This window comes from Clinocottus analis, unplaced genomic scaffold (genome assembly GCF_023055335.1).
Source record: "Clinocottus analis isolate CAN_PGR_092001 unplaced genomic scaffold, fCliAna1.0.p SCAF_34, whole genome shotgun sequence".
NCBI classification, from domain to species: Eukaryota; Metazoa; Chordata; class Actinopteri; order Perciformes; family Cottidae; genus Clinocottus; species Clinocottus analis.
This window is the reverse complement of record NW_027176087.1, coordinates 19,283-91,371: the sequence shown is the minus strand read 5'-3', so window position 1 is coordinate 91,371 and position 72,089 is coordinate 19,283. Positions and strand designations below refer to the sequence as shown.

General features: G+C 44.8%; 2 protein-coding genes across 4 annotated transcripts in view; one reads left to right on the top strand and one right to left on the bottom strand.

The window, feature by feature from the left end:
• septin12 (septin 12) overlaps window positions 1-7,950 on the top strand; it is a 61,270-nt gene extending 53,320 nt beyond the window's left edge. For both annotated transcript variants that reach the window (XM_068596126.1, XM_068596127.1), the window contains 8 exons: window positions 722-850; window positions 2,033-2,114; window positions 2,726-2,863; window positions 4,028-4,145; window positions 4,400-4,495; window positions 5,475-5,571; window positions 6,794-6,845; window positions 6,996-7,950. In XM_068596126.1, the coding sequence (XP_068452227.1) occupies window positions 722-850; window positions 2,033-2,114; window positions 2,726-2,863; window positions 4,028-4,145; window positions 4,400-4,495; window positions 5,475-5,571; window positions 6,794-6,845; window positions 6,996-7,152 (869 nt within the window). In that variant the 3' untranslated portion in view covers window positions 7,153-7,950. The remainder of the gene's footprint in view (window positions 1-721; window positions 851-2,032; window positions 2,115-2,725; window positions 2,864-4,027; window positions 4,146-4,399; window positions 4,496-5,474; window positions 5,572-6,793; window positions 6,846-6,995) is intronic.
• Window positions 7,951-13,504: 5,554 nt separating this feature from the next.
• On the bottom strand, window positions 13,505-61,568 carry fbxl16 (F-box and leucine-rich repeat protein 16). Of its 2 annotated transcripts, none has more exons than XM_068596130.1 (7): window positions 61,144-61,568; window positions 35,996-36,710; window positions 32,251-32,493; window positions 31,203-31,468; window positions 26,750-26,834; window positions 24,369-24,432; window positions 13,505-20,394 (listed from the first exon to the last, which is right to left on the bottom strand). In XM_068596130.1, exons 2-7 carry the CDS (start codon window positions 36,701-36,703, stop codon window positions 20,246-20,248), a joined length of 1,515 nt encoding a protein of 504 aa, XP_068452231.1. In that variant the 5' UTR covers window positions 36,704-36,710; window positions 61,144-61,568; the 3' UTR covers window positions 13,505-20,245. The 2 variants fall into 2 exon arrangements, with proteins under 2 accessions (XP_068452231.1, XP_068452230.1); XM_068596129.1 differs by lacking the exon at window positions 61,144-61,568 and adding an exon at window positions 37,193-37,322.
• Between the last annotated feature and the right edge of the window lie 10,521 nt (window positions 61,569-72,089).

The following is a 72,089-nucleotide window of genomic DNA, read 5'->3' as shown; positions in this document are numbered from 1 at the left end:
GGGGTTGGAAGTCGAAGATTCAACCCTGGATTGGTAGAACAGGCTTTTGGCTGCATCATTTAACGGGTTAATGCTGTTTGGCATCACACGCGTCTCCCCTCAGACCTGCCAGGTCTCTGGTGCTCCTCCTGTTGAGATGCTGCCACAATGCTACATGTCACAATGCTACACGCCACAAGGCTACACGCCACAATGCTACACGCCACAATGCTACACGTCACAATGCTACACGTCACAATGCTGCACGTCACAATGCTACACGTCACAATGCTACACGTCACAATGCTACACGTCACAATGCTGCACGTCACAATGCTACACATCACAATGCTACACGTCACAATGCTACACATCACAATGCTACACATCACAATGCTACACGCCACAAGGCTACACATCACAATGCTACACGCCACAATGCTACACGTCACAGTGCTGCACGTCACAATGCTACATGTCACGAGCACTAGCCACCAGCAGGCATGAGAAACTCTCCACGGGGAAGAGGACGACTCTCTATGGCTGCTTCTCGCCTCTGTTGAGAGCTGCACTCGCTCAGTACTGATTCTGGCAGAATGCACGGCCATCATGTGACTCTCCCACACTGGTCTCGGCATTGAAACAACTCTAAACACAACTCTCACACACTCGGTGTGTGTGTGTGTGTGTGTGTGTGTGTGTGTGTGTGTGTGTGTGTGTGTGTGTGTGTGTGTGTGCGCAGGTCAGAGCGGCTTGGGGAAGTCCACACTGGTCAACACGCTGTTCAAGTCCAAAGTCAGCAGGAAGTCCTGCACGGCCAACTACGAGGAGAAGATCTCCAAAACAGTCAAGCTGCACTCAGTCAGCCACGGTGAGACACACACACACACACACACACACACACACACACACACACACACACACACACACACACACATTTGTGTGTGGGTGTTCTACTTTTACATCACTTTTCCTTTTACTTCTGGTCTAATGACCAGCTGCATGAGCCTCTTCCCCATAGTCAGTATTACTACAGTAACACTACAGTATTAGTTCATTATTATTGTATTACGACAGTATAACAGCATTACTACAGTATTACTAGAGTATTACAGCATTACTGCATTATTACAGTAATAATACAGTATTACAGCATTACTACATAATTACAGTATTACTACAGTATTACAGCATTAGTACAGTATTACAACTCTACTACAGTAGCATCAGACAGCCAGGAGAATGCTGGGTAGTGAAGCAGACTCTGGTCATAGCGGGTTTAGCTTAGCTGCTAGCTGGGCAGTGTGGTGCAGCGAGTCTGGCTGCTGCAGTCATCTGGATCTTTCTGCTTCCGTTCCAGATGTTGATGAATGTGTTTGCATGCCATCAGTGACGAACACAGAGACACAACATAAGTATACATTTATGAGCGCTAGCGGTCAAGCTAATGTTCCTGCTCATACAGTCACACCTTGATGGCACTGGTGGTACTTGTGGTACTGATGGCACTGGTGGTACTCTTGGTACTTTTGGTACTGATGGCACCGGTGGTACTAGTGGTACTTGTGGTACTGGTGGTACTTTTGGTACTGATGGCACCGGTGGTACTAGTGGTACTTGTAGTACTGGTGGTACTGTTGGTACTGCCCTTAGAGGACACACAGGTTCAAGGTCTTGCCCAATAACTCAACGGCGGGCGGACCGGAGGAGCCGGGGATCCAACTGAATCTGGCCATATGGTTATTAAACATAGTGTGGAGTATTTGTTCTCAACTCTTTTCCTTTTTCTGAAGACCCCTGACCTAGTGACTTTATGGACATTTTATACAATATGAAATGCAAAACCATAACAGTACAACGCCATAACGAACTTCGTATAACATGTAAGAAGAACCAGGACCCTGTATGTCCACAGTGTCTGCTTGACCCAACTGATCCTGCTGGTAACATAAAGACGGGTTCCAATCCCCTTTCTGCTCACAACGTCATGTGATCGCTGCGAGAACCCTCTGACATTTACGTTAATTTCATGCTCTCTGTCCTGCTCTGTCAGTGATTGAGGAGAAAGGCGTGAAGATGAAGCTAACAGTGATCGACACTCCAGGATTCGGAGACCAGATCAACAACAACAACTGGTGAGTGTTAAGAGGCACGAGAAGCCCGAGGAGAGCGTTCCACATCAGCTGCTGTGTATGTGTACATGTATGTGTACGTGTACACGCATACACATACACAGACTAGAATGACGACCCGGCCACGCATATTTTCTTGGTTGTCTTGTCAGAATGTTATCGATTATTATAGAGGGATTATTATAGAGAGATTATTATAGAGAGAGAACAAATAAAGGAACAAAGTAACATTATGAGAATTAAGTTAGAATTTTCGGAGAATTAAATTCCGATATTTCAAGCATAAATGAAGCGGCCTTATCGGCCTGCGTGATGGTCAGAGCCTGTCAGAGGTCAGAGTGTGAAGGAGAGTGGAGGAAGGAAGCGGCTGTGAGCTCCTCATCAGAAACCAAGTGAAAGTTCCATTTTCCAGACGTTTTTTGGAAATGATGGAGCCTTTGTTAGGATGGAAATACATATTTGGAAAGATTCATGTTGTTAAAGGTAACTAATAGGCTTGGGGGGAGATGATAAAAAGGTTCACATAAAGATTGTTCATGTTAGTCATTAACAATAATATATGTATAGAGTCATAGCAACCCAGAGTTTTGCAGTCACTCAGCGCCTCCTTTCAGCTGGGAGCCCATCGTGAAGCACGTCAACGAGCAGTATGAGCACTTCCTGAGGGAGGAGCTGCACATCCACCGCAAGAGGAGGATCCCTGACAGCCGAGTCCACTGCTGCATCTACTTCCTGCCGGCCACCGGACACAGGTCAGCACGGCCACGTCACACGCTGACCGACACACTCTGACCGACTCTGTCTAACCGTCACACTCTGACCGACACACTCTGACCAACACACTCTGAACGACACACTCTGACTCTTCACACCCTGACCGACACACTCTGACTCTTCACACTCTGACTCTTCACACTCTGACCGACACACTCTGACTCTTCACACTCTGACCGACACACTCTGACCAACACACTCTGACCAACACACTCTGAACGACACACTCTGACTCTTCACACTCTGACCGACACACTCTGACCAACACACTCTGACCAACACACTCTGAACGACACACTCTGACTCTTCACACTCTGACCGACAGACTCTGAACGACACACTCTGACTCTTCACACTCTGACCGACACACTCTGACTCTTCACACTCTGACCGACACACTCTGACCAACACACTCTGAACGACAGACTCTGACTCTTCACACTCTGACCGACACACTCTGACTCTTCACACTCTGACCGACACACTCTGACCAACACACTCTGACCAACACACTCTGAACGACAGACTCTGACTCTTCACACTCTGACCGACAGACTCTGACTCTTCACACTCTGACCAACACACTCTGACCAACACACTCTGACCGACACACTCTGAACGACAGACTCTGACTCTTCACACTCTGACCGACAGACTCTGACTCTTCACACTCTGACCAACACACTCTGACCAACACACTCTGACCGACACACTCTGAACGACACACTCTGACTCTTCACACTCTGACCGACAGACTCTGACCAACACACTCTGACCGACACACTCTGACTCTTCACACTCTGACTCTTCACACTCTGACTCTTCACACTCTGACCGACACACTCTGACCAACACACTCTGACCAACACACTCTGACTCTTCACACTCTGACCAACACACTCTGACTCTTCACACTCTGACCGACAGACTCTGACCCGACACACTCTGACCCAACACAGTCTAACCGACACATTCTGATCGTCACACTCTGAGCCGACACACTCTGAGCCGACACACTCTGACCCGACACACTCTGACCGACACAGTCTAACCGACACACTCTGACCGACACAGCCTGACCCGACACCTTTGTGTATGGACCTCCCTTACGGTCCAATCTGACCAGAGATCTGTGTTTCCAGGCTCCGTCCCATCGACGTTGAGTTCATGAAGCGATTGGGGAAGATCGTGAGCATCGTACCTGTCATCGCCAAAGCCGACACACTCACCATAGAGGAAAGACAAGATTTCAAAGAGCAGGTGAGAGAACACACACACACACACGCACGCGCGCACACACACACACACACACACACACACACACACACACACACACACACACACACACACACACACTAAAGCTGCTATTCTAAAGACCACTTTCACGTGATGGAATGGAATCGTTTTCTTGCTGCACGTCTTCACCACAGGGCCAGAAATCTCCTGCCCTGACATGTGACCTTCAGTGTCAACCAATCAAGCAGAACCTGTTGACATGTGTTAACCTTTGACAGATAAGGCAAGACCTGGCAGCCAATGGGATTGGTGTTTACCCCCAGAGAGAGTACGACGAGGATCCCGAGGAACGCATCGTCAACGACAGAATCAGGGTAACACTCCTCTCCTTAAGGAAACGTCTTCCATACTCCTCATTACTCAAGTTTACTACAAGCAGTCTCCCTAAAACTGATCCTCCAGAGACTTCAGTGTATTCCTGGTCCTCTATGGTCTCAGTCTAGTCCTGGTCCTCTATAGTCTCAGTGTAGTCCTGGTCCTCTATAGTCTCAGTCTAGTCCTGGTCCTCTATGGTCTCAGTCTAGTCCTGGTCCTCTATAGTCTCAGTCTAGTCCTGGTCCTCGAAAGTCTCAGTGTAGTCCTGGTCCTCTATAGTCTCAGTCTAGTCCTGGTCCTCTATAGTCTCAGTGTAGTCCTGGTCCTCTATGGTCTCAGTCTAGTCCTGGTCCTCTATGGTCTCAGTGTAGTCCTGGTCCTCTATAGTCTCAGTGTAGTCCTGGTCCTCTATAGTCTCAGTCTAGTCCTGGTCCTCTATAGTCTCAGTGTAGTCCTGGTCCTCTATGGTCTCAGTCTAGTCCTGGTCCTCTATGGTCTCAGTGTAGTCCTGGTCCTCTATAGTCTCAGTGTAGTCCTGGTCCTCTATAGTCTCAGTCTAGTCCTGGTCCTCTATGGTCTCAGTCTAGTCCTGGTCCTCTATAGTCTCAGTCTAGTCCTGGTCCTCTATGGTCTCAGTGTAGTCCTGGTCCTCTATAGTCTCAGTGTAGTCCTGGTCTTCTATAGTGTCAGTGTAGTCCTGGTCTGGTTCTAGAGAGTTCTTCTCAAAGCTCCTCATCGGAGCCACCGGGTCGGGTTCTGGTAAAGCCAGATGACATCATGCAGGTTCACCAGAACCTCCTTCAGCTCAATGAGTCTCTGAAATATTAGATATGGTCGACATATGAGAGAATATTAGAGAACATAGTCAGTCATTAGCATTGTAATATGAAATGATATCAAAGATAACTTAGTAAAGCTGTGATGTGTATCAGCTGCTGTGTGTGGTGATGAGGATGATGATGATGATGTCGTGTGCAGGAGAGCATCCCCTTCGCTGTGGTCGGAACAGACAAGGAGCACCAGGTGAACGGGAACAAGGTGCTGGGTCGGAAGACCAAGTGGGGAATCATTGAAGGTAAAACATCAGAGTTACACTGAGCTGCTCAACTGTGACTCAGGGGAGAGCCTGCTACGCTGGTTAGACCAGAGTTTAGTTAGGCCAGAGTTTAGATAGACCAGAGTTTAGATAGACCAGAGTTTAGTTAGACCAGAGTTCAGTTAGACCAGAGTTCAGTTAGACCAGAGTTTAGTTAGACCAGAGTTCAGTTAGACCAGAGTTTAGTTAGGCCAGAGTTTAGTTAGACCAGAGTTTACTTCGAACTGAGTTCAGTTAGACCAGAGTTTAGTTGGAACAGAGTTTACTTAGAACAGAGTTTAGATAGACCAGAGTTTAGATAGACCAGAGTTCAGTTAGACCAGAGTTTAGTTAGACCAGAGTTTACTTAGAACAGAGTTTACTTAGAACAGAATTTAGATAGACCAGAGTTTAGTTAGAACATAATTTAGTTAGAACAGAGTTTAGTTAGACCAGAGTTTAGTTAGAACATAATTTAGTTAGAACAGAGTTTAGTTAGACCAGAGTTTAGTTAGACCAGAGTTTAGTTGGAACAGAGTTTACTTAGAACAGAGTTTAGTTAGACCAGAGTTTAGTTGGAACAGAGTTTAGATAGACCAGAGTTTAGATAGACCAGAGTTTACTTAGAACAGAGTTTACTTAGAACAGAGTTTAGTTAGAACATAATTTAGTTAGAACATAATTTAGTTAGAACATAGTTTAGTTAGAACAGAGTTTTAGTTAGAACAGAGTTTAGTTAAACCAGAGGAACTGAAGAGTTGCAGGTGTTTCCAGCATCGCTGTGATGATGAGTGAGGGAGGAGTGAGCACTCTGTTCTGCTCCAGAGATCTCACAGAAAGACGTGATGGCGTCGGGCGTGAGGGTAAAGGAACCTTTAGATGCTTGTTCAGCAGCCTCTGCCATCAGAGTGTGTTTGTGTGTGTGTGTGTGTGTGTGTGTGTGTGTGTGTGTGTGTGTGTGTGTGTGAGAGAGAGAGTGTGAGTGTGTGAACGTTGGTGTGCAGCGCTTTGAGTGACTGGAAGAAGAGGGAGGAGCTATGCAGATATCATTACTTGTTGGTGGAGACACATCACAGGTGTGTTCATGGTAACACACACACACACACACACACACACACACACACACACGCATTGAGCTGTTTGTGTGAGTCGACTTCCTGCTTCTCACCTCATTAAGTCTACTTCCATGTGAAAACTAAAATAAGTCTTTCTCTTTCCACAGTTGAAAACGTGGCGCACTGTGAGTTCTCCAACCTGAGGGACCTCCTCATCAGGTGTGTGAGCTCATCGTGAGAGACACGAGAACCTGAAGCGTTCCAGATCAAACTAACTGTACCGGGAGATGTCACGAGGAGGACTAATAATATTTAATACTAATACCAATTAATACATAACGTTATAATTGACTGGTGTTGTTTTATCAGGTCTCACCTGCAGGACCTGAAAGACGTCACACACGACATCCACTACGAGAGCTACCGCGTCCGGCGGCTCGATGCCAGCAACACCACCCTCAGTGAGCTGGGCCCCCCGCTGGAGAACGGGTGTGCTGACAGATGTGACTCGGACAGCCACCTCTGATCTGCCCCGCCCCCTGCTGCTGCTCGTCCAATCACAATGAGAGTTGTGAAAAAGAAAGCTTTCATTTTTGTTTCTTTTTTTTCTAAAGTAAAAACTGAGATGGATTTTTGTTAAATAGTTTTTCTGTTTGATTGTTTTCAGCGTGGGACAAAGTAGAGGATGGTTTGGAAATGAGAAATTTACAACACATAAGAAATGCATCAGAAATGTGTGAAACCAACGGGAGCTGCTCATATTTCCTGGAGAGAGAGTGCAGGTCTCACCGTGGCTCCGAGCCCTCCTACCAAGTCCACAGTCAATGGCCAGAAGTATGTGGACACTTCCTCCCACATGCAGACCACCAGCCCCCGAAGAGGAGGCGGGACATGTCCGGTTCCTCAGACTGCCGTGTGTCATTCATGTGGGACATGTCCAGTTCCCCAGACCTTCTGCAGTGTGTCATACATGTACTTCATATGTTCATTACGCCGTGGGTAACACAAGTGCTGAAGACCCTTTCTCCCTAAAGCTTGCATGTCCACGTTTAAGTGCCAAAACATCCCAACAGTCTTAATTTGTCCATCTCTTTTACTAAAGTTTGTTACTGGACATGGATACATGTTAGTGGACATGGATACATGTTAGTGGACATTGATACATGTTAGTGGACATTAATACATGTTAGTGGACATGGTACATGTTAGTGGACATGGATACATGTTAGTGGACATGGATACATGTTAGTGGACATGGATACATGTTAGTGGACATTGATACATGTTAGTGGACATGGTACATGTTAGTGGACATGGATACATGTTAGTGGACATTGATACATGTTAGTGGACATGGTACATGTTAGTGGACATGGATACATGTTAGTGGACATGGATACATGTTAGTGGACATGGATACATGTTAGTGGACATGGATTCATTTTAGTGGACATGGATACATGTTAGTGGACATGGATACATGTTAGTGGACATGGTACATGTTAGTGGACATGGATACATGTTACTGGACATGGATACATGTTAGTGGACATGGATTCATGTTAGTGGACATGGATACATGTTAGTGGACATGGTACATGTTAGTGGACATGGTACATGTTAGTGGACATGGTACATGTAACTGGACATGGTACATGTTAGTGGACATGGATTCATTTTAGTGGACATGGTACATGTTAGTGGACATGGATACATGTTAGTAGACATGGTACATGTTAGTGGACATGGTACATGTAACTGGACATGGTACATGTAACTGGACATGGTACATGTTAGTGGACATGGATTCATTTTAGTGGACATGGTACATGTTAGTGGACATGGATTCATTTTAGTGGACGTGGTACATGTTAGTGGACATGGATACATGTTAGTGGACATGGTACATGTTAGTGGACATGGTACATGTAACTGGACATGGTACATGTTAGTGGACATGGTACATGTTACTGGACATGGTACATGTAACTGGACATGGATACATGTTAGTGGACATGGTACATGTTAGTGGACATGGATTCATTTTAGTGGACATGGATTCATTTTAGTGGACATGGATACATGTTAGTGGACATGGATACATGTTAGTGGACATGGTACATGTTACTGGACATGGTACATGTTAGTGGACATGGTACATGTTAGTGGACATGGATTCATTTTAGTGGACATGGTACATGTTACTGGACATGGATACATGTTAGTGGACATGGTACATGTTAGTGGACATGGATTCATTTTAGTGGACATGGTACATGTTACTGGACATCAGTAGATACAATAATCCATGCAGAATTCTAACCTACCCTTTTTTTATTAGTGGTGTTTTTTATTTATTACTTTTCAGTTTTTAGTGGATTTTATCCTCCGGTTCCCCTCGTGGGCCTCTTTTAGAAATATTGACAACTATTCCATTTCACTTCAACATTCAACATTGACTGACAGAGCGTCTGCGACACGGCACCTGTTGCATTATGGGTAGCCCACGTGAGAGTCGCAGTATTATTTCTGATTAGGTTTTGGAAGTCAGACAATAAAACACAAAACGTTAGTCATCACAACACAACATATTATATCACAACACATCACAACACAACATATTATGTCACAACACAACACATCATATCACATCACAACATATTATATCACAACACAGCACAACATATCCCATTACATCACCTTATATCACATCACAACATATGACAACATCACATCATCAGGTTCCAAACCTTCAGCACGATGCCACAGCCTGCAGGAGGCATCTGGATGGCATTAAAATAAAGAGTTCTGATCATGATGAACCTCACTGGGAGCCGTCTGCTTCACTGTTCAGGACCGACTGAAACGCTGGTCTAGAGGCTCAGATGACTACTGCTGGGGGGCGATGTCGTGATGCGCTGAAGGGGGCGGTCCTCTCGGAGGACACTGAGGCGCTGGACTGAACCTGGAATGTCCACACCAAACATGAAGAGCGTTTTCAATGCGAGGGCCAACTTGAGCCAGAAATGGGCGCGATACTGTGACGCAGAGGTCCATCGGCGTCCAGTTCCTCCTGACGCTGTTGATGAGAAATGAGGAGAAGAGATGGCGTCTGTGTGTGTCCCACAGGGCCGACACCAACAGACTGTCATGGGGACGGGAGGGCTGAGTGTTGACGCTGCAGCTAGAACGTTAGCGTAGCATAGCACTGATCCATTGAGCCTGGGTGTAGGCCTCCTTTGCTGAGGTCTTAGTTACTCCGGCCACAATAGGTCGACGTCGCCTTCTTGTATCGGTATCGCTGATCTCGTGACCTTGTGAATATATAATCACGGCCTTCTGAACCAGCTGTAATAGTGTAATAGTAGTAACAGTGTAATAGTAGCCATGAGGCTGATAGCATCCACGTGTATGACGTGACCTCAGTATGTACGCAATAGCTATTGTGCTTGAGTGACAGTTTGCATGTTATTCATCAAGTACTCTCCCTCATACCTGCATGTATTCTGCAGATACTCCATTTAAAAAAGGAAAGTGCTTCTTGTCTTGGCATCGTAATGGCTGCCAGTACCCGGTGGCCACTGAGCAGCTGGAGCGCTACATGAAGGAGGGAGGAAGTGACCACCTGTGCCTTGGTGATGAAAGTAGAGCGTTAGGACACTTAACAACAGCGCGTTACTGCTCACTCAGACAGCGTTTAGAGTCCAGTGTGAGTGGAGCCCGATTGATTTAAGAAAGTCTGGCAAAACACCGAATGAAATATCTGTTGTGCATATTGGACACAAAGCACATGTGTAGAGTTCCTTCTCTTCGTGGAAAGATGTCTAAATTCATGGTTTGTTGGTGCATGCACCTTCCCATCCACCTTCACCTTGACCATGACCTTCACTTCAACCTCCCCCTCCCTTTCTGCTGCCTCCTCCTGACGTGTGATTGTTTTAAAGGTGAATGTTTCCAGCAGCTCCAGAGCAGATGCAATAAAGCGAATGCGGCGCTGGGTCTATGGTTGGTGTGGACCGGGTCCAGGTCTTACTGTTGTGCTCATGCAGACCTTCATACTGCTACTGTCACCTTGGCATATAGCTAGTCATCATGACTAAAGACAAAACCTTTGAGAAAACTTGAGAGTTACTCTGGGGGAGAAAAGGTGTGTATTAAAGCCATGTGTCCTATCATTTTATAAATAAACCTCTACTCTGCCCTTTTAACACTGTATTATGTACACCTGTATTTGTTTTACTGTGACATGAGGCAACGGGCTATCAGCTACTGGTGTAGCAGCATCACTCACTGGATGCTAACGCAGGCTCAGCTGTCCATCATAGATGAAGACGATGACTCCTCTCTGTAACTTCACTGCACACAATGAAGCAGCCAGCAGTCACTTTGTTTCTCTGCATCAACCTCCCTCCTTGTATTTTATACTCGGCATGTACTACTAGCTCCTGTATGATTAATGTCTTTTTATATAGTATTGAGGATACACATGTTAACACTGTTGATTTACAAATAAATACTTCAACTTCTCGATCCAGTGTGAAGTCTTTGTGATGAACCACGCTGTCTTTCCCACCGCACCACCTCTGAACATGTAGTGCCAACTACCAATGAGGCAATTAATCTTTTCTCACCAACATCTCTGATGCTCAGGAGGTGGTACCCCTGATGTTCTGGGTTGTTTACTCCCCAGCTGTAGCGCCTCCTATCCTGGACCGTACCGTCCCATACCAGGTTCTGTTCAGGAGGCGTTCTCTGCTCATTCAAGGTGAACAAGAACCTGGCCCTTCTTCACGGGCCTGGACATGTGTGCGGACCACGTCTTTGTGATGCTGATCCCAGGAACTGGAACAGTTCACTTGCTCCATTGACGTTGACAGGGAAGTTCTCTGAGAACCTCTCTGCGAGGTTCTTAATTTCTAAGTTTAAAAATGCAAATTGTGTTAGATGCTGAGCTGAAATCAACCGATGCATCAGAACACTTTAGTGCTTGTATCGTAACCGCTACTGAGCCAGTTATGGAACTGAGTGCCGCATGAAGTACTCCTTCCAGGGGTTGAATGGTTTTAATCAGTGTTGGGCCTCAGGGCCTCCAGGCCTTCTCTACTGGCCTAAACACAATCACTAAGTTATAGCTATTTTATTATTTAATTAAAAAATAATAATTGTGTAATTAAAAGTTATAGCTATTTTATAATTTACTTGTTTTTCATAAATACACTGCATGTATTTTAATTACTTTCCAAATCAGCTTATTTTCTTATTGCAGTGCTCCTGTGTTCCTCTGCTGCTCTGCTTCAGGCCTCGCTAGAGAAAAGTCTCATATCCTGTCGGCCCTCTGGTGGCTCACAGTGCACCTGTTTGTTTGGCTGTCACCTGTTTGTTTGGCTGTCACCTGTATCACCTGTTTGTTTAGCTGTCACCTGTTTGTTTGGCTGTCACCTGTTTGCTTGGCTGTCACCTGTGTCACCTGTTTGTTTAGCTGTCACCTGTTTGTTTGGCTGTCACCTGTTTGTTTGGCTGTCACCTGTGTCACCTGTTTGTTTAGCTGTCACCTGTTTGTTTGGCTGTCACCTGTTTGTTTGGCTGTCACCTGTGTCACCTGTTTGTTTAGCTGTCACCTGTTTGTTTGGCTGTCACCTGTTTGTTTGGCTGTCACCTGTATCACCTGTTTGTTTAGCTGTCACCTGTTTGTTTGGCTGTCACCTGTTTGCTTGGCTGTCACCTGTGTCACCTGTTTGTTTAGCTGTCACCTGTTTGTTTGGCTGTCACCTGTTTGTTTGGCTGTCACCTGTGTCACCTGTTTGTTTAGCTGTCACCTGTTTGTTTAGCTGTCACCTGTTTGTTTGGCTGTCACTTGTTTGTTTGGCTGTCACCTGTGTCACCTGTTTGTTTAGCGGTCACCTGTTTGTTTAGCTGTCACCTGTTTGTTTGGCTGTCACCTGTTTGTTTGGCTGTCACCTGTGTCACCTGTTTGTTTAGCTGTCACCTGTTTGTTTGGCTGTCACCTGTTTGTTTGGCTGTCACCTGTGTCACATGTTTGTTTAGCTGTCTCCTGTTTGTTTGGCTGTCACTTGTTTGTTTGGCTATCACCTGTGTCACCTATTTGTTTAGCTGTCATTTGTTTGTTTCGCTGTCACCTGTGTCACCTGTTTGTTTGGCTGTCACCTGTTTGTTTAGTGTTTAGTTTTTACCTGTTTGTTTTTGCATGGTTTTGTTGTGATCTTATTCTGCATGTTTTTGGCTTTTAGTGTTGATTATATTTTAATTCTTGTAATACATTTCTGGTAAATTTTATGAAACACGTCTCTGGCCAATATCAGTACTGAATCTGTGTCCTTAAACAAATTATATAATAGGGTCTTAATTAATAATAGGGACTTATATTTCTTGGGTTTCAAGTCCCCAGGTGGCATTGTTGGTTTCCTTTTATTCCTTTCATTCCCCGTGTCATTGGCAGCTGGTTTATGAAGGAGCTTATCCAATCACATGCCTTCCTCTCTGGAAGAGCAGCCTGTTAGAAGACATGAAGAGCCTTCTGGAGACCCGAGACGTGTGATTGGTCACAGGGCCATGTGATCATTAACGTGCACTGTGATTGGTCAGTGGAGCATCGTGACTTCTGTCTGCTGAAACATAAGAGAAGTTATGACATGTTTAGTGTTTTACGTGTTTTAACACTCAATGGCTGGAGGAGGAGGAGAAACGGATTTGGTGGTGGATTTATTGCCTTTTCTCATGAAGGGGATCCTAACTGTGGTCATCATGTGAAGACACCAGAGTTGGCTGGTGTGGTTGAGAGAACAGAGAGTATTTTGTCAGTAGATGCGTAAGGAATGTGACAGTTCTCTAGTCCAGCCGGGTCTTTACAACGGGACATTTTATTTGCTTAAGAGCTGCAGGAAAACAAATTATACAGATTGTGACCAGATCTCCCCTCTTCTGCAACATTTTATGCTTCTATTGAACATCCTGTAATATGCATGTGTGAACAGAACCATCAGTTCAGTCCGATTGTTGGCATCCAAACCACTTCTTGTCAACAGACATTTTGGCCTGATTTGATGTTGACCTGATTTAAAAAAAATGCTTTTGAAACATCTGCAGGTACCAAAGTATTAAATCCACTTGGCATGGATGCAAAGATTGTCTTCAGTCAAAGTAAGAGCAGGCACAGGTTGGCTAAACACAATTAAACTGAAAAAACACACAAATTCAGCCATTTTCAACATTATCAGTAAACTGTCAGTATTTATTTTACTGCTTAAAGTTGTGCTGTACAAGGGTTGTAACAAAATGGTGACAGATGTAGACCAAAGGCTGTAGCAAGTAGTAGAAGTGATGGAGAGATTTACCTTCGATAAAGAACCTCAGAAAGGTTTGCTGTCAGTTCTGCATGTCAGAGTTTATGATATGTAAACTTACATTTGAATCCTTTGGAAGCTCATTAGAAACAAAAATACTGGAGATCAGTGATAACATTTTGAGTGGTGTTTTCTGAGCAACAGCCGTTTACGTCATCTTGTATGCTAACCGGCAGGGCCGGGACCAGTGAGTGAGCTATCTAGTCCTAAAGGGCAACTTCCACACTCATATTAAGAACTATCAGATGTTTACATGCTGATCGGAAACTGTAACTTCAACAGTCGTTGAATTACCCTTAATTTGTCTTATTACACGTCTCAGTCCCACAAACCTAAACCTCAGTAGAGTTGCACCCAACGCAGCCAATTAACGGTCATGAAGAGTTGGTCGAACTAAACCAGAGGAGCTTCCTCCTTGTGAAAGCCTCACTCGGTCTCCACTTGGGTAGATAGTCCCAGTATGGACTACATCAGTACATCAGCCGGCTTTCCATCCTGTCAGTGCCGCTCTGTGTCTGATACCAGCAGCTTACGTGTCTGGATGAGACGGGAACTCTAATGCAAACCCATCCTCCTCATTATTAGATGCTCAGAGTTTAAATAGTGAGAAACTCTGCTTTGGTGGGATGAGTCAAATAAACAGACTTTCACCCAGACGTCAAACCAAGTCAACGTCGACTTATTTTGCCATTGTTTCCTTACGTAACTTACGTCCTTGGCGGATGCTTGTTACGTAACAAATGTTGATTTTTAAAATTTAAATCCCGTACTTTTCCTAAAAGTACTTGTGTTGCCTAAGCCTGAAACCGCCAGGATTTGGAGCAGGAATAAAACAAAACATGAAATAAACCTACTTTGGAACTGAAAAAAAGAGCCGGTCAGGAGCAACTGACATCAGAGGGGTCTTAGTTTGAAGAAAGGCCGCTGAGCCGGGACGCGTCGGCACCACAACGTTCCAATAGTCTCGGGCTAGTGAGTGCAGAGCTAATGCTAAAGCTAGCGGGTTGGCTTATTTTCTTTTTCTCTTCATTAGTCTTGTTGGAAATGAGCTTCCGTAGTTCCTCATCCTCTGAGATCTTTTCCTTTTGTCATGTTAGTAGACGGCGTAAACATTGCTTAGCAACGACAGAGGGCAATCTCACACTTCACTGCTTTTATGTATGTCATACTCTGTATTTCCACATTCAGGCCAATGACAGTACATATCATAGCGTGTCACCACTGTTTGCCCCCTTCATGATGGATCCAACAGCAAACAAAGTGAGACTTTCTGGCACAGAAGAAAATATACTTTTGTGCATGATGACTCACAACGTTGAGTCAGTGTTAATGTTCATGGACACAAGTGTTTGTTAAACGTGTAATCGGTACATCATTTCATTTTGGGGTTTGAAAATAATAAGAATGATCATACAAAATAAAAAAAACAGCAATCAATGCATAAGCTAATTCAGGCCAAAATTTGAAGCAAGTTCCATAAAAGAAAACCTTTTGAAGAATGTCTCTTTAATAAATAAATCACATGAATAAGACACAAATTAATTTAAATAAATAGATAAATAAATAAATATACTTATGTACAATGAAGAGCTTCAGAGCAACCTCTAAATGAGCCACCTTGAAACACAACACAGACCAACTAAACATGCGCGGTCTGCCGCGTCCGTACAGGTCTAAAGGTCTGTACAGGTCTACAGGTCTGTAAAGGTCTTTACAGGTCTGTAAAGGTCTATACAGGTCTACAGGTCTGTAAAGGTCTATACAGGTCTACAGGTCTGTACGGGTCTGTACAGGTCTGCAGGTCTACAGGTCTGTACGGGTCTACAGGTCTGTACAGGTCTACAGGTCCGTAAAGGTCTATACAGGTCTACAGGTCTACAGGTCTGTACGGGTCTACAGGTCTGTGCGGGTCTGTACGGGTCTACAGGTCTGTACGGGTCTAAAGGTATGTGCGGTCTACAGGTCCCTGCAGGTCAACAGGTTCATACAGGTCTGCATGTCCGTACAGGTCTAAAGGTCTGTACAGGTCTACAGGTCTGTAAAGGTCTTTACAGGTCTGTAAAGGTCTATACAGGTCTACAGGTCTGTAAAGGTCTATACAGGTCTACAGGTCTGTACGGGTCTGTACAGGTCTGCAGGTCTACAGGTCTGTACGGGTCTACAGGTCTGTACGGGTCTACAGGTCTGTACAGGTCTACAGGTCCGTAAAGGTCTATACAGGTCTACAGGTCTGTACGGGTCTACAGGTCTGTGCGGGTCTGTACGGGTCTACAGGTCTGTACGGGTCTAAAGGTATGTGCGGTCTACAGGTCCCTGCAGGTCAACAGGTTCATACAGGTCTGCATGTCCGTACAGGTCCGTACAGGTCTATAGGTCCGTACAGGTCCCTACAGGTCTACAGGTCCGTACAGGTCCGTACAAGTCTACAGCTCTCTACAGGTCTACAGGTTCCTACAGGTCTCTACAGGTCCCTACAGGTCCGTACAGGTCTACAGGTCCTTACAGGTCCCTGCAGGTCTACAGGTCCCTGCAGGTCTTTTGGCACACCCTAACACTGCTGCAGGTGGTCCTGAGGCAGCCAGCGGCTCGCTGTCGCTCGTTCATCAGATGACCAGAGAAAGACACGGGACTACTGGCGGTACAGTTATTTCTTTTCCCTGTGTAACATTAATAACTTCCATATTAAATAAATACTTTGGTTTATGGGAAACTTTACTATTTCACCCTCGTACCCAGAGTCAGAGACCTTGATGGTGCCTTTTCCTGTCAGCGTGTCAGCGTGAAGGCCAGTGTGGCGCTTTGCGGAGCTTAGCTCCGTGAATGGATGTGGAATCAAACGTCCATAAATCTTGAGTATGTAAATCATTTTCCCTTTAAACTTTCTTCCAAATAAGGCTGTCAGTCTGTTTACAGCCTGAAGCCGTGTTTCCTTCAATTGACAAGAAACGGGTTTGGGGCAAATCAAAAAGTTGTGAGGTGGAAACAAAAGGTTCCATGCAGCTTTGTGTCTGCACATCAGAGAGCTCTGGTCTGTGCTCTCTGCTGCTGCGTGGACGCGCTGGTCGTCCGGCTGCTGATGTCTGGCTGCAGTTTGTTGTAACTTTCTGGTTCCAGGGTCATCATTATGAAACCAAAGGCCGGCGCTGTGGCGTCCCCTGACGGTGCCACGGCCAGCCAGATGAGTTGTTCATACGTTTCTGCTGCGCTCGTCTCCCTCAGCACCTGAAGCTGAGCCCACTGTCAGGTGTTCCCGCCTCTTTCCTGTCATTGAGTACACTGACTGGCTTTATGGAGATTGTATTATTATTATATTAAATGCAGAACGGCTGATGAACTATAACAAACCCAAATACTAAGCACAATAATTGTGGGAAGTTTGGGTTTCACAGCATTTGGCTGCATTTTGTTTTCAGGAGCTTTGGGTAGAATTCTGTCCACATAACGTCATGAAACATGTGTTCCTCTCCCTGACATCCGGCCATGTTCTGTGAGCTCTGTGGTGTCTTCAGGACTTTCTGAAGAGGTTGTCTCCACCAAAGCTTTTCTCCACCAAAGCTTTTCTCCACCAGCTGAACACATCGTCTCTCTTTGGAGCTTCGTCTGGTAGCTATGATACGGAATATCCACGAGTCAAAATGTGGGCACGAGGTAGCGTTGTTGCTGTGGCCTAGTTCTGGTTCTGGATCTGGTCCTGGTTCTGGTCCTGGTCTTGGTTCTGGTCCTAGTTCTGGTCTTGGTTCTGGTTCTGGATCTGGTCCTGGTTCTGGTCCTGGTCTAGTTCTGGTTCTGGTTCTGGTCCTGGTTCTGGTTCAGCACACGGGGCGAGGACACAGCTGCTGGCCTCTGTGGGCGAGGAGCTTTCCTGTAGCTCAGTGGTTGTCAGCCGGCTTGTCATTCAGGGTGCTGGTGGACCCGGAGCCAGACCCGTTGAGAAGCTCTAGACCGGAGTCATCCCCATGAGGGACTTGGTGTGGTCCGGTGTTCCAGACGTGAGGACACCACAGGGAGAACTATCAAGCTAAAGCACAACACCTGGGACCTGATCCTGTTTTACTTTCAATATTAAACCCGAGTTGAGTTTTCGTCACATAAATCAATGACATAAAAAAAGAAACATGCACTTTATTAGTTCCCTTGGTGGGATTCTTCTCTGCATTTGACCCGTCCTTGATGAAGGAGCAGTGCCCTGAGAGGCGCCCGGGGAGCAGCGAGGGGTTAAGTGTCGTGCTCAGAGACACTTCAACGTGTGAGCTGTGGGGGGACTGGGGATGGAACCGGCTACTTCCTGGTAACGGGACGACCGCTCATCCCCTGAGCTACAGCCGCAAAATGCTGAGGTTGAGGCCCACTGTATATTTTTTCAAAAGTTGTTTCACGTTCATAAATCCTTGTGCCGAAGCAAAGCTTCTGCGACCCAAAGAAGGGGAGGAGTGAACAGTGACCTCTGTGAGCTGAAGGTCATCTCCACCTTGATGGACCAGTGAGTTCAATCTGTTCCTGACTGGTTTGTATGAAGTGTGTTTCCATGAGATTAAAGGACTGTTGTCTGCAGCGAGAATGTGTTGTGTGTTTTCTATGTTGAGAGATTATAATATTTGAGGTCGACAGCGCGTCCTCGAGCTGTTGTGTTTCCATCCTGGAGCGATCAACACCTGAGAACCAGACGCTGTGTGCTGGTGTGTTTCTGTGCAGAGGGACGTTAGACCAGCCACACCAACTCATGGAGCTAAGCTAGGCCAAACATGATTAGAAAACATAAATGTAAGAAAGGCCATTAGTAGGTTTCAGTGACTCTGGGTTTGTAGGAAAATGTCTGGAATTCCTGAAAACCTTATTATTGTTAAAAAAAAAAAAAAAGACACAATACAAGCGTTCTTAGCTCCTGGTCCTTTCTGTCCCAGGCCTGGACTGGACCGCTGTAATATGAAATACTGACATCCCACAGCCTCCCTTTTACCTTTAGAAGTAGCCTGACCTCAGTCAAGAGGTCCCACAATGCATTAGCAGCTTCAGAACCCTCACCAACATCATGTGTTTCTCTCTGTATTTAAAAGATGAAAAGAGGAGTAAGAAGGGGTTCATGGGGATGGAACCACCTCACCAACATGCCCCTGCTAACTGAAGTCCTTTGGTCCAGAAATGGCCACACTGTCCCTTAAAGGACCAAAGTCTTTTCTTCCTGTGAAGCGCTCGTGAGCTCAGCAGACGAAGCCTCTGCAGCACGTGTCCCTTCTACAAACACAACATTCACAGTTTACCACAGCTTGTCCTCCAGATCTGGGAATGAATATGTGTACAAAAGAAAAGAAAAGAGCGGTAAAAGTGAAGCAACGAGCCAATCAACTTCAACACACACAAAATGTAAACCAATGTTCTTCAAATTTTCTCCATTTCATCCCCGTATTGACACGGATATGGAAAAAGGTAGCGGCATCCCGAAAAGACGGGAAGCTGTGAGTCCATGACGCACACTTCACACACAGCGGAAGGGAGAAAAGAGAGAGAGAGGTTCCCTCCCTGTGGTTCACTTCCTGACCTGCATCTTTAGTTCTCTCTGCTTCCTGTTCCTCCAGCTGGCTTCATGGAGTCTCTCTGAACCAGAGAAAACCAAACCTTTGATACCTTCTGAGAAAGAAATATCAGCAGTTATATTACAGAGTGATGGAAATAGAAATGTCAGTACTCATGGTCGTGAGGATTTGTTTCACTTACCATATACAGTGTGTGTGTGTGTGTGTGTGTGTTTGTGTTTTACAGTGTATGAGTGCATGTGTAAGTTCCACCTATCAGCTCAAACACAAGTCTTTATTTCCATGTTTCTAATTCCTCCACGCTGCATCTGGATGTGTCTTCAGTATCCACTCATATGATTTCAGCAAAAAACAACAATGTTCAAAGTCTTTCGAGAAGCCCTCCTCTGTAAACAAAACCCTTTCATTGATTCTGAAAAAGAGACTTGCTGTCAGACAAGACGTCACACAAGCTCTTCACTCCGGCTCTTCTTAACTGAAGATGGAATGCCACGCCTCCTCGGGGTCTGGTCCATCGTCTGCCCCTCCGGCCTCTCTGTCCGCCTGTGGGTCAGTTACTCAATGGGGTGTGGAGGAAGACGGCGAGGGAAGGGGTCAGAGGTCACGAGAATCGTGTGGCACAGTAGGAGCCAGTCTCCAGGTTAGCGTTTGAGAATAGAGTGAGAAAGAGGAAAGAGCAGGAAGGGGAAAAAATGGCGGGCGGGCAGTCAGTGGGGGGTTGGTGGTCTTACTCGATGACCATGCAGTGGGGCAGGTGCTGGGAGTAATATTTGAAGAGCTCGGCGGTGGCTCCGGGGCAATTGGTCAGCTCCAGTTCCTCCAGCTCCTGCAGCTGGATGAGGCCGGACAGGCCCGTGGTGGTCAGCAGAGGGCAGCCTGGGGGGACAGCCCAAAGGTTACACCTACAGGTTCATGCCATCTACAGGGTTACCTACAAGTTACACCTACAGGGTCATCTACAGGTTACTCCTACAGGTTACAACTACAGGGTCATCTACAGGGTCACCTACAAGTTACACCTACAGGGTCACCTACAGGTTACACTTACAGGGTGACCTACAGGGTCACCTACAGGGTCATCTACAGGTTACACTTACAGGATCATCTACAGGGTCACCTACAGGGTCACCTATAGGGTTACCTACAAGTTACACCTACAGGGTCACCTACAAGTTACACCTACAGGGTAACCTACAGGGTTACCTACAAGTTACACCTACAGGGTCATCTACAGGTTACACCTACAGGGTGACCTACAGGGTCACCTACAGGGTCATCTACAGGTTACACCTACAGGGTGACCTACAGGGTCATCTACAGGGTCATCTACAGGTACACCTACAGGGTCATCTACAGGGTCACCTACAGGGTCATCTACAGGTTACACCTACAGGGTCACCTACAGGGTCATCTACAGGTTACACCTACAGGGTGACCTACAGGGTCACCTACAAGTTACACCTACAGGGTCACCTACAAGTTACACCTACAGGGTCATCTACAGGTTACACCTACAGGGTGACCTACAGGGTCACCTACAGGTTACACCTACAGGGTCATCTACAGGGTCATCTTCAGATTAGACCTACAGGGTGACCTACAGGGTCACCTACAGAGTCATCTACAGGTTACACCTACAGGATCATCTACAGGGTCATCTACAGGGTCACCTACAGGGTCATCCACAGGTTACACCTGCAGGGTGACCTACAGCGTCACCTACAGATTCATCTACAGGTTACACCTACAGGGTCATCTACAGGGTCATTTACAGGTTACACCTACAGGGTGACCTACAGCGTCACCTACAGGGTCATCTACAGGTTACACCTACAGGGTCACCTACAGAGTCATCTACAGGTTACACCTACAGGGTCACCTACAAGTTACACCTACAGGGTGACCTACAGGGTCATCTACAGGTTACACCTACAGGGTGACCTACAGGGTCACCTACAGGTTACACCTACATGGCCATCTACAGGGTCATCTTCAGATTAGACCTACAGGGTGACCTACAGGGTCATCTACAGGTTACACCTACAGGGTCACCTACAGGGTCATCTACAGGTTACACCTACAGGGTCATCTACAGGGTCATCTACAGGTTACACCTACAGGGTGACCTACAGCGTCACCTACAGGGTCATCTACAGGTTGCATCTACAGGGTCACCTATGGGGTCACCTACAGGGTCACTTACAGGTTGCATCTACAGGGTCATCTCCAGAGTCACCTACAGGGTCATCTACAGGTTGCATCTACAGGGTCACCTACAGCGTCACCTACAGGGTCATCTACAGGTTGCATCTACAGGGTCACCTACAGGGTCATCTACAGGGTCACCTACAGGGTCATCTCCAGGGTCACCTACAGGTTTATCTACAGGTTGCATCTACAGGGTCATCTACAGGGTCATCTCCAGGGTCACCTACAGGGTCATCTACAGGCTGCATCTACAGGGTTCATCTACAGGGTCATCTCCAGGGTCAACTACAGGGTCATCTACAGGTTGCATCTACAGGGTCATCTACAGGGTCATCTACAAGTTACACCTACAGGGTGAGTGATGAACTGTAGGTCCCACGTTGATGGATCGGAGGTTATTGTTCACATTAACATTACTTTTTGTACCACAAGTTTTCTGAAAAGTGCAAATGAGGCACAAGGCCAACGAACTTTACTTTTGGAGAAAACTACAGATGCAAATTGAAGTAGTAAAATAACCATCTTAATGTGAAGTTTGATTGTTTCTTTGTAAAGGACGTGTCTCAACATTTAAAAACAATGTTCTGGACTTGGACCAATTCTATTTACCTTATATATGCTGCCGTTAGTGAATATTATTAGAAAACATTCTATGCCGATGATACTCAATTATATCTATGGATCAAGCCAGATGAAATCCACCAGGTTGCTAAACTTCAGGCGTGTCTTAAAGACATAAAGATCTGGATGACCTGTAACTTCCTGCTGCTGAACTCTGATAAGACCAAAGTTATTTTACTAGAACTCCTCAGAAATCAATTATCTAATGATGGAGTTTCTCTGGATGGTGTTGCTTTGGCATCCACCACCACCAAAAGGAATCTTGGAGTTTTATTTGACCAGGACTTTTCCTTTAGTCCACAAATAAAACACGTCATGTTAAAAATCAGACATATCCTGTCTCAAAATGACTCAGAAACGTTAATCCATGCATTTGTTACTTCAAGACTAGATTACTGTAACTCATTATCAGGCTGCTCTGGCACGGCCCTCGGGTCTCTCCAGTTAATACAAAATGCTGCAGCTCGTGTACTAACGAGGACTAGAAACAGATCATATTACTCCTGTATTAGCTGCTCTCCACTGACTTCCTGTAAGATTTAGATTTATATTTTAAATCCTTCTCCTCACCTATAAAGCCTTAACTGGTAATGCACCATTATATCTTAAGGAGCTTATAGTGCCATACTACCCCACTAGAGAGTTACGTTCATTGAATGCAGGGTTACTTGTGGTTCCCAGAGTCTTAAAAAATAGGTTGGGGTCTAGAGCCTTCAGTTATCAAGCTCCTCTTCTGTGGAATAAATTTCCACTTTCAGTCCGGGGGGCAGACACGGTCAGCTTAGTTAAGAGTAGACTTAAGACTTTCCTCTTTGACAGAGCTTATAGTTAGGCCTGGTTCAGGTTAGTCCTGCTCCAGCCCCTATGCTGCTATAGGCCTAGACTGCTGGGGGCATCTTAGGATACACTGAGCTCCTCATCTTCTTTCTTTTCTCATTTCCCCTCTCCTTTCTTTTCTCCTTCTGGATAAATTATTGTCTTTTAATGCACATTACTAACTCTACTCCTTTCCGGGAGCCTCTGTGCTTCCTTGCACTTAAGTTTCCATGGATCGTGGCTGGAGCAGGACCTGCCCCCCCACCATGGATGATGGCTGTCTGGAGCTGGTCCTGCATGCTACGATGGACTGTGGTTGGATCGTGGTCCATGCCTACCACTCATTATATGAATGTTTTTGTCATATTCATGTAATGTGCTGTAACTCTGTTACATTGCTCATTCTGGTCACATGTTATCTGTTGCTTCTGTCCATCCTGGAGAGGGATCCTCTTCTGTTGCTCTCCCTCAGGTTTCTTCCCTTTTTTTCCTTGTTAAAGGGTTTGACTATCTGTATTTGGGGGAGTTTTTCCTGATCCGATGTAAGGTTCTGGGATAGGGATGTCATGTACACAGATTGATTTTGGGCTATACAAAATAAACTGAATTGAATTGAATGTCTTTGCTGTGGACGTCTGGCTTTAGTTTTTGGCTGATAAAATGACATGTCATCATGACAAAGAAATCCGGAGTTATAATTCATCCAACCAACAATACAAACCCTAAACATATTGAGGATACTAACATGCGTGTCATTTTGCTTGAAAGATGACAAAATGCAATTCTTTGTTTTTCATCTCTTTCTGCAGCTGATGTTGACGTTAATATACAAATGAATGAATCAGCTCTAAAGTGTGTCCACTTTGCATGAGCATTAGCATGAGCATCAGCTGCTGGTCAGGTTTATATTTAACTGAAGCCACAAGACGCCATTGTGACCTATTGGCCGAAGAAAGGCCTGAGTCCATCACAAGCTGACCATGAGACGTCTGCTGGGCAAAGTTGACACAAAGTGTAAGAGTACTCTAACCGACGAGCCACAATGTTGCAAGATTTCTATGAAATACAATTATCTTTCCCAAAACCATGCTCACACATCATCTCATGCATGCAGGACCAACAACGGTTTCAGTGTTAAATACGTCTGCCGGGATGTAGAATACAGGTCAGGACCTTTTGTTCATTACTGGAGCTAGAACTCATACCTGCAAGAGACAGTAGACGAAGACTCCTCATTCCAAACAAGTGTTGGAGACCAAAGTCTTGCACCTGCACACACACACACACACACACACACACACACACACACAAAGAACAATATATTAGAAACAGTTCACAATAATTCGGGTTACCATGGAGCCCACACTGTCTACCCTGCACTTTCTGTATGAATATGTCATGTTTGAAAAAGAGAGGCAGACTGAAGAGTCTCCACGAGGCGTTAGAAGATCATATCCAGGATGAAAACAGGTTGAAAAGCTGGAGAGAGGGAAGGTGAACCCTGTGATGGAGACAGAAGACATGAAACGGAGGAACAACCCTGTTCCTGGAAAGACGGGGAGGTCTTTATTCACTGTGACAATCATTACAGTTCACTCAGTAAACCTTCATTAGCTAGCATAGCATAGCAATACTAACATACTGTGCTAATGTTCACTCCACAGGTTTGTTATGTAGAAATGTAACGTTTTAGAAATGTACATCTCCTTTTCTCCTTTAGGGGGCTGTACACCGATTAAAAAATAGTTATGAATATTATATTCCAATGCTGCCAATTACTTAATGTTACACACCGTTCTTTAAATGACCGGCTCCAAATCTTCCTCACAGGCCTGAAAATTGACGTATTACTTTTATATGAATATTTCACAAATGCATTGAAGTTAAGATTATGTATTTGCATTTACTCTCTTTGGTAAGCAGGTGTGTGCATGTTGTAAAATCAGTGAGCGAGCTCTGAACTTGTAAAGTGTTGCAATCTCTCATAAAGAACATCAAGCCTGCGTCACATTTTGTCAATGTGGCTGAATTTTGGTGAGAAGTAAAACTTGTCAGTGCTGAATCTGCAATAGTTCCTAACTGGTATGCTAGGTAGGGCATGTCCGGAAAGGTGGAGTTTTAGGCCCTTTCTTGAACACTGGCTATGTGGAGGTGTGGTTTGGTAAAGAGTTGAAAGGAGAGGGGGGGTTGGCATCAGCTAATCTGAGGCATTGAGAGCGGTTGGGGGAGAGTTGTTGAAGGCCTTCTAGCTGGAGGTGGGATCTTGTTCATCCGGTGTTTAAATGTGAACCAGTGGAGGACATGGAGGACGAGAGGAAGTGATCACAGCAGATACTGCTAAGTAGACAGGCGCCAAGGTTCTGGAGCTACTGGACTTCGTTTATGGCACCATAGCAGATACTGTTGCAGTAGTCAAGGCTGGATGTTACAAATACCTAAATTCGTTTTTCATGGTTGCAAATTGGTGGGGAGAGGGTTGGCGATGGAGCCATCAATACTGAGTGTAACATCCTTTGTGGAGAGCGTTAGTGAATGTGGGCAAAGATTTTAGATTACTGACTTAATGAAGTTGAGTTTTAAAAAGTTTCTGAGCATCCATGTTTAATTTTCCATTATGCCAGTGGTTTGGGTGGAGGGAGTGGTCTTGACTGGTAGAGTTGAGTATCTACGGCATGAAGGTGAAACTAGAGGCCATGGCAGCGTAGAATCTGTCCAAACGGTTCCATGTAAAGAATGAAAAGAAGGGGATCAAGCATGGAACCCTGGGGAAAACCATGGGCGACAGGAACTATGGTCATTTAGTTTAGTTATTAGTTGTTGATTTAAATGAATGGATGTCCGCCGGATAGGTAGAACTGAAACCAGGAGAGGGCAGTGCCAGGGGGGGCTGGAGTGATGATTGTGGATCGGTTAATTGTGTCCAAAGCAGCACTTAGGTCAAGAAGGATGAGGGTTCTGATGGAACTACTGTCCGAACAACAGTATAGGTCATTTGTGACTTTGATCAGAACACTTTCAGTGCTGTTTTGCACAAACACCGGACTGAAAGGGTTCAGAGATGTAATTAGAGTTAAAGTGAGATTATAGCGACAATGACTCTTTAGTACTTTTGACAGGAATGGGTTGAACATGGGCCGGTAGTTAATGAGGGAGTCTGGGTAAATTTAGGGTGTAGGGGATGTAACCAGAAGATGGCTAGGAGTTTACAATGGATTCAGCCACAATATTCTTTTCTTAGAGCCTGCAAATATGAAGTTTAAAATGAAGGAATTGCTACAGGAAAGCACGAAAGTCAAAAACATTGATTGAACATTGATCAGTCGCATGAAAACGCTCAGCACATCCATCGCAATCTGCTTGTCAGATATTATAGTATATATAGTTTACAGCTATACTATATCCTGCTAATAATTGAACACATACTGTTCAAGTACATTGCTTTGTTGCTTTTCACAGTCTTAAATTTTGGTTGCTAAATGATTGTAGAACATCTATTAATCTAAAATATAAGAAAATGCAGGGATTGCTCCAGACAACTCTCAAGACTTCTTCTTATATTTTGTGTGTGTGTGTGTGTGTGTTTTACCTGACAGCACCAGCGCAGATAGAGGCTCCTTAATGATGACATGGTGGACAAGTAGCCCAACCCAGTGTCTGTGATCCGCACACACCTAAAAGGAGACACAATACACAACAAAACACCTGAGTAAACATGAGCTTTCAGGGGAGATTTCAACTCCCCTGAAATTTAAGATGCAACATTTCAAGAACTTTAAAGTACCCAAAAGGCCAGGTTATTTATTTGATAAATCATCAGCGGAAGCCGCCGCATGGGCGCAGTGGCTCTGAGCTAACCAGTGGGGCACGCTCACGTGTACTAACATGCACTAACATGCACTAAAAGATGTGTGAAGAGAGCACAGAAAAGCTGTGATAACAACACACACAGAGGGAGAGAGACACCTTTAGACGTTACAGAGATGTTTGCTGACATATTGATGCTCTGAATAACGGAGAAAGAACCTTCAAGCAAATCTGACGAGCAACAGAAAAACAGACTTTTCATATTGTATAATTTATATTATAACATCTATGAATATCGGTTGATGTGAAAAAAGTAATGTGATTACATTGTTGTCATATCAACCAGCTCTAGTCCAGTGTCCTCTAAGGCCTTCACAGTCTCCGGAGCTCAATCTAGTAGAGCATCTTCAGGAGGAGATGGAGCCGGAGGTGACGAGCCTCAGTGGCATTAGTCAGAGTGTTATCTCAAAACCGCTCTACCACAGGGCCCATGCTGCAGATTTTTACATTTTATATTTGATGCTGTTACATTTCAAACAAACTAACAAACAAAATATCTTTCCAAAAGAAAAGATATTTGAAAAACACTGAACATCCATCCTCCATCCATCCATTTTCATCCGCTTATCCGGATCGGGTCGCAGTGGCAGCAGGTCCAGCACGCTGACCGAGGCTTCCCTCTCACCCGCAACATGTCTAGCTCATTCTAGTGGACGCTGAGGCGTTCCCAGGCTAGCCGGGAGATATAATCCCTCCAGCGTGTCCTGGGTCTTCCCCTGGGCCTCCTACCAGCTGCACATGCCTGAAAACCTCTAATGGGAAGCGTCCAGGAGGCATGAGATGCTGAACCACCTCAGCTGACTCCTTACATTACCATTACGTTTTATTTAGCTGAGACTTTTATACAAAGTGACTCACAATAAGTGCATTCAATTCCAAGTACAAACTCAGAACAACAAGAATCAGGAAGGTACAATTTCTTCTACAAAGTGCTGTCAGTAAAAGCTACCCCGACTCCTTTCGACATGAAGAAGTAGCGGCTCAACTCCAAGCTACCGCTCTCTCTGAGGCTGAGCCCGGCCACCCTACGGAAGAAGCTAATTTCAGCCACTTGTATCCGCGACCTCGTTCTTTCGGTCACGACCCAGAGTTCGTGACCATAGGTGAGGGTTGGAACGTAGACCAGCAATTTACATCTGTATTTTTCTCCTAAATTAAAGTTGGCATCTTAACCCTAACCCTCTTCACCAAGACGGACCGGTACAGCGCCTGTTTCACTGCTGCAGCCGCACCGATCCGCCTGTCCATCTCCCGCTCCACCTTATCCTCACTCGTAAACAAGACCCCGAGGTACTTGAACTCCTTCGCTTGGGGCAGGCATGTTGTCCCCACCTGGAGGGAGCAATCCACCGGTTTCCGGCAGAGAACCATGGTCTCAGATTTGGAGGCGCTAACCCTCATCCCTGCCGCTTCACACTCGGCTGCAAAACGCCCCAGTGAATGCTCGAAGTCACTGTCCGAGGAGGCAAACAGGACCACATCATCTGCAAACAGCAGAGAGGCGATCCCGAGGCCCCCGAAAAGGATTTCCCCTGTCCCCGGCTGCGCCTAGAAATCCTGAACATGAATGTCATGAACAGGACTGGTGATAAAGAGCTCTAAGTCCACAAAGCACATGCAGGCTGGTTGGGACAGCACCCATGACCCCTCCAGTAGTCTTTGAGAGTAAAGAGCTGGTCCACTGTTCCACGACCAGGACTGAATCCGCACTGCTCCTCTTGAATCTGAGGTTCGACAAGCGGTCGCAGCCTCCTTTCCAGCACCCTGGAGCCTCCTTTCCAGCATCCTGGCATAAGATTTTCCCGGGAGGCTGAGCAGTGTGATACCACGATAGTTCGAGCACACTCTCTGGTCCCCCTTCTTGAAGATGGGAACCACCACCCCGGTCTGCTAGTCTATGGGCACTGTTCCCGACCCCCATGCGACACTGAAAAGGCGTGTCAGCCAAGACAGCCCAGCAATGTCCAGCGCTTTCAGCATCTCAGGGTGGATCTCATCCACCCCCGGCGCCTTGCCACTAAGGAGCTCTTTAACTACCTTAGTGACCTCTGCCAGGGATATGGGTGCACCCACCCGTAAGTTTTCGGGGCGCTGCCCCTCTCCTGGGGACATGTTGTCTGGGTATAGGAACACAATATGGATATAAATTCTGTCATTGTTGTTTTGCTGCAGTCCATCGTGAAAACTTGTTGTTAAAGAAGGCAACCTGAGCAAGTAGAGTCAATTGTGATAAAGTCGGCTGTGTCTACAAGGCTCTTCTTTTTATCCACTTCTCAGGGTTAGGGTGAAAACACATAAAAACACCCAATATTTAGGCACACCTCATCGACACATAGAGGTGCTTTCAACTCTCTCCAGCGTAAGCATCTGTGTTGCTACTAAACGCAGTAAAACGAGCGAGGACGTCCAGTGAGGCGGCTGAACAGAACCTTCACCATGGAAACTGCTGTTGGTGTCGTGTGTGAAACCATGTCGCACGGCAGTTATGCAACAAGCACTTATTTTATGTAACAAACTGTAACCCGAACTTCTCCTGAACCTAAAACAGTACCTTTGTTGAGTAATTCTTCCAAAAGTTAGCCTCCCTTGGAAGTTTATTATGACAATGTTGTTACATTGTGTTGAAAGCTGTTTGTAACAATGTGTTGGTCCATCCGTGTACATACATGAATATCAGAAACACGTCTGAATGTCATGCCCTCTAACAGCATCTCTAACTCTAAGCTCAACGCTGAAACCTCTGAGACACTTTCATGTGTGTAGTCAGAGAAATCAAACACAAAGTCATTTTCTGGAACCATGCAGCAAGCAAAACATCCAAGAATAAAGACATTGCCCTAACAGTTTGGCGGCATTTGGTGTTTTATTCATAAGGGGCACAGTAACATGTTGTATACCTTTGGTTAATAAAATTAAATGTATTAACCAGAGGTCCAACTTTATTTCCAGTATGTAATTTGTATAGACCCTTTGGTAACAATTTATTTTTTAAATGGGTGTAGTCCCATGTATCTACTGTACCGTCAGTGTGTGCATGCTCTGCAGTCAGTATGTGGATGCTCTGCAGTCAGTCTGTGGATGCTCTGCAGTCAGTATGTGGATGCTCTGCAGTCAGTATGTGGATGCTCTGCAGTCAGTATGTGGATGCTCTGCAGTCAGTATGTGGATGCCGTCAGCGTGTGGATGCTCTGCAGTCAGTATGTGGATGCTCTGCAGTCAGTATGTGGATGCTCTCCAGTCAGCGTGTGGATGCAGTCAGTGTGTGGATGCTCTGCAGTCAGTATGTGGATGCTCTGCAGTCAGTATGTGGATGCTCTGCAGTCAGTGTGTAGAAGCTCTGCAGTCAGCTTGTGGATGCTCTGCAGTCAGTGTGTAGATGCTCTGCAGTCAGCTTGTGGATGCTCTGCAGTCAGTGTGTAGATGCTCTGCAGTCAGTATGTGGATGCAGTCAGTGTGTGGATGCTCTGCAGTCAGTATGTGGATGCTCTGCAGTCAGTATGTGGATGCTCTGCAGTCAGTGTGTAGAAGCTCTGCAGTCAGCTTGTGGATGCTCTGCAGTCAGTGTGTAGAAGCTCTGCAGTCAGCTTGTGGATGCTCTGCAGTCAGTGTGTAGATGCTCTGCAGTCAGTATGTGGATGCAGTCAGTGTGTGGATGCTCTGCAGTCAGCGTGTGGATGCAGTCAGTGTGTAGATGCTCTGCAGTCAGTATGTGGATGCAGTCAGCTTGTGGATGCTCTGCAGTCAGTGTGTAGATGCTCTGCAGTCAGTATGTGGATGCAGTCAGTGTGTGGATGCTCTGCAGTCAGCATGTGGATGCTCTGCAGTCAGTATGTGGATGCTCTGCAGTCAGTATGTGGATGCTCTGCAGTCAGTGTGTAGAAGCTCTGCAGTCAGCTTGTGGATGCTCTGCAGTCAGTGTGTAGATGCTCTGCAGTCAGTATGTGGATGCAGTCAGTGTGTGGATGCTCTGCAGTCAGCGTGTGGATGCAGTCAGTGTGTGGATGCTCTGCAGTCAGCGTGTGGATGCAGTCAGTGTGTGGATGCTCTGCAGTCAGCGTGTGGATGCCGTCAGCGTGTGGATGCTCTGCAGTCAGCATGTGGATGCTCTGCAGTCAGCAACTCTATCAAAGGTCTTTTCACCGAGATAAAAGCACAGGACCACAAAAAACACTGACCTGTCCAGCACCAGTTCTTCCAGTTTATGAAGGTCACAGGCGATGTACTCTAGGGCCATGTCAGTAATCCGAGGGCACCAGGACAAGTCCAGAATGCGGAGCTTGCGCAGATTCTCAGCAACCAGCTCCACACCGTCATCAGTGATCTTGGAGCAGCCAGAGAGGCTGAGGGCAGTCAGGTTAGGAAGGCTGTGCACCATGTTGACCACGCCGTGATTGGTGATCTCCCAGCAGGAGTGGAGCCGCAGAGTGTGGGTGGTGTAGCCCTGGGGGTGAAGGTCATTTGAGTTTATTTGATTATGTTAGTGGAAGCCTTTTAGTGTGATATTTCTGCCTGGCTGTCTTTGACCTTTAACTTATAATGTATGAATATGCGGGTTTTGAATTATAAACCATCCTCCCTCAAACCTTGATCTCTTAATTAAATCTGTCGACAACTTACTGGATACAGACTCGATACTAAGATCAGAAAAAACCCTCTTCAAGTCCAACAGGAAGTCAGCCATTTTAAATTAAAAATACAATTCTGTTTTTTGTTTTTATTTGCAAAGTGAAGCCATTCCCAGTTGTAGTATTTTATGAACTCCTCCTTGAGAATTAACATCAGCAGCTTCAAACTTGCTTGCACTAGCCATTCATCAGATGCTCTTTCTCACATTATCACGAACATTGGAATTCATAATTTTTTTAATTTTCGTGGAGATAATGTTTTATTGAAGTAGTGTACTTAATTATTTAGTCATTTACTTTTTCATATTCTTTATGAATTTTGTTTTACTAAACTAAAAACGTTAGAGCTGAGGGAACTAAGGATAATACTCTGTAAGATTATCACATTAATATTAACATATTGACTTGTGCTTCTTTAAAAAATCAGAAAATTGTCTATACGTTAGTTTGTCTTGCTTCCTAACCAGCACCTTCCCGGTGCTCCAGGCCGCGGGGCCCTCAGATGGATGATGACTGAATATGCTGACTAATAATCGGCTTCCACAATGAGAATGAAGGCGTGTAAACGTGTCAGTAAAGGTTTCTTGTGACACTGCACCTGTTTGGCTGTGAAGTAGGCCATGGCCGTGTCCGTGACGTGGTAGGCCTGCAGGCTCAGCTCCGATAGGTTGGGCAGGAGCTGTGAGATAGCGGCGATGGCGTCATCCGCCACGTTGATGCAGTCACTGACGCTGAGGGAAGTGAGCCGGGCGTTGAGGCTGGACCACAGCCCGGCCTCTGTGAAGTCATTGCAGCCGGACAGCTCCAGGTGCATCAGGCCTTGCATTTGCTCCAACATGACCTGCGACATCAAGGACAGCAGTTTGACTGAGTTGACGAGAGGATTAGCCAAATGTTATTGAAAACAACTTTTTGCACTAAAAGAAAAATTCATTTTGTTTCTGTTTTCCGTTCATTGTTTTACTTTCTATACAAAACAAAATATTAACTATAAAAAGGAAAATTGTGGAATAGTCAATGAACCATCAATACTTATTTTATCCTTTTTTTTCTTTTTATAAAAATAGATTTATTTAATTGCAGCTTTTTTATTTTAATCGCTCACATCCATTCATCCTCTTACTCTTATATAAAAGTACTAGTTATTCATTTAACTTCTAGTTATATATTTAATATCCTATTCATACAGTAACATTTTACATGGTAAAATAATAGTAATAAATGTCATTATATGTTTATAATTTAATATTTATTATAACTTCATAAACCATTCCTTATACATCTGTATACAACATCTGTTTGTATTATCCATCCATGCCTCTTGTTGTGAAAGGACTTCTCATTACTGGCTCTGGCCCGTTCAATATTCAACGGTTCTGTGAAGAACGGTGACATCATGAAATTATGAACAGCATCAAAATAAAACAATGCTTGAAGGAAAATGAAATGACCTGCAATGCCTGTGTTTGTGAAAAGAAGCAGGATGAAATAGGATTCATAACACACAGAACTGAGTTTGAATTCAACAATATTGTGCACTTAAAGTAACCTTTACATTTTGTTTAGTTTTAGATGCAACAAAATGGTAATGTACAACTCTGCAGCAGCAAAGTCCACACATAGATCATGCATTCAACAATTCCAGCTTTCTCCATGGCAACCATCCACTCATCCCAGAATAGCCGCCTAGCCGTGCAGGTTTGAAGAGCCATCTGAAAAATAACTCATCTGAAAGGCACCTCATGCCTCTTTTCTTCTTATGTAATATGACATCCTAAAGGCAGAGACCTTGAGAATTTAAGTCACGGAATAATGATCGTGTGTTCACATGTCCCTGCTGTGTAAAACTATGTGTTAGTGTACCAGGTACCTCTGTTGGCTGCATATCCAGTTATACAGTATACACTCAACCAAGAACAGACAGGAGGATAACAGGTTTACCTCTCCTGTGTTCTCCGGGTATGAGTTCACTTTTCATCCCACGAGTGAAAACGATGATGTGGAATCCCATAAGCACCGAGAAGGATTGTAATAAGCTGCAGGCCGACCTTAACAGCTCACAATGTTACCACCATTTTGTCCCACAGTCTCTCTCACTCTCATTTCAAATGATTTCCTTTCACTTTTCATTTATACTTTTTTTCCAATCAATTCATGGCTAACGTTGAAAAGTTCCTAACCCCTATGAGCTGTAGGTATCTATATGACGCTCTAGGTACCCCTATGAGCTGTAGGTATCTATATGACGCTCTAGGTACCCCTATGAGCTGTAGGTATCTATATGACGCTCTAGGTACCCCTATGACGCTGTAGGTATCTATATGACGCTCTAGGTACCCCTATGAGCTGTAGGTATCTATATGACGCTCTAGGTACCCCTATGACGCTGTAGGTATCTATATGACGCTCTAGGTACCCCTATGAGCTGTAGGTATCTATATGATGCTCTAGGTACCCCTATGAGCTGTAGGTATCTATATGACGCTCTAGGTACTCCTATGAGCTGTAGGTATCTATATGACGCTCTAGGTACCCCTATGAGCTGTAGGTATCTATATGATGCTCTAGGTACCCCTATGAGCTGTAGGTATCTATATGACGCTCTAGGTACCCCTATGAGCTGTAGGTATCTATATGACGCTCTAGGTACCCCTATGAGCTGTAGGTATCTATATGATGCTCTAGGTACCCCTATGAGCTGTAGGTATCTATATGACGCTCTAGGTACCCCTATGAGCTGTAGGTATCTCTATGACGCTCTCGGTACTCCTATGAGCTGTAGGTATCTATATGATGCTCTAGATACTCCTATGAGCTGTAGGTATCATTTGACGCTCTAGATACTCCTATGAGCTGTAGGTATCATTTGACGCTCTAGGTACCCCTATGAGCTGTAGGTATCTCTATGTCGCTCTAGGTACTCCTATGAGCTGTAGGTATCTATGTGACGCTCTAGGTACTCATATGAGCTGTAGGTATCTATATGACGCTCTAGGTACCCTATGAGCTGTAGGTATCTATATGACGCTCTAGGTATCCCTATGATGCTGTAGGTATCTCTATGACGCTCTAGGTACGCATATGAGCTGTAAGTATCTATATGACGCTCTAGGTACCCCTATGAGCTGTAGGTATCTATATGACGCTCTAGGTACCCCTATGAGCTGTAGGTATCTATATGACGCTCTAGGTACCCCTATGAGCTGTAGGTATCTCTATGACGCTCTCGGTACTCCTATGAGCTGTAGGTATCTATATGATGCTCTAGATACTCCTATGAGCTGTAGGTATCATTTGACGCTCTAGATACTCCTATGAGCTGTAGGTATCATTTGACGCTCTAGGTACCCCTATGAGCTGTAGGTATCTCTATGTCGCTCTAGGTACTCCTATGAGCTGTAGGTATCTATGTGACGCTCTAGGTACTCATATGAGCTGTAGGTATCTATATGACGCTCTAGGTACCCTATGAGCTGTAGGTATCTATATGACGCTCTAGGTATCCCTATGATGCTGTAGGTATCTCTATGACGCTCTAGGTACGCATATGAGCTGTAAGTATCTATATGACGCTCTAGGTACCCCTATGAGCTGTAGGTATCTATATGACGCTCTACGTATCCCTATGATGCTAAAGGTATATCTATGTCGCTCTACGTACTCCTATGATGCTGTAGATCCCTTAACCTTGAGACATTCTAACTACCCCTATGACACTCTAGGTAATCAGTTTCTGCTGATTGCATAATAAGCTATAATAATAGCAATAAGCTTCCAATGTAGGTTTTAGTTTTTAGTTTTACTCAGGCAACTAAACAATTAGTTTACGCTGGAGTTAAAATCCTGGTGCGTCTTATACAGATGCTAAAGGGTGCCTCAGTGTGTTCATATCAAATGCCAAGGGATACTTGCCAAGCATTGGTATTTTTTAAGTTGGGAGTGAGAAAAGCTAAGATAAAGAATGGAAATAACAAAATTAATTGAAACAGTATTTGTATTGATGAGAGTCAGAGCAGGAAAGTGGTGAGTACGATATGAATATAGTGGTGCTGATAAAATAAGGGCTGGGGAAATAGAAACTTTGGAGAAAGTGTTAAGTTTAGACCAGAAAGCAGAAAAGATGTGTGTTTTTCAATAAATAACAATGTTATTGGCTGCTAACATTTGTTCCTGACCTGTGCCACTACTTTGCTGTCTCAATTATTGCTGAGACTGTATGGGCGAGCTTGAATGCTTTAATCTCCCAGCTACATTAATCCAGCCACCATGTATAATTTAGAATCAGCTCAGATCAAGGAAAATTCACATCCAATACTCTCTTTTCCACACACATTCTGACTTACCTCTAAACCGGCATCTGTGATGGTGGACCTCTTGAGACTGACTGAGCGGACACCTTTCTTGGACAGCGGGTAGTTGTCGATGAACTCACAAATGTCCAGGTCTGAGACGCCCACTAGGCAGAAAGACTGGAAGCCACGCAAGGCGAAGGCCTGCAGACTAACAAACTCCTTCTCCCCATTGGGCAGTAAGGTATATAGCTCCTTAGCATGCAAGATAGGTGTCACGCCCTCCCAGAACTTGGGCTGGTACAGCACTTTGCGCCAAGTCTTGCATACCTGCGCCAGCACACATTTTTCAGCTGTAGTGAAGTACCAGAGCAATCGGTTGAGCAGCTTCTCATCCAGGACAAGCTGGCGTTCAAGCAGCATGGGCTTGGGCAGACTGAGAGGGGGAAGCTGACGAATGGACGGCTTCAAGCCCACCAGAGGCTTTCCAGGCTCCATGTCAGAGGCCAAGAGAGAGACTGCTGAGTTGGGCATGCCAGGGCCGTCCAGGTGATGGTGGTGGTGGTAGGGAAGGGAGGACGGTGGAGGAGGCAGGATGGATGGTACCGAGGAGGACTGGCACAGACGGTTCTTGGCAGCAGGTGTCCCCTTGGTGATACTTGCACTGCCGAGACCGTTAGGCTGGCTGGGGGGCAACTTCACCATACCGTTGCGAGTCACACAGGGAGACTTCAGCTCGCTGGGGGTGGTCATGTTCAACATTTGGTACCTGGTGAAAGAGAAAAGTATAACAGTGTGCTGTAAAACACTGAAAACATGTGTGCTAGGTCTAATCTCTAAAGGGTCGGGGGGGGAAAAGAATATGGTGCTTTGAAAGTCTGATAAGATGAATAATATCCAAGCAAACAGTTAGCTTCCAATCAATATCATAGTAAAAAAAAACAGAAGTATACAATCCCTCAATGTTTCATTGAAAACAGATGTGATGTCACCTTAAGAACTGTTTTCTCTTTCCTGGAAAATGTGTTAAAACACCTTTCACCACACTGCATCTTAGTTTTAGAATTTTACGAATTCTCTTTAAAGAGCGGCCGGTCAAGATAGTTGAGGAGCATTTAACCAAACTTCAACACCATAGCATACGTTTTCTTTGGGATCTCTAAAGAGTTTTGTGAATTATGACAATGCTGGACAAAACAACATGTTTTCATGAGGAGGGTTTTCCCAAGAAAATGTATTTGCAGAGCTCACGTGTCCCTGCTCACACCATGATCCACAACAGTACTGTGGCAGAGCTGATGACGATATTGCATCAACGTCTTTATGGAGCTACTCATGGTAAAAACAAGTCCAGCTGTTGAATGTCAGACTTCAGATTAAGCTAACATAATGAACATACAGATTGAACAATGGGGGATAAATGGATTGTTCTGCAGTTCTGGTTTGACAAGTTTCTATGGATGTGTTGATGCTTTTGCTGCGGTTTTGTGTGTTTGTTATTCCTTAAATGTGATGAGCCTGTGTGTAATCATGGCAACGTGGTGCTGCAGACACTGTTGCGGGAACCACCATTGAAGTAGTTTGAGCTACTTTTCCTAGTGTTTATATTTTTGTTTGTGTGTAAGAATTTTATTTATTGTGCATTTTTGATATATTTAGTGTTGTTAATCCAAGTTAATTAAGAGGCCATCAACTTAAAAGAGCACCATGTTATGGCAATGTTTGATTCATAGTCTTATAAACATTGTGATGAAGTATATTACATTGTCAGGATTTTTTTCTTCTATTTTTCTGGTATAGTCTAAAGTAGACATTTCACAATTTATCAGATAAAACATTATCTTAAAGGACCTGTACTTGTAAAGCGCTTTTCTAGTCTTCCGACCAAAGCGCTTTAACACTACATGACATCATTCACCCATTCACACCCTGATGGAAGGAGCCACCATGGAGGTGCCACATCAGTATAGTCAACCATTCATTCTCCGGAGGCGCAGCTACGGGAGACATTTTAGGGTTAAGTGTCTTGCTCAAGGACACATCGACAAGGGCCAGCTGCACTGGGGAGCGAACCACCGATTCTCTGATTGAAAGATGATCCTGCTCACCACTGAGCCACAGTTGCCCAATGTCCACTTACTAGCTTTATCCAGAACTTCAAATGCATGTCACTGAGTTTGCTCAGTATCGACTATAAGAAGCGGACAAAGTCACCATCATGTCGCCCGTTGGTTTGTGGACGAACTGCCGAGATCGACATTCAGGTGGTCACCATCTTGTTTTTTTGCAACCAAACGTGACACGAGAGGGAAGACCTTATTTCAACTCAACACTGAATAAAGCAATTATAATTAAATTTCATGACATGAAAACACACTGTGAAAAGCTTGAAAGTTGTAAGACAAAAACAGGACAGCTGCAATGTTAGAGACCTGTCAATCACAAGGAGGCCCCGCCCTAAAACATCCAGTGCTTGCATTGGATGTTGAACATCATGCTTCTTCAATACATCATGCTGTATTGAAGAAGACTTGAAACTTGAGATTGAGACATAAACTTGTTTTTACAATGTTTACTGAGGGAATACATCAAGAGAGAAGTAGAGTCATTTATATAGACTTCTATACAACCAGAGGAGTCACCCCCTGCTGGTCAGGAGAGAGAATGCAGCTTTAACACATGAAGCATAGACTTCTATACAACCAGAGGAGTCGCCCCCTGGTGGTCAGGAGAGAATGCAGCTTTAACACATGAAGCATAGACTTCTATACAACCAAAGGAGTCGCCCCCTGGTGGTTAGGAGAGAATGCAGCTTTAACAAATGAAGCATAGACTTCTATACAACCAGAGGAGTCGCCCCCTGGTGGTCAGGAGAGAATGCAGCTTTAACACATGAAGCATAGATTTCTATACAACCAAAGGAGTCGCCCCATGGTGGTCAGGAGACAGAATGCAGCTTTAACACATGAAGCATAGACTTCTATACAACCAAAGGAGTAGCCCCCTGGTGGTCAGGAGACAGAATGCAGCTTTAACACATGAAGCATAGACTTCTATACAACCAGAGGAGTCGCCCCCTGGTGGTCAGGAGAGAGAATGCAGCTTTAACACATGAAGTATTCGCTTCACTTTTCAGAATGCCTGGTCAGGTGCAACCCTTACCTGGAAACCGTTTATTCAATTTACTGCTCTCCTTCTCTGGTTACATTCATCAGGGCAAAACTGGTCAAACCTTTAGTCGCTTTTCTTTGAACTGTAATGTTTTTAATGCTTTTAGTCGGAGCATTAGCAGCTTTCTTTGGATTAGCAGGAGACCATAGGAGACAAAGCAATTTAAGCGGCCATTAAATCGCGACAGCAAGGATTTCAGCCTCATCAATACATCATGAGAACGACCGCTCACTGGTCAACAACATGAAGGAGCTGCTGCCAATCTGTGCTTGATTTAACCCTGACTTGGTGAGCACATCCTGGACACTCCAAAAAACATGGAGCATATTAAGTGTTCCACCAGGGATAACACTGGACCGCTCATACACTAGAACAAAGGATGCCTATTGCTCTCTCCCGGATGCAGCTTTGGGACTCTCTAATCAATATCTGGTTAGTATCTTTTTTCTAAAAGAGGCAAAAACTAAAATGGAGAAAACCTTCTTGAACATGTGCGCAGACTTGGCCAATTACAGCTGATTGTGCTTCTTCTCCTTCATTGTTTGCATTCAACAAAGCTGGACGTAGTATCCAAGTGAAAAGCACAGCAGTGTGGATGAATGCTGTGGCCCTCGGCCTCATCCAGTCTGTTCTCTGTGATCTCACTGCATCAGCAGCAGGGGGACAGCCCACTGGCTCAAAGCGCTGTTATGTAACGTGCTGACTTCAGGGCTTCACACACAACAGCATCTCTCTGGCGCGCTCCACTGATACAGGCCACTGCCCTGTTATCTCCTCTACAGCCACTTACACACACACAGCTACATATACTGCATGTGCATACCGTCTGCAAGGTACCAAGAGCACTTTTCAAGAGAACTACATGGGAGCCTTTCACGTTTTATCACTTTCAAGTATTAGTTGTCGGTCCCTGAGCAGCCGGAGAGCGGCTCTGCCTCTGCTGTAGCATCTGAGGTTCATCCATTACATAATACAACAGTGTTGTCGGCTAGACTGGCCCCAGCTAGCACTGTGCAAGGTTTCTATGGAGCAGACATGTTCCAGAGCAATGTCTGGCTGACCCATCAGGGGAACAGATGAAGAAGATATTCACTCAGATGTCACACAATTCTGATTCATTGTAAGGTAGCGACAGCTAGATCTATATTTACCGTTGCTCCGTCTGTGTTCATGTGTGTGGCGCCTGTCAGGCGGGAGGTGGAGGGATCCAGCAGAGGCAACAATAACAAACGCCTCCTCACAATGAACCCCTATCTCCACTGATCTGTACAGCTGCTGTCATGTTCTGCTCCTGGAAACACTGCAAGGACACAAGTGGTTCACACTTTAAAGTAGTAGAGTAGTCCCTAACCAGACCCTCACCCTCCATTACTTTAAGCAATTTGATTGAATGCAAATGTCTATCATGTTTGTTACATCAACTGCAATTTTACAGTTGTGTAAAGTAGATTTTGCCAGTGCTCTTCAAGGCTTGTCCTCAGAATAAGGACAGCCACCTTCAGGCCCATATCCTATAAATAGACCTGTTATACTCCTTATCATGTTTATACTTGTATTTTGAGTTGCTACAGAACATGTTTCCGTGCTTTAGTGTAAAAAAAAAAAACACAACTCCCATACTTATATGTTTTCAGCGCCTGTCTCTTTAAGCCTCTTCCCTGAATAAGCCCAGTCTGCTCTGATTGGCCGAGAAAAAGATACGGCGTACCTCTACAAAGGTAGTCCTGAAGCTGTGGGCGGTTGATTGCTGAATCATGTTCCCTTAACTAGGCAGCCCACAAACACCTGACGGGCCTGACATTTAGCACATACTAAAAAGAGAATTCCATGTTAAAACAAACATTTTCAGAGAAGAACAAACAATTGTGAAGGAAATAATCAACTGGGGCAAATGTTGCTATTAATTCGTTCCCCCTTAAAGTCTGCCAAACAACACACTTTCTATACGCCCTGTGCACTTCAGTCCGGGGGCCAGATACCCTCACCACATGTAAGAGTAGACTCACGACTGGATCAGGTCTATAGTTAGGACTGGTTCAGGTCTATATTTAGGACTGGTTCAGGTCTATAGTTAGGACTGGTTCAGGTCTACAGTTAGGACTGGGTCAGGTCTATAGTTAGGACTGGTTCAGGTCTATAGTTACGACTGGTCCAGGTCTATAGTTAGGACTGGTTCAGGTCTATAGCTAGAGGTGGTTCAGGTCTATAGTTAGAGCTGGTTCAGGTCTATAGTTAGAGCTGGTTCAGGTTTATAGCTAGGACTGGTTCAGGTCTATAGTTAGAGGTGGTTCAGGTCTATAGTTAGGACTGGTTCAGGTCTATAGTTAGAGCTGGTTCAGGTCTATAGTTAGGACTGGTTCAGGTCTTTAGTTAGAGGTGGTTCAGGTCTATAGTTAGGACTGGTTCAGGTCTATAGTTAGAGCTGGTTCAGGTCTATAGTTAGGACTGGTTCAGGTCTATAGTTAGAGGTGGTTCAGGTCTATAGTTAGGACTGGTTCAGGTCTATATTTAGGACTGGTTCAGGTTTATAGTTAGGACTGGTTCAGGTCTATAGTTAGGACTGGTTCCAGGTCTATAGTTAGAGCTGGTTCAGGTGTATAGTTAGAGCTGGTTCAGGTCTATAGTTAGAACTGGTTCAGGTCTATAGTTAGAGCTGGTTCAGGTCTATAGTTAGGACTGGTTCAGGTCTAGGGTTAGGACTGGCGCAGGTCTATAGTTAGGACTGATTCAGTTCTGTAGTTAGAGCTGGTTCAGGTCTATAGTTAGGACTGGTTCAGGTCTATAGTTAGAAGTGGTTCAGGTCTATAGTTAGGACTGGTTCAGGTCTATATTTAGGACTGGTTCAGGTTTATAGTTAGGACTGGTTCAGGTCTATAGTTAGGACTGGTTCCAGGTCTATAGTTAGAGCTGGTTCAGGTCTATAGTTAGAGCTGGTTCAGGTCTATAGTTAGAACTGGTTCAGGTCTATAGTTAGAGCTGGTTCAGGTCTATAGTTAGGACTGGTTCAGGTCTAGGGTTAGGACTGGCGCAGGTCTATAGTTAGGACTGATTCAGGTCTGTAGTTAGAGCTGGTTCAGGTTTATAGTTAGGACTGGTTCAGGTCTATAGTTAGAGCTGGTTCAGGTCTATAGTTAGGACTGGTTCAGGTCTATAGTTAGAGCTGGTTCAGGTCTAGGGTTAGGACTGGTGCAGGTCTATAGTTAGGACTGATTCAGGTCTGTAGTTAGAGCTGGTTCAGGTTTATAGTTAGGACTGGTTCAGGTCTATAGTTAGAGCTGGTTCAGGTCTATAGTTAGGACTGGTTCAGGTCTATAGTTAGAGCTGGTTCAGGTCTATAGTTAGAGCTGGTTCAGGTCTATAGTTAGAACTGGTTCAGGTCTATAGTTAGAGCTGGTTCAGGTCTGTAGTTAGAGCTGGTTCAGGTCTATAGTTAGAACTGGTTCAGGTCTATAGTTAGAACTGGTTCAGGTCTGTAGTTAGAGCTGGTTCAGGTTTATAGTTAGGACTGGTTCAGGTCTATAGTTAGAGCTGGTTCAGGTCTGTAGTTAGAGCTGGTTCAGGTCTATAGTTAGAACTGGTTCAGGTCTATAGTTAGAACTGGTTCAGGTCTGTAGTTAGAGCTGGTTCAGGTTTATAGTTAGGACTGGTCCAGCCTCTAGATATGCTGCTGTAGGTCTAGACTGCTGGGGTACATTCTAGGATACACTGAGCTCCTCTCTCCTTCTGTATTAATTGATGTCTCTTCAATGCACATTACTAACTCTACTTCTTTTCCATCGTCTTTCTGCTTTCTCTCCTCATAGTTTTACATGTTTTTGTCTGGACTCTGGTCTTGCCCAATATCATTATTATCCTTATAATAATCTTTAAGATTTATTATCCTTAGTTGTATTCAGGCTTGTGATAGACCTCGAGTGGTGCTCAAGCACCTTCCCTTTTGTCCTGGAGGAGAAAAGTGCCCTTTCTGCGATGCGAAGCAACGCAACACAAAGCGTTGTGACTCTGTAAGGCTGTCCTGGATATATTGCATCATGTATTCAGTTAAAAAGTCATATAAAATCAATGACAGTGAATAAATGTGTTTGTAGTTTGTAGTTCTTTAAATTTCAAGAAAACAGTAAAGAAAAGTATGTCAACACAACAAGACGCTTGATTAAGAACTGTCATACGTTTGTGTTTGACGTATTAAAACATGTCTATACGACAGTACAGTTTAGATGTTTGGATGTGGTCAGAAATGTTCTGATCACATCCATATCAGTCACTACTTTGAAAACCGGATGTTGTGTCTCGTGGCTCTTTCTGCTCGTTTGAATATGTTTCACGTCATTGTCAGCTGCAGTAACAACCCGACTTAGAGAATCAGAATCAGGAACGTTTTATTGCCACTTAAGTTATTACAAACGAGGAATTCGTCTTGGCGGAGGGTGCATCATAAAACACAACAACAACAACAACAAGGAACATTTAACTGTACAAGTGAAAGTATAAAATTTGGATAAAAAAACAAGTAAATAAGTAAATGCAGTAGAGAAGACCGGACTCGGCGGGACGCAGGCCGTTACCGTCTTCAGACCGGCCCTGTTACCGCCTCACACCGCCCCTTTACTTTCCTTTTCCTCCGCAGAGTTTAGAAATTCAAATATGCTTACATTCAGCGGGAAAGCAAGAAAACAATAACACAAGCACACGATTATAAACGTATTTGTAATAAACGCTAAAACTAAAATGCGAGTATAAGCAACATATTTATACATCAATCACAGACGTAATCAGGGAGAAACTACGTTTCTAGTCAACGTAATTGAAGATGTGTTTTAGTTCTGGGGGAAGGTATTTGTAGGAGACCGGGTTGAACCGGAGAGGCTGGCCTGTCACCTGCATCATCGTATTTGAAAGCACTTCTTCACAGCGTTTGTCCCTGTCTTGCGGCCATGTTGGGCAAACCAAAATGTTTAAAAACGTGAATTGATCTTCTCCAGGCATGTTGTCCCCACCTGGAGGGAGCAATCCACCGGTTTCCGGCAGAGAACCATGGCCTCGGATTTGGAGGCGCTAACCTTCATCCCTGCCGCTTCACACTCGGCTGCAAAACGCCCCAGCGAATGCTGGAGGTCACGGTCCGAGGAAGCAAACAGGACCACATCATCTGCAAACAGCAGAGAGGCGATCCCGAGGCCCCCAAACCGGATTTCCTCCGCCCCCCCAGCTGCGCCTAGAAATCCTGTCCATGAAAGTCACAAACAGGACCGGTGATAAAGGGCAGTCCTGGCGGAGGCCAACACCCACCGGGAACGTGTCTGACTTAATACCGAGGATACGGACACAACTCCTACTGCAGGCGTACAGAGACCGGATAGCCCGTGCCAACGGATCCGACACCCCGTACTCCCGCACCCCCCCCCCCCCCCCCTCCCACAGAACCGCCCGAGGGACCCGGTCGAAAGCCTTCTCCAAGTCCACAAAGCACATGTAGACTGGTCGGGCAAACTCCCAAGACCCCTCCAGTAGTCTTTGAGAGTAAAGAGCTGGTCCACTGTTCCACAACCGGGACGTAATCCACACTGCTCCTCTTGAATCTGAGGTTCGACAAGCGGTCAGAGCCTCCTTTCCAGCACCCTGGCATAAGCTTTTCCCGGGAGGCTGAGCAGTGTGATACCATGAGAGTTCGAGCACACTCTCCGGTCCCCCTTCTTGAAGATGGGAACCACCACCCCGGTCTGCCAGTCCATGGGCACTGTTTCCGACCCCCATGCGACACTGAAAAGGCGTGTCAGCCAAGACAGCCCAGCAATGTCCAGCGCTTTCAGCATCTCAGGGCGGATTTCATCCACCCCCGGCGCCTTGCCACCAAGGAGCTCTTTAACTACCTTAGTGACCTCTGCCAGGGATATGGATGCACCCACCCCAAGGTCTTCAGGCGGTGCCCCCTCCCCAGGGGACATGTTGGCCGGGATCCTCAGCCAGACGTTCCCAGTTCACCCTCACAACACGTTTGGGCTTGCCAGGTCTTTCCTGCCGTCTCCCCCGCCATCTGATCCAACTCACCACTAGGTGACCCGAGTGTCCAAGACATACGGCCGCAGATCAGATGATACGATTACAAAGTTGATCATTGATCTTTGGACTAAGATGTTCTGGTACCAAGTACACTTATGAACCACCTTATGCTCAAACATGGTGTTTGTGATGGCCAAACCGTGGCTAGCACAGAAGTCCAACAACAGAACACCGTTCGGGTTCAGATCGGGCAACCCATTCCTCCCAATCACCCCCCGCCAAGTTTCACTGTCATTACCCACGTGACCGTTGAAGTCTCCCAGGAGAACTATAGAGTCGGCAGGAGGCACCCTCTCCAGGACCCCTCCAACCAACTCCAAGAAGGCCGGATACTCCGAGCTGCTGTTCGGTGCATAAGCACAAACAACAGTCAGAGCCTTACTCCCCGCAACCCGGAGGCGCAGGAAGGCGACCCTCTCGCTCACTGGAAAAAACTCCAACATAGCGGCGCTCAGCCGGGGGCTCGTGAGTATCCCCACTCCCGGCCGGCGCCTCTCACCCTGGGCAACTCCAGAAAAGGACAAAGTCCAACCCTTCTCCAGGAGCTTGGTTCCAGAGCCCTTACTGTGCGTGGAGGTGAGCCCAACTATGGCTAGCTGGTACCGCTCCACCTCCTGCACCAGCTCTTGCCCCGCTAGCGAGGTGACGATCCACGTCTCTAGAGCTAGTCCATGCTGCCGACGATCGGCTTGCCCAGGTCTTCTGCCTGGCCTGCCGCCCGGTCTGCACTGCACCCGACCCCGATGATCCTCTCCGCGGGTGGTGAGTCCACGGAGTGGCAGCGGCACCATGATGTTCTTTCTGGCTGAGCCCGACCAGGCCCCATGGGCGAAAGCCCGGCCACCAGACGCTCGCCGACGAGCTCGGCTCCCGGGTCTGGCTCCGGGAGGGTGCCCCGGTTTCCCTTGTCCAGGCGAGGTGACTAAGCTCCTAGTACTGCTCTCCATCAGGGTTTTTTGAACCGCTCTTAGTCCTCCACGAATCGCCACCTTAACGTGGTGGAGGAGTTTGAGTGGCTCAGTGATCCTGGGAGCTATGTTGTCCGGGATGTCAGCCCCTGGTCGGGTCTCCCAAGGCAAACGGGTCTCGGGGGAGAGCCCAGACTAAGAGCGGTTCAAAAAACCCTGATGGAGAGCAGCACTAGGAGCTTAGACACCAAATGTATTTTGGATTATTCCAACGGAAGAATACAAGGCGCATGGAACTTAGAGGTGCGTAAACATTACTTAGAGGTGGTGCGGAAACGCGATCCCATCCCTCCTCCTCCTCCTTCTGCTCCTCGTCTTCCTCCTCCTCCTCCTCATAATGCTCATGCAGTGCTGAGTCCGGAGCCACTTCTTCTCTGACCCGCAGCATCAGACAAACAGGTAATGAGGGTGTTTGTGCAATAACCTGACGTTGTTAAATTAACCACAACATCAGCGCCAACAACTGTCAACGAGTCAACAACTGAAAAATCAGACAGTTTTAGGCTGCCTTCAAAGTATACACAGGAAGTCACAGAAAAAAAATGACTTCCTGTTAGTTACGATCTTCAGGCTACTTGTAGTTTACAGACCACATTTAAATTTATTCATATGTGATTATAAATAATTTAAGACTGGGCCAATTTGAAAAAAATGAACTGATTAATCACATGAGTTTTCTACCATTAATCGCATTATGCGCCAAAGCTCTTAAAGAATGTATTTTAAATTCATCCAGACTCTTTAGTCTAGAGCATGGGTCTCAAACTCGCGGCCCACGGGCCAATTGCGGCCGGGGGGCGATATTTTGTAGCCCTACTTGACATTAAGTTTAGTGTTAAAAAGGAATATAATATCAAGCATCATTACTCGACTAAACACGGAGAACAGGTTGAGAAGAACCTTGAAGACGAGAGGAATAAAGAGCCACGCGGCTTCAGAACAGACTCACGTTGTCAGGATCCCTGTCTAACCCATTGTGTGTTTACCTCTGTTCTCCCAGGGCCCTATTCCACGTACGTGGTTCAACAAATACGATCAAAAGTCCTATTATCCAGCTTAACCTAACGAGATGATTGACTACAGGATATGTCGGTTCCACGAAGGTGGATCCGCCCACAAACGGTCTCGTTCATTCTAACCAGACATCAGTTCTCAGGATAATTGTACGTGCCCGCTGCTCTTCAGAAGGGAGAAAAGTCAAACGCCAAATTCATGATATTGTCTTTCTAAAATGACAAATAAACTCAGAGAAAGAGCGTCTCTTTTCTCTGCTGATGAGGAGAAGATGATCATGACTACATGTGATGAATTTAAGACCATAGTCATGACAAAATCTAATGGTGCTTCACATTCAAGCGTAGTGAATATTTGCAACACTTCCTGTTGTGAATGCAGCGTAATGCCGCGTAACACAAGTCAGTGCAAAATATCAGACAAGTAAATGTGTCAAACAAAATAAAATGTATCTGCTAATTTTAAGTGCCTCATCACCCAAATCAATCAGATTATATTTAAATATGTCTGCTGGCAGTAGTATACGAATTAATATATACTTATGAGGATATATGTACTGTATGCACGTATGTATCATGAACTATGTGTATACTCATGTAACCTATGTGTATTCAGATTACCATATAACTAGGAGTTTTAATATTTGTATGGGCGGATCAGTATGTATGTATTATTCATAATCAGAAATTCAATCAGTTGAAGCAGGATAAGTATTGTTATCATGAGTTCACCTTCATCGTGTTCTACAGTAATGATATGCATCCTGTACTAATGACTGTCATATAAGTATGAATGCTTTCAACACATCCATAAGTTTCTCAAGCGCTAAATAAATGTTATGAGCAGCACGCAGCGGCTTTCACCATGTTCTCTCATCACGGACACAATCATGTACCCCTCGCAAGAAAGCGAGCTGTGCCTTGCGCTCTTTTTTTTTTGTCTGCATGTACAGTATGTATTGTGTACAGTATGTATTGTGTACAGTATGTGTTGTGTACAATATGTATTGTGTACAGTATGAAAGACTGACATTGCTCGGCTGCGCCGGTGTTCAATGTACGACTCCAGAAAGTCTTGTAAATAAATGAGTCCTTGTCGGCAGAATCGATAGCGCTCACATGACGTCATCATGATGTGAGAACGGATCTTGTCGATCTGGAAGAACTCTGTCCCTATAAAACTAATATATAACTAATATAAAACTAATATATCACTAATATCGCTCCTTCATCAATGAGGAAGAGAGCTGCTCTTTGTCCGGTGGGAGTGAACAACTTATCCAGTGAACTTTCACTAAACCTGCTCCCGACCAGGTTAGGCGATTTCGATGTGTTGCTATGGTGACTGATCTAAACTGGCTTTGTGGAACCGAAAATCCAGATCTACGTCATCTTATCCTGGAAGTTATGCAGCTATATCAGTAAACCAGGTACGTGGAATAGGACCCAGAGGTCTCCTTACCTCATGTGTCTGTCATCCCTTTGTTTGTTTTGTTTGTGCCATGTGTTCGTGGTCCTGCCTCCGGTGTTCTTGGCCACACCCCCGAGCCGGGCACAGCTGCAGCCAATCAATCCCAAGACCAATCACCGGCAGCATATCAATCCTGGTCCTGCAGACCTGGGTTGTCAGTCTGTTGCGTCTACTACCCCGAGTACCTGTTGGCTGCTCGCCTCACGCCACACCACCGGCTGCCACACCAGCCTCCAGCCACGCTGCGATCTGCGCGACTCAACGTCGGACGACGGGATCCACGTTGTGCAACTGCTTATTCTGTGTCAGACCTCGGGCTCCACACTCTTTGGTTGGGACTAAATAAACTGCCTTCTACTGATCTCTGTGCTCGTGTGGTCTGCATCTGGGTCTTAACATTGTGCTCCCGTGACTCGCGTCCCAGCAAAGTCTTTTCATAAAGCCAAGAAGGAAGACGATGCTGCAGCTGAGGAAAGTTATGTGGTGAGCGAGTTGATCACCAAAGCAGGAGAGGACAGTTTCTGAACGACGACATGTTGCATGATCTGAGATTCTGTGTCCAGAAAAGAGCTTGTTCAGCAAAATCTCTCTGTGGGCAAACACAGTGGCAGCGCGGGTAAACGAGCTGCCAGTGACATCGAACATCAGTTACGTAAAGACAGAGTCACTGCATACTCCAGAAGAGCCACAAGTCTGCTTTTGATTCATTGAAAATTCAGAAGTGTTTATAATTTAATATTCAGAATTATGCTCACCGTGAGGGAACTATATTTAAATTATACTCAAAGATGTTTTTTGTTTATGACGGACGCTCGAGCCAGGTGATATAATGATGTCGTGATGGCAGCTGTGTGTGTGTGTGTGTGTGTGTGTGTGTGTGTGTGTGTGTGTGTGTGTGTGTGTGTGTGTGTGTGTGTGCGCGCATTAAGAAAGAGAGACTGACGGAGAGAGAGCGGCATCATCGCTTGCTGCACCAGAGGTCCGGGTTCAGAAGCCTGAGGCTTCAACAGCAACACCTGAGCCGGGCTGAGAGAGCTCTCAGGGGGATGCCACCCAACTTAGCACCTTGTTGTTGTTTTTCATTTTAACCATATGCTCAGTTGAGATATATATATATATATATATATATATATATATATATATATATATATATATATATATATATATTTTTATTTTTTTTTATTTAGATATTTAAAAAAAGTGCCATTGACTAAATTCTCTGCATGGACCGTCAGATGTCCAGGTAAAGGTGCTCAGTGAATTATAATAGAGTAATATTGATCAACTTTATTCTTGAACTGATGAATAATAATAATATTAAATGAATCTCAAAATATATGATCTTTTAGTCACATTACTGGTATTGGTTTAGAAAGAAAAGCCCCAAAAAAGAAGAAAATAATTCTCCATGGTAGTTTGGACAAAGCTCAGAGTCCAGACTCAGCTGACTCTCCTCTTTGTTGGGTTGTGCAGCCGCCTCACTGAGTCTTACAGTCCACCCTCACTGCTGACCCCACACGACCCGCTGCTACCTTATGAGCAGTTCAAGTTCAGTTTCATGCCTTCTGGATTTGAACCCGGGTCTCACTCGTGCAAGCAGAATGTCTGAACATGACACCGACCCGTCCAGATGTGAACCTACGTCTTCTGTTCATCTTAGCTATACTGGCTTTGTTACATCTTAGTTGCTTGAGTAGATTATACTGGAAGACGGACTAAACAAAAAAGACAACCTGCATGGACTTTAAACATAGCCTCAAGTAATCTGGCTGCCCTGAAGCTTTCATATTTGCATTTTTAAAAAAATAAATAAAACACCCTCACGGAGTCTCCATTCATTCTCTATGGCGATGCTGAAATCCGCTGATGTAATGTATCTTTGGCCGCGAGAGGCGCAGTGGAGCCGTCTTGAGTTAGTCCTGTTTCTTCAGCAGTACACGGCTGTTTGACTTCTCAGCGATGTGAGGAGTGATTGACTTGCAATGCAGCAGTGATCTGAACACTAACTTCAGAGGCACAAGGACAACCAGACATGACTCAACAGATTAAGAGAGTTGCCTCCATGCTTCCCTGAGCTGACAAACGTGATCAGTCGGGTGATGTGCCTTTTTTTGTCTGTACTCAGGATTTCACTGTGACCTCATCAGGTGGGCGGGGCTCAGCTGTGAGCAGAAGCTGCCAGGTGTCTGGCAAGAAATGAAATGAAGTACAAATGTATTTAAGGATTGCATTTGTGGGTTTGTTGCAGTTTTAATAAGTTATTAGAAAAAAAAACTGGGTTAGGGTTAGGGTTTAGGGTAAAAATGTACAGAAACTTCTGGTTGCCTTTTTTTGTCAAGTATAATGAAAATATGTTATGAATTTGAAAGTAAATAAATAAGTAAGCTTTCAAAAATATTGTGCTGTGAGTGCGGCCCTGCTATGCAATCACAATACAAGGAGTGTATTGTGATTGCATAGATGAGTTTGAGACCCCTGCTCTAGATGAATAATGAAGCTTTTACTTCATTATTGAATTTGACACAATGATAAGTAATCGCAGAAAAATCATGCAATCAATCAGTTAATTCATTAATGAAGTAAAAACTAGTATATTGCAGCTTTTATTTTAAAGTAATGTTATCAGAACAATATAACAGCACTCTGGAGCAACAACAAGCTAACATACATACATATATAGTTTATACATCTGTTTTATTTATTATGAACAGGCACTGTTCAGTAGTAAGGGTCCCTGTGGGGGACAAACCACTCCTTCTTTGGTCCATGTTCAGTAGTAAGGGTCCCTGTGAGGGACAAACCACTCCTTCTTTGGTCCATGTTCAGTAGTAAGGGTCCCTGTGAGGGACAAACCACTCCTTCTTTGGTCCATGTTCAGTAGTAAGGGTCCCTGTGAGGGACAAACCTCACATGAAACCTCTATGAATTGATGTTCACTACGGGGACACGGAAACTACAGAACAATACGTGCTTTCATGTCAGGCTCAACTCGACAAAACGTCCGGTGAGGCTACGGAAGTGCGCGGAGCACCTTAATTAATCGCCTTCAAAGTAAAAGATCAAAAAAATTATAATTTAACGCATGATTAAATAATTAACAACAAAGTTAATGCGATATTAACGCGTTAACTTGCTCAGCCCTAAAATATATATTCATGTAGAAATGTGTGTGTATCTGCATCCTTTGTTGTTTTCGTGTCTGTCTGTGAAATACATTACTACTAGTTTAGATATGTGTTATATTCATATTATTTTGTATTACCAACCACACAAGATATGTTTTTAGATTAAACATGAGAGTAGTAGTCAACAATCCAGCGTTAAGTATTAAACTACACATAAAATAAAGATTTTCTACAACACGTGGTGTTTACTGTCATATCTAAGAGCCAATCAGCTCTCTGATGTGGCGACAGCCAGGCGTTTCCCATCATGCACTGGGCCACGCAGTTGATGGAGAGCTGCTGCAGCCGCCTCGCTCTCATGAGATTAATGTTGACGAGTGTGCATGACGTCAGAGTAAGTCGGGGCCAAGGCGGACACAAATCTAACCAGCATGCATTGCACACAGCGATCCATTCTGCACAGAACTGGCTCATCTCGAAGCCTATAGTCAATCGGCTCATATATATATATATATATATATATATATATATATATATATATATATATATATATATATAAATATATATATATATATATATATATATAGAGTTAGATCTTTTTGACTTGGTCATTTTAAAAGTAGCTTGCAAGCTAAAAGTGTGAGCACCCCTGGTAAGATGGTAAGGATGCAACCCTGCCAGTGACAACAGCTTCAGAGGAAAGATCCTTTTAGTTAGTAAGTTGAAAATATCTGACTGTTTTTTTTTATTTCTTATTATTTTTAATTTCATGAATAATTTTGGCGATGAGTACCCTTTTTTTTGGTTTGAGCACCTGCCTGCCAAAATGTCTGTGCATGTGCCTGGTTGTGTTGCTATTAGAAATGCCAATACCATATCTTTTTTGACTTTATCATTCTATTATATCCACTGTTGCTGTTACTTTTGGTAGTTGTAACTTCTTAATGATCCTTACTACTCATTATATGAATAGTTTCTATCATATGCATTGATCGTGTTCTAACTCTGTTATGTTGTTCATTCTGTACTGGTGATATATATTGTACCTGTGCATTACGGCATAATGAGGTGTGCATTATTAGGATTAATGGACGACGTGACGCTGTCCGACAAGCACCTCAAAGGGCATTAAATAGCTTACACCATGATCTCTCGCCAAAGAAGACCATTCATTTATATGTTCATGTGTTTAGCAAAAAAGATCTAAAGTTTCTTTAGTATCCATAACTTTGTTTCCTTGCTAACCCTGAGGGTTACAGTTATTACCATCCCATAAGGTTCCTATGCAATAGAAACGTTGTTCATTGCTCCAGTAAATAGGACAGACCTTCGATCCAACTTGTGGAGAGATATTGGCTTTGCTACAAGCCAGAAAGCTAACGTGATTTTAGCAAGACTCAAAGTCAATGACAAACAGTAAATATAATTGACCAAATCAATATCAGTATTCTCTCCGACATTCTGTCAGCCCTAGCCTGAAGTAGTGAGCTGCACAGTGAATGTGATTAGAGAGCACCTCTCCCAGAGGAAGTGTCTTCTCTCTTCTCTCTGTTCCAGAGCCACTGAAGGACGACGCTGCATAATATTCCAATTATTATTATTTTTCATTTAATGTTACCAGCGCATTCATTTTGAACCGTTCAACCAGAACTACTTTGTAGGTGTCTATTATCAGGAATTAATGCACACCATTTGTTCATTTGGTAGACAGAATGCACTAAATGAACGAGGATTCACCAGCAGACTGCACCCTGAAGTATGCTCAAGCAACAGCCAAGCAGGTTTAGGTCCAGCAGCTAAAGACCAGGGGCTTCAAGACCAGGGGCTTCAAGAACAAGTGCTTCAAGACCAGGGGCTTCAAGACCAAGGGCTTCAAGACCAGGAGCTTCAAGACAAGCGGCTAAGACCAGGGAGTTCAAGACCAAGTGCTTCAAGACCAGGGGCTTCAAGACCAAGTGCTTCAAGACCAGGGGCTTCAAGACCAGGGGCTTCAAGACCAAGTGCTTCAAGACCAGGGGCTTCAAGACCAAGTGCTTCAAGACCAGGGGCTTCAAGACCAAGTGCTTCAAGACCAGGGGCTTCAAGACCAAGGGCTTCAAGACCAGGAGCTTCAAGACCAGCGGCTAAAGACCAGAGACTTCGAGACCAAGTTCTTCAAGACCCCCCACCAGCAGCTTCACCTAAGGGGTAATTGATACTAAAACTTAAGGACACATATTAACATCTTACAAGACTGACAGCCGGTCTGAAGGCGCAAAGACACAATGCATTGTGGGCAGTTGAGTACATGCAGTAAGCTCACGTCCCATACCAAGAGGTTGCTGCTTGTGTCCTATACATACACCTTACTACTATTGTTAATGCTTGTGTGTCATGTTAGAATCTCTTCTGTCCGACACGGCGTGGTGGGGATGCCTCAGAAGGGCTAATACAGCGAGGAGCGCTAAAACGGGAACCACACAGTCCAGTCCAAGTCTGATGCAACGATTGGTCATCTGTGACGGACTGAGACACTGAGAGCCCTACTGGGCTTGGCTTCGTCTGCACAGCAAAAATGATTATGCTAGATAGCTACATCCCATGTGAGGCTTGTGTCTCTTTTGTCTCTTTTGCTGGTAGATCACTAGTCGTGTATGTATTGTAGACTTTGACTCACTTCCTCATGACACTGGTTGGATGATGTGTGAATGGAATAATCTCTACACCCTAGTTCATATTCTCAGATGGGCTTCTCTTATCCTTAATCTGCTGTCCATATATATATATATATATATATATCTATATATATATATATATATATATATACTGTCCTGGGTGATGGCTCGGGGGATCTACTTTGTAGTCATCTAACCATGCTGCACATTGATCCATGTCCTCTCTGATTAACTTTTCTGGAAACATCTCCCACAACTCTTACACTGGTCCAGCTCAAAGGACCTATGTCAGTCAGTGCGGTTACATGGATTCGAATAACTGGCTTAGTCCGACTAAAATCGAATTATCCAGTTCATGTAAACACCTTTATTCGAATAACTGCGGTCCGACTACGATCCGATTAACACCCCTGGATAACTCGATTCGATTCGATTGATAATTCGAATAACGCTGCATGTAAACGCTGAATCGGATCGGAATTGGACAATGCGTTTGTGCGCATGCTCAAGATCCCGCCGCCTCCTCCCTCCCGCCCTCCCAACTCGTGACCCGGAAGTCGAAAGAGACGATAAGTTGTCACGGCCGGCAGAAACAAACAAACGTAAAAGTCGGGTTACGAGCCGATAGTACCTTCGGTGGGTGTCTCTGCTAGCTCCCTGATGTAGCCAGCTAGCGCTGCTGCTAGCTCCCCGACAACCACCGAAGCTAGCGGGGTTTTCTCCATTATGAAGAGTGAAGAGGTCAAGCGGAGACGTCTGTATCACCACTAGATGTAATGAAAACAGCGCCACCTGTCGTATCGGATATGACATGCATTCGGCCAATGATTCGATTTATTCACTGCCATGTATATTCGGATAACAGCAGTTGCCCCGAAAGAGAGCATAGTCCGACTAAAGCAAGATTCGAATTAATACCAGCATGTAAACGCACTGATTGAGGTGTATTGGTTCAGGCTTTTACACATCAGGTGTGATGAATAAGCAACAAAAAAATGCTAAATACTCGCAAGCAAATATTTTAATTTCAAGCTATTCATCCGGCATCGATGTGAATGTGTGACATTTGCAACTCTAGTTCTATAAGAGGTTTGAACAGATGGGCGCAGGCAGAGGACCGACTAGCAGGATCCTATTGGCCGTTGTCTGTCTGAGGTAAGCGAAGTCATTGACTTTTCTTTTGACTAAATGCTGAGAGAATTGGAGTTCCCTCTAGTCAACAGTTATGCAGAGAATATTTCGGGGCCTTTCTTGTGAGAGGTAAGAAGGATAACATGCAGTGAGTTAACAACCAGGAGGTTACCTTCCTCTGTTTGTGAAGACGCATTACTCATCATTTCACCTTACTCACTCTGTGAGAGACAAAGCTGGACTCTTCTGCAGCACTTGTTTGGAGAGAGCTCAAAGGAATAAAAAGCGACAGATTTTTCCCCAAAGGAAGGTATTTCATGAAAGAAATATCAGATTATTTTCTAATACTAAGTGACAAACGCCCCCAGTAGATCGCATCAACTATTCTGTTTGTAACTTGATGGTCTGATTGTGTGCGTCTGCGTGACGGTGTCTGTTCTGTGAAGCTTATGGGGAAAAGAAGTGAGCTTTCACTTGTTCACACCACGACCTAACTCCAGCTGACTAACACATCTTCCATCTACTGGACTGTGTGGCGCCAATTTTCCCATTAGTTAAAGATCATTCTTATCACATTGATCATTGAAAAAGTCACTTGTGTAAGGACGCGCAACCTTTTTCCAAAATACTGCTGGTTCTGAGGTGTTGCTTTCCAAATCTGATGCCTGCAGCACGCCGTACAAGCGTCACACACGTGTGTTGTGTGACGCCCTCACACAACACTCAGGGACGTTTGGACCGAGACCGAAAGATAAATAAACGGTTAATAGACTCAGAAGCGCCTCTTTGGTCTTCACAACCTTCAGGAGCGGTTTGGGGTCTTGCCTTAACACCGCTGATCTTCTGATAAAGGATAACCCGCTCTACCTCTGAGCCACAACCACCTGGGATAAAGCTCATTCCACACGGATCCATCAACTCACTGGAGTGAACAAGCAGACACACTAAATCAGCCAAAATACTAATAAACCATATTATTATTATTATTGATTTTATGATTATTATTATTATTATTATTATTATTATTATTATCACATAAAGATAACAAAAGATTATCACAGGGCTGCAACTAATGACTATTTTAATAATTGATGAAGCTACTGATTAGTACTTCAATTATTCAAGCTTTCCCAGCGTTTAATTCAAACCATAACTCTTTGCTGGTCTTCTTGTACAATGCGTTACCTTTTCTAATTTACCTTAATTATACGTCACAAGTGTCCGCCCCCACGGAGAAGTTGCTGCGGCTTGTGCTGTGCACCGTGACATAGAGCCACAGTGACATAGAGCCACCGTGACATAGAGCCACCGAAACATAGATCGAACGTAACATAGAGCCACCGTAACACAGAGCCACCGAAACACAGAGCCACCGTAACATAGATCCAACGTAACATAGAGCCACTGTAACATAGAGCCACCGTAAGATAAACCCACCGAAACATAGAGCCACTGTAACATAGAGCCACCGAAACATAGATCCAACGTAACATAGAGCCACCGTGACACAGAGCCACCGAAACACAGAGCCACCGTAACATAGATCCAACGTAACATAGAGCCACCGTAACATAGAGCCACCGTAAGATAAAGCCACCGTGACACAGAGCCACCGAAACACAGAGCCACCGTAACATAGATCCAACGTAACATAGAGCCACCGTAACATAGAGCCACCGTAAGATAAAGCCACCGTGACATAGAGCCACTGTAACGTAGAGCCACCGTAACATAGAGCCACCGTAAGATAAAGCCACCGAAACATAGAGCCACCGTAACATAGAGCCACCGTAAGATAAAGCCACCGAAACATAGAGCCACTGTAACGTAGAGCCACCGTAAGATAAAGCCACCGTGACATAGAGCCACCGTAACATAGAGCCGTAACATAGAGCCACCGTAAGATAAAGCCACCGTGACATAGAGCCACTGTAACATTGAGCCACCGAAACATAGATCCAATGTAACATAGAGCCACCGTAACATAGAGCCACCATGAGATAAAGCCACCGTGACATAGAGCCACTGTAACATTGAGCCACCGAAACATAGATCCAATGTAACATAGAGCCACCGTGAGATAGAGCCACCGTGACATAGAGCCACCAAAACATAGAGCCACCGTAAGATAGAGCCACAGAAACATAGAGCTATTGTAAGATACAGGCACCAAAACATAGAGCCACCGTAAGATAGAGCCACTGTAACATAGAGTTATTGTAAGATAGAGCCAACTTAACATAGAGCCATTGTAAGATACAGGCACCAAAACATAGAGCCACCATAAGATAAAGCCACCGTGACATAGAGCCACCGAAACATAGAGCCACCGTGACATAGAGCCACCGTGACATAGATCCACCGTAGCATAGAGCCACCGTGACATAGAGACACAGAAACATAGAGCCACCGTGACACAAAGCCACAGAAACATAGAGCCACAGAAACATAGAGCCACCGTAACATAGACCCACAGAAACATAGAGCCACAGAAATATAGAGCCACCATGACATAGAGCCACAGAAACATAGAGCCACCGTGACATAGAGCCACAGAAATATAGAGCCACCGTGACATAGAGCCACAGAAATATAGAGCCACCGTAACATAGAGCCACAGAAACATACAGCCACCGTAACATAGAGTTATTGTAAGATAGAGCCAACGTAACATAGAGCCATTGTAAGATACAGGCACCAAAACATAGAGCCACCATAAGATAAAGCCACCGTGACATAGAGCCACAGAAACATAGAGCCACCGTGACATAGAGCCACAGAAACATAGAGCCACCGTGACATAGAGCCACAGAAACATAGAGCCACCGTGACATAGAGCCACAGAAACATAGAGCCATTGTGACATAGAGCCACAGAAACATAGAGCCACCGTGACATAGAGCCACAGAAACATAGAGCCACCGTGACATAGATCCACAGAAACATAGAGCCACCGTGACATAGAGCCACAGAAACATAGAGCCGCCGTGACATAGAGCCACAGAAACATAGAGCCACCGTGACATAGAGCCACCGAAACAGATGTTAGTGATATAACAAGTAGACATGTTAGTGATGCAATAAGTAGACATGTTAGTGATGTAACAAGTAGACGTGTTAGTGATGTAACAAGTAGACATGTTAGTGATGTAACAAGTAGACATGTTAGTGATGTAACAAGTAGACATGTTAGTGATGCAACAAGTAGACATGTTAGTGATGCAATAAGTAGACATGTTAGTGATGTAACAAGTAGACATCTTAGTGATACAATAAGTAGACATGTTAGTGATGCAATAAGTAGACATGTTAGTGATGCAATAAGTAGACATGTTAGTGATGCAACAAGTAGACATGTTAGTGATGTAACAAGTAGACATGTTAGTGATGTAACAAGTAGACATGTTAGTGATGCAACAAGTAGACATGTTAGTGATGCAACAAGTAGACATGTTAGTGATGTAACAAGTAGATGTGTTAGTGATGTAACAAGTAGACGTGTTAGTGATGTAACAAGTAGACATGTTAGTGATGTAACAAGTAGACGTGTTAGTGATGCAACAAGTAGACATGTTAGTGATGCAACAAGTAGACATGTTGGTGATGTAACAAGTAGACGTGTTAGTGATGTAACAAGTAGACATGTTAGTGATGTAACAAGTAGATGTGTTAGTGATGTAACAAGTAGACATGTTAGTGATGCAACAAGTAGACATGTTAGTGATGCAACAAGTAGACATGTTAGTGATGCAACAAGTAGACATGTTAGTGATGTAACAAGCAGACATGTTGGAAATGCAACAGCATCGTTACAGCTTGCTCACTCGGCTGGACCGCTGAGAGGCAAAGCGCCACTTCAATTGACGACATGTTCATACATATTTTTGATTATGTCGGCTGTAAAAAGGTCTACACAGCAGATGCACCAGTACCGACTGTCGCCAACTCCTCCATTCCTAAGTGGATCCGTCCACATCCTGTCAGAAATTTAAAAAAAGAACCAAAAAGGTGGAATGGTAAAAGTGTTGAGGTTTATGCTGCAAAATGTATGAAGATGAACAATTTATGATCCGATCTGCCGTCAACCGAATGAAGAAGAGGAGGCACTGCCGATGCTGTAGGAGGCTGAAACTCCTCTCTTGATTGGTTGAGAGTTGTCAATGTCCTGTCGGCTCTACTGAGATGTAGCTGAACCCTAGCTGCACTTTAAGAGGGCAATGCAGACAGTAGTGTTACACGTGTTCATCTCCAGCTTCACAGCTCTATATTTGAACTCTTTGGACTACACCTCATATGTATCGGGGCTGCTCGATGCTCAAAATTGAACTCAAGATTAATTTAAAAGAATTATTGACTCATTTTTGAATCATGACTGAACTGTTCAAAATAATTCATTTAAATGTACTCAACAGTATATCTTGCATTTCATATCCAGTGTTTGTACTGTATACTGTCTATATTGTTATACTTCTCACAGTGTTTTTCTATTTCTTAAATGTTGTATCTGTTAGTTATACTGTTGTTCATCCAGCACATTGCACTTCTGGTTAAATGCTCAGAGTGCATTTCGTTGTAGCAGCTGCACTCTGTGCATTGACAATCAATTGTAATGTGAATATAACAGTTGATTTTTATTAATGGAGCACATTTAAAATATTTGCTGAACTAATGTACATTTATTAATGTGCATCAATCCAGAGAACTGTATGATCAACAGGCTGGACCGGCGAAGAACGTTGAGATCATATGAGACACGTTTCAGATGTAGAACGGCATGACCCGGCTCCCGGGGCTCCAGACAGCACAGGCGGGATGCTGACCGCCGCAGACCCCCCGAGGTCCGGGGGCCGACCCCTAGAGTCCGCAAGTCGACCCCTAGAATCTGGGGGCCAACCCCCGAGGTCCAGGGCCCCCCCTCCCCCTGGGATCTGGGGAGCGACTCCACCCGTGCCCCGCCCGAGGAGTCGCTAGTGAAGGAGAGGGCGCGCTGGGAGAGAAACGGAATGCGGCACGTGACTCGTCTGTCTCAATGGTCCTGTTCATAATCATTGGAATCCCAAAAAAAAGAGATCATTAACCAGACATGGTGGCCATCTTGAAACCCCACCGGTTGGTCAGTCATAAGTAACTTCTGTTCAAATCCACAGGAGGTCTACAGGGAGTCCCAGCGCATCTCCATGAAGACCTGTCACAGCCTGCAGGCTTCTGGGGACCTGCAGGGTGACTGGAGTCCAGATTAGGAACACCTGTGACATCTCATTGCTGCACAATTCGAGTGTGAGAGATGTTGCGTCACTGAGAAAACGCTGACGTCATCGTGTTTGCTAATAACACGCAGGTTGATGCGGCTGATCGGCCCCGTCTCCCTGCAGGCCGCGCGTACAAAGAGGCTGGAGCAGCAGCATCCTCAGCCCGCAGTGTGGATGCTGCTGCTGCCATCACGGTCATCCATCATGAGCCCAGACATGCTACACACACACACACACACACACACACACACACACGGACGCACGCACCCACGCACGCAAGCACGCACAGACACACACACATCCTCTGCACCCATGGAAGCCTCCTCCTCGCCGGCCCTTCCCTCCCGCAGCATCCCTTACCTCTCGTGAAGACTCGCTCGGTTTAATCCATGCTCGGCTCGATGTTGTCTCCGCCTCTCGATCGCGTTTCCTCCCAACGTTGCGGCGCGCAGAGACGCGAAAGAGACAATTACTAGCAGGCAGCCCAGCCCGTTAGAGCCGACAGGGAGGCGAACGATGCGCCGACCGAGCCCATCGACACGATGAGAGCATCCAGGTCCAAAAGAGTCCGCGTCGGAAGGAGCGATGCGCAGCCTCGATGCTCAGCGCCGATACGAGCACAAAATATCCCCTTGTTGTGTTTGAGATCGCCTAGTCCTCCTCCACAACAGAGTGGCCCTCTCTTTTCTCGTAATGTCTCCTTCCTCCACACACACACACGCGCGCGCGCACGCACGCAGAGCGGAGCAGCTCTGTCTCATTTAAAGAGATAGGATGGAGCAGCTGGAGCCTGCAGAGCCCTCTGTCTGCTTCTGATGCGACCTGCAGGCACTACCTGCTGAGCCTGTGTGTGTGTGTGTGTGTGTGTGTGTGTGTGTGTGTGTGTGTGTGTGTGTGTGTGTGTGTGTGTGTGTTAGAGGTTAAAGGGGCCCCTCTTCTGAACACTGATGTGGCTGAGCTTCTGCCTTTGTCATAAGTGATTTAAATAAATACAAATGAGATATGATGAAATTTATGAATTGACAAATTAAATAGAAACTGAATGACACAAATAACTGTAATACATTTTAGAGACATGATCATTATAAATCAATAAATCGGTGGGGCCAATGAATCATTTCGGATGAGCTTCTTGGAGATATATCAGTATAACATGTTATGTCAGAAGATAAATATCAAGAAATGGTAATCGTAACATTTAACCCTTCTGTGGTCCTTCTGTGTGGAGTCGGCATGTTCTCCCCGTGTCAGCGTGGGTTCCACACATGCAGCTGAGAATAACTGGACTCTAAATGTCCCGGAGGTGTGAACGGTCTCTCTGTACCCTGTGATGACTGGAGACTTGTCCAGGTGGACCTCCTTCACCCAGTGACAGCTGGGATTGGCTCCAGCGCCCCACGTCCCTAAACAGGAGAAGCGGTTTGGACAATGGATGGAACATTCAACCACTTCTTCGTCTCCTTGATGGCAAATTGCAACCAGACAGAGAATCATTAACGTGCGACACTGCTGACAAGGAGGCTCGAAAACAGCTGCTGCAATGACTCAACCAGAGAGGTTAAGATAACACGTGGGAAACGGTTGCAGGTCACGTTGTAACAAATAGTTAGCATTGTGAGATAGTCATAGGTAACTTTGTAACACATAGTTAGCATTGTGAGATAGTCATAGGTAACTTTGTAACACATAGCATTGTGAGATAGTCATAGGTAACGTTGTAACACATAGTTAGCATTGTGAGATAGTCATAGGTAACTTGGTAACACATAGTTAGCATTGTGAGATAGTCATAGGTAACTTTGTAACACATAGTTAGCATTGTGAGATAGTCATAGGTAACTTTGTAACACATAGCATTGTGAGATAGTCATAGGTAACGTTGTAACACATAGTTAGCATTGTGAGATAGTCATAGGTAACTTGGTAACACATAGTTAGCATTGTGAGATAGTCATAGGTAACTTGGTAACACATAGTTAGCATCGTGAGATAGTCATAGGTAACTTTGTAACACATAGTTAGCATCGTGAGATAGTCATAGGTAACGTTGTAACACATAGTTAGCATTGTGAGATAGTCATAGGTAACGGTTTAACACATAGTTAGCATTGTGAGATAGTCATAGGTAACTTTGTAACACGTAGTTAGCATTGTGAGATAGTCATAGGTAACTTTGTAACACATAGTTAGCATTGTGAGATAGTCATAGGTAACTTTGTAACACGTAGTTAGCATTGTGAGATAGTCATAGGTAACTTTGTAACACATAGTTAGCATTGTGAGATAGTCATAGGTAACTTTGTAACACATAGCATTGTGAGATAGTCATAGGTAACGTTGTAACACATAGTTAGCATTGTGAGATAGTCATAGGTAACTTTGTAACACATAGCATTGTGAGATAGTCATAGGTAACGTTGTAACACATAGTTAGCATTGTGAGATAGTCATAGGTAACTTGGTAACACATAGTTAGCATTGTGAGATAGTCATAGGTAACTTGGTAACACATAGTTAGCATCGTGAGATAGTCATAGGTAACTTTGTAACACATAGTTAGCATCGTGAGATAGTCATAGGTAACGTTGTAACACATAGTTAGCATTGTGAGATAGTCATAGGTAACGGTATAACACATAGTTAGCATTGTGAGATAGTCATAGGTAACTTTGTAACACATAGTTAGCATTGTGAGATAGTCATAGGTAACTTTGTAACACATAGTTAGCATTGTGAGATAGTCATAGGTAACTTTGTAACACGTAGTTAGCATTGTGAGATAGTCATAGGTAACTTTGTAACACATAGTTAGCATTGTGAGATAGTCATAGGTAACGTTGTAACACATAGTTAGCATTGTGAGATAGTCATAGGTAACGGTATAACACATAGTTAGCATTGTGAGATAGTCATAGGTAACTTTGTAACACATAGTTAGCATCGTGAGATAGTCATAGGTAACTTTGTAACACATAGTTAGCATCGTGAGATAGTCATAGGTAACGTTGTAACACATAGTTAGCATTGTGAGATAGTCATAGGTAACTTTGTAACACGTAGTTAGCATTGTGAGATAGTCATAGGTAACTTTGTAACACATAGTTAGCATTGTGAGATAGTCATAGGTAACTTTGTAACACGTAGTTAGCATTGTGAGATAGTCATAGGTAACGGTATAACACATAGTTAGCATTGTGAGATAGTCATAGGTAACTTTGTAACTCGTAGTTAGCATTGTGAGATAGTCATAGGTAACTTTGTAACACATAGTTAGCATTGTGAGATAGTCATAGGTAACGTTGTAACACATAGTTAGCATTGTGAGATAGTCATAGGTAACTTTGTAACACGTAGTTAGCATTGTGAGATAGTCATAGGTAACTTTGTAACACATAGTTAGCATTGTGAGATAGTCATAGGTAACGGTATAACACATAGTTAGCATTGTGAGATAGTCATAGGTAACGGTATAACACATAGTTAGCATTGTGAGATAGTCATAGGTAACTTTGTAACACATAGTTAGCATTGTGAGATAGTCATAGGTAACTTTGTAACACATAGCATTGTGAGATAGTCATAGGTAACGTTGTAACACATAGTTAGCATTGTGAGATAGTCATAGGTAACTTGGTAACACATAGTTAGCATTGTGAGATAGTCATAGGTAACTTTGTAACACGTAGTTAGCAATGTGAACATTTTTTTATGCTTGTGATGTAATGTCATGTAAGTCAGTGACTTGGCATAACGTTATCAGTAAGAATAATCTGTTAAAGTCCTGTATTGTTTGACCCGTCTACCCTCAACCATGCATGGACTTTTGTATAAGACAACATTTGATTTGAACAAGATATATAAATTATATGATAGGAGGTTGATGCACATCAAAAGATTCTCCATTCAGCGGAGCTGTGGTGAGTATATACTCAATGAACTGCTCATCGTTGTTTGTGGGGGTCTTGGGATGTCTGGACATGAACCTGAGGGACTTGGGAGACGTGAGAGAGATATCATACATCTGAATCGCCTCACTCCGTCATAACAACATCAGAGTTTGTGAGAGGAAAGGAATAAAATTCAAATAGCAGAGGAGCGTAACACACATGCATTAGTTCATTATCTGAGGAGGAAACGTCCGCTGCAAAATCTAAATGAACCATCAATCATAAACTCAACTTATGAAGCATCAGAAAGGAAAAACAAATCACTCTTTATTAAACCGCTAACAGCGTGATTGCTGATGTGACGTCACGTTTAAAGGCTGCCATCAACATCCTGCTGCTGCTGCTACTGCTGCTACTACTGCTGCTGCTACTAGTGCTGCTACTACTGCTGCTACTACTACTGCTGCTGCTGCTACTACTGCTGCTGCTTCTGCTCTTGCTGCTGCTACTACTACTGCTGCTGATGCTGCTACTGCTGCTGCTGCTACTACTACTGCTACTACTGCTGCTACTACTGCTGCTGCTACTACTGCTACTGCTGCTGCTGCTACTGCTGCTACTACTGCTGCTGCTGCTCCTGCTACTACTACTGCTGCCTCCTTATGGGCTTCACCTCCAGCAGGAAGGGACGGCTCACTGCTGCTTCTCCTCTGGAGCTTCCTGGAGAGTATAGCGCATGAGTCTCTCTCTCTCTCTCTCTCTCTCTCCCTCTCTCTCTCTCTCTCTCTCTATTTATAGAATCCTTCCCTCATGTTCAGCCTCCCACCCCCTTCGGCACAAAGAGATACACACAAAGCATCCGTGGACAGCACGCATGCAAGCACAACACGCAGAGCGTTGCACACAATACTGTGTGATGCACGCACGCACGCACGCACGCACGCACGCACACACACACACACACACACACAAGTTAATTCATACATCTACATACATATCTACAGAAACAATGAACAATGTGCACACATTTTGTGTAATGTCTAATGCAAACGTAAAAATGTCAAGTGCAAAGCAAAGCTCATAAAAAATCACAAAATACACACCAAGGTACACACACTACAGCATTAATAATGCAGGGATTCCTCACGGAGAGAGAGGAACACTCCCTCTGACGGGGAGTGGGGGAGGGGCCACTGCAGCTTCTACTGTAGCACGACAATTACACTCTATCTATGTCCTGTTTCTGTGTGTGTGTTGGTATACATCACATAATAGGGATCATGCTCTGTTTACACACTCCCCTCTAATGGCGTGTGTGATTGAGTAGTAGTAATAAGTAGTAATAGTAAAAAAAAAAAAGATAGTAGGAGCAGTGGGCATTGTCTGCAGACCTTTTATCATATAGCTGCTACAGTTTCTTTTAATGCATAAGCACGATTTTCAAAACAGGGCCTGTGTTTTCAAAACACTACACACAACTAGCACAACCACACACCCAATTAGCAAAACACTACAGATCCTTTGCAAAATGAAACACTTGTAAAAACTATACACTTCTTTTTAAAAACCACACTTTGTTACCATATGAAACACACATGTTTCACGAGTTACACTCTGCTGTGCTAAACCCAAAACACTTTTAGCACTTCTACTTTTAGTAGGCTACCATCAACAATGTACAAATATAATGTAAATTCACCAAACACTACACAAGACCAATGTTGCAGACTGAAGAAACTCATTTATTTCTCAACACACCCAAAATGTTGACATGGAGATTCATAATACTGTAACAAAACGTCACTTTACGTATTGTAAGTTCAAAAAAGAAAAAGAAACTAGACATTGTCTCTTCACCAAGCTGGGTCTGGCCAGAGAATTTCATCAACATTGCAGGCAATGTTGTCATTAGCAAGACACCGTGGAAAGAAACACCCTGAATGACGAATCCATCCTTGCATTGCTGCTGCCTCCATCTGGTCCCAGGCCTCCTCCGTGGCTTGGATGAGGGGAACCTCGGCCTGGAGACGGAGATCATATACCTTCCACTGCCATGCCGAGGAAAACTCTTCTATAGGGTTGAGGAATGGAGAGTATGCAGGAAAATATAGGACAGTGAAATGTGGATGTTGCTGAAACCGGTTCTGACCCAGAGCAGAGCGGTGGAAAGACACATTGTCCCAGACAACGATGTATTGCATATGACCCATTTGATTTGCTGCTGTTATGTTGTGCAATTGGTCCAAGAAAGATCCCATTCTGTGCACAGAGCGTTATATTACCTCCACGTTGCCCTGGAACATTGACTATAGCCCTTTGGCCAATGATGTTCCTTCCCCTCGTTTGTGTTCTCATCAGGTTGAACCCAGCCTCCTCTACGTAAATGAACTCATGCTGGATCTCCTCAATCCATTCGTAAAACTCTCTGTAAAACAGTGTCAGGCTAAATTGTGTAGTTCAGTGTAGATCTAGTATACATATTACAGTACAGTAAAAGATTATGAGACAGTATGCAAGATCACACTGCTAAAGTGAATACATAGCTCTGCATAATCATGCCGCAGTCCTTTCACCCTCTTGGAATCGCGCTCGAAAGCTCCTTTGTCAAAATGTCACCCTGATGACAAAATGATACCCACTTGCATCATATGAATACGCTTTCAGATCAGCAGCAACACACTAGTCAACTTTATATAAAAAACTGCAGTCTTTTGTTTTCAATGTTTTCAATGTTCCATAGAGGGCATGTTTTTACAACAACCAAAAAAATGAAATATTGAATTCCAAATCATTACATTAGTATATTTTACAGTACAGTAAATTCAGTTAAATCAAAAATAAAACAAACAATACACTACTGTAAACACAGATAAACACAACTGTGCGCAAGTGGGCTTCTGGATCCTGCCGTCTGTTGAGGTCACAGGATCTCATCAACATCACATCAATGTCCTTGCGTGGCCTCTTTGACCACGTCCTCCTCTCTCTCTCTGTCCTCCTCTTCCTCTTCCTCTGCCTCTAGCTCTCCCTGTCTCCATGCTTGCAAAGTTGTCAAAATGGCTTAACTGAGGCCTTTTTGTAGCTGGCTGATTGGTGTTCAGTTTTGTAAGTAAGTGTTTTCAAGTGTGTGTCTATGTCTTTTCAATTAACCAATGTGTGCTGTATTTTGAATAGATGTGTTTTTACAATGGTACCCTGAGATTTCATTTTTGAACTAAATGTCTTATGTATAAAATAGTGTGTAGTGTCTAAGAGCAAGTGTTTTGCAGAAAGGAGCAAGTGTGTTACAGAATTGCAACTAAAGTGCAAAGCAGCGCTTTTGTTTAAGGTATGGTTACACTTTGTTTCAGGTAAAGTAACAACAACTTCAAGTTATGTTACTTTGGTTTAAGCATGTGTCTCTAGTGTTCAAGCAACGGACAAAAACTGTAAAAGATGTCAGAAAAAGGTATCAGCAGGTAGAAGTGCTGATAGTGCATAGAACACAGTGCTGGAAGCAGTTACGGAAACCATGCAGTTGTTTTTGATATGATATTTTTTTACCTATTTTCCAGTCAAAATGTTCTCATCACACTTGCCACTGTATATCGGCTTAGATTTGGCTGCACTCTCAGTCCAGTCTCCCTCAGCGTCAGGCTGCGGTTGACGACGTGGTTAACCAGTGTTCATCTCATTTGTCAGATTTGGTCCTCTTTGATCTCCTCCTCCTCCTCCTCTTCCTCGTCCAACTCATTTCATTGTGCTTGAAGACCAATGAACTCACCTGCTGCTTTTTGTAGTGCTTATGCACCTGATTGGTGTGTCTACAATTAAGCAAACGAGTGTTTGCACACCTGATGACTGTGTTGAACCAGTTGGTGGATGGTGTGGTCCTTTAACAGTCAGTGCTTTGGTATTGCAAGGAAGTGACTTCATGATAGATTTTTGTGTGTAATGTATGTTAAGTGTGTTTCCTGTTTTGCAAATCACTGTGTGTAGAGTTTTGCAACAAGTGTGAGGTTGACAATGTGCTTATAGTTGTGCAAATATCAGCTGATGTTTTGCTTCTTGAGTGTAAGGTTTTGCTAATAGTGTACTACTTGTAATTTTAGTGTGTAAGCAATCCAAAAAAAAATTAATATGTTTGACAAGCTGAGAAGGCATCTCCTTCAGCCTTCCAGCCTGTGCACCGTTTTAAGAGTGCTACGAGATGGCTTTATTTATACTTCATATGCTTCTTTTATACCATGATTATGTTGACCTGCAAAATTATTCTTTAGAGCAGTGGTTCTCAAACTGTGGGGCGTGACCCTCTAGTGGGGCGCGGAGGTTATTCCTTTTTAAGAATCCTATATTAATCCATCAGTGGGGGAATTATTCTCTGCATGTCACCATCCTTAGCAATGAAGCAGCTTTCTGCTGCGCTGAAGCTCTGGGGCTTCAGTGCCTTGCTCAAGGACACTTCAACATGAAACTATGGGGAGAAAACAGGGATCCAACCAGCTTCCTTCGTCATCTGATTTGCCAAATATAAGTTTGCACATATGTACATTTATTTGCATTGTTTTAACAACGTGATTGCACATGTTATTAGTTTTTGTTAGATGGAGCAATCTGGTTTACTTGAAAGGGATTTACATTACATGTCATTTAGCTGACGCTTTTATCCAAAGCGACTTACAATAAGTGCATTCAACTGTAAGTATGAAGTAGGAACAACAAGAATCAAGACAGAACAATTTCTCAAATAAAGTCAAACTACTAAGTGCTATGAGTAAGAGCCATCGAAGTGCTGCCTCAGTGCTGCTGTCATTGTCTTTATTCAAGGTATAGTCGAAAAAGATGAGTTTTTAGTTTGCGGCGGAAGATGTAGACACTTCCTGTTGTCCTGATGTCGGTGGGGAGCTCATTCCACCATCCAGGAGCCAGGACTGCAAACAGTTGTGATTTTGTTGAGTGTCGAGTTCGCAGCGACGGAACGACAAGCTGATTGGCTGAAGCTGAGCGGAGCGAAGAGCTGGTGTGTACGGTTTCACCGTGTCCTGGCTGTAGGTCGGACCTGATCTGTTCGTTGCAAGGTACGTAAGTACCAATGTCTTGAAGCGGATGCGGGCGGCCAAATCTAGCCAGTGCAGGGCGCGGAGGAGTGGAGTGGTGTGAGTGAACTTCTGGAGGTTGAAGATCAGTCGAGCCGCTGCGTTCTGGATGAGCTGTAGAGGTCGAGTTACATTGGCAGGTAGACCTGCAGGAGGGAGTTACAGTAGTCGAGGCGAGAGATGATCATGGCCTGGACCAGAACCTGTGCTGCCTTCTGTGTGAGCAGGGGACGTATTCTCCTGATGTTGTACAGAATGAGCCTCCAGGAGAAGAGGACGTATTCTCATGATGTTGTACAGCGTGAGCCTCCAGGAGAAGAGGACGTATTCTCATGATGTTGTACAGCATGAACCTCCAGGAGAAGAGGACGTATTCTCCTGATGTTGTACAGCATGAACCTCCAGGAGAAGAGGACATACTCTCCTGATGTTGTACAGCGTGAACCTCCAGGAGAAGAGGACGTATTCTCCTGATGTTGTACAGCGTGAACCTACAGGAGCGTGTTGTTGCTGTGATGTTGGCAGTCAGGGAGAGTTGACTGTCAAGTGTCACACCGAGGTTCCTGGCAGTCGGCTCGGGGCCAACACTGCGTTGTTGAAGGTTATCGTATGGTCTTGGATGGGGGAGTCTTTTCCTGGAAGGAATAGCAGTTCAGTCTTGTCAGGGTTGATTTTCAGGTGGTGTGTGAACATCCACTGAGAGATGTCGGTCAGACAGGCAGAGATACGCTAAAGGTATCCCTGTTTCTGATTGAGGAAACGAGAGGATCAGTTGGGTGTCATCAGCGTAGCTATGGTAGGAGAAGCCATGCGAGCGAATGACAGAGTCGAGGTAGTTGGTGTACAGCAAGAAGAGGAGAGGACCCAGGACGGAGCCCTGAGGGACCCAAGTAGTGAGAGGACGAGGTTCAGACACGGATCCTTTCCAGCTTACCCGGTAAGTGCGATGGTGGAGGTATGACGACAAGAGGGAGAGCGCAGTGCCTGAGGTGCCTGGAGGGAGGAGATGAGGACCTGGTGGTTCACGGTGTCTAAGGCAGCAGAGAGGTCTAGAAGGATGAGGACAGAGGAGAGGGAGGCTGCTCTAGCAGTGTGGAGCTGCTCGGAGACAGCAAGGAGGGCCGTCTCTGTGGAGTGGCCTGCCTTGAATCCAAACTGATGAGGGTCCAGAAGGTTGTTCTGGTGCAGGAAGCAGGAGACTTGCTTAAAGATAGCTCGTTCCAGAGTTTTGGAAAGAAAGGGAAGGAGAGAGACAGATCAGTAGTTGTTGACTTCAGACAGATTGAGAGTGGGTTTCTTCAGGAGAGGGTTAACTCTTGCCTCCTTCATAGAGTTTGGGAAACAGCCGGTCGCGAGGGAGGCGTTGATGAGATGGGTGAGAAAGGGAAGAAGGTCAGGAGCGATGGACTTGAGGATGTGAGATGGGATGGGGTCCAGAGGGCAGGTGGTGGGACGAGCGGAGGTCACCAATGAGAGAACTTCACTGGGAGACAGGGTGTGGAAGGAGGCCAGCGTGGGGAAGGACGGATTTGATGGAGGTGAAGTGGTAGACGAAGGTCCGGTGGTGAATGAGGAGCGGATGTCATCTATCTTTTTAGTGAAGTAGTCAACGAAGTGGCTTGGTTGAGGGGTTGGCGGAGGAGGAGGGGGTGGGGGGTCCAGGAGGTTGGAGAATATGGAGAAGAGTCTTCTGGGGTTGGAAGTCGAAGATTCAACCCTGGATTGGTAGAACAAGCTTTTGGTTGCATTGATAGCGGCAGAGAAGGAGAAGAGGAGAGAGTGGTAGGCGACCAGGTCATCAGGATGTTTGGATTTTCGCCATTTCCTTTCCGATGCTCGCAGACTGGCTCTCTCGGCACTCACCGAATCAGACAACCACGGAGCTGGAGGGGACTTGCGGACCTTTCGTGTCGTGAGAGGACAGAGAGAATCGAGGGAGGAAGACAGGGTGGAGAGGCGAACGTCCGTGGCAGAGTAAAGATGCCTGAGTGAGAAAGAATCTGTTGAAGGAAGGGCCGACAGGACAGATGAGGCCAGAGAGGAGGGCGAGAGGGTGCGAATGCTGCGACGGACGGGTGCAGAGTCGGTTGATGTGGGAGGGTCTTTAGTTCCACCGAGTGGGAGAGAGTAGGAGATGAAGAAGTGGTCCGAGACATGGAGTGGAGTCACAGTGAGGTTGGATGTAATGCAGTTCCTGGTGAAGATATAGTCAAGATGGTTGCCAGCTTTGTGAGTCGGAGGAAAAGGACTGAGCGAGAGAGCAAAGTAAGACAGCAAGTGTACTAGTTCACTAGACTTTTCTGTCTGGATGTTGAAGTCGCCCAGTAGGATGAGCAGGGGGCCA

Excerpts from the sequence above, each read along its gene's own strand:
- fbxl16 (XM_068596129.1), bottom strand. The coding sequence starts at position 37,278 with ATGAGTAGCTCCATAAAGACGTTGATGCAATATCGTCATCAGCTCTGC. Across the intron at positions 24,433-26,749 it reads ATCTGCGCTGGTGCTGTCAG|GTGCAAGACTTTGGTCTCCA; the intron begins GTAAAACACACA and ends GTGTGTGTGCAG. Across the intron at positions 20,395-24,368 it reads TCGTCTACTGTCTCTTGCAG|GCTGCCCTCTGCTGACCACC; the intron begins GTATGAGTTCTA and ends CTGTCCCCCCAG.